The sequence below is a fragment of the Danio aesculapii genome, chromosome 20 (assembly GCF_903798145.1).
Source record: "Danio aesculapii chromosome 20, fDanAes4.1, whole genome shotgun sequence".
Classification (NCBI taxonomy): domain Eukaryota; kingdom Metazoa; phylum Chordata; class Actinopteri; order Cypriniformes; family Danionidae; genus Danio; species Danio aesculapii.
Genome location: NC_079454.1, coordinates 44179048 through 44251136, shown reverse-complemented (window position 1 = coordinate 44251136; position 72089 = coordinate 44179048). Strand labels below are relative to the sequence as shown.

Below are 72089 nucleotides of genomic sequence, written 5' to 3'. Positions count from 1 at the left end.
TTTTTATTGTCTTAAAAAAGCTCTTTCAGGAAAGACACATGCGGTTCAAGCTTTGGGAGCTTAATTTTTGCCATACAATGTATAAAGGGATACACAGGTATTTTTAACCACCCATTCCTATTTGAAATTGATTTGCTTCTGTGTTTATTCAGAATTATATTTTGAAATTGAACAAATTATTTGCATTGTAATATTTAACAGCAATGATCAGGCAACATTTAAGCGTGGTGGATCAACAACAGTAAGCTTGTTAAGTGGTAAGCTAAGCACAGCTAGTGATTTTACTTTTCATAAGGTTCCTTTTACAGCATTGATGATGTAATGCAATTAATAATTAAAATTAGTAATTAAAAGCCCCCATTAATAAACTGTGTTTATATATAATACTGTATATAAATACTAATATTTGTTTGCTTAAGTTTTCAGATTAATAAAGAAAATGTTCACAGTATTTTTCCACAAAAGAGCAGCGGTTTACTCAGGCAGATTTTGATAAAGATAATGGGTGCCATACAGCAGGTATTTTTCATAATTTTATTTGTGCATTATTATTATTATTATTATTAGGCAATATTACTAATTTCTACACTTTTGTTGCATCAGACCTCACATTAAATCAGGGATGAGACGAGAAGTCATCCTCTGTTGCTGGTCTATCTGTATGAATAAGAGGAAGAGCTCATCTAGGAGTGCAATGTAAGTGTCTTAAACTGTTTCAGATATTTATAGTTTTCAGAAAACGGCATTTTATAGTTTTGCATTTTTACATGTTGAATGCACTATTCCTTGTTTAAGTTTTTATAAACTTATTTCTTTGTACACTAGTATACATTTTTGAAAACACCCCGTATAAGTCAAAATACTTCTGTACTTGTGTCAGTCAGCAGCGTCTACTCAAACATTTTGGAGAAATACTGTTCACAGAGATGTAAAAAAATAGTTTATTTCCTTAATGTGTTTTAGTAAACCTTAAACATTTAAAATTTACATTTGCATACTTTCATAAAAAAAAAACTTAACGTTTATTTGACAGTGTACGCAAAGAGAATTGCTGTCTGCCACAGGGATAACCAACCATGAGGACTTCTGCATTATCTTGGAAGATAAGCGAGTCATGGCTGCTTGGAAAATCTAGAATTGATGAACTGAATTCATACAAGTATTGTCCAAATAAAAAATCATCCAAAAACAAACTTATATTAAGTTTCTGACACAAATTCACTGCTACATCCTTTTGGGGAAATTTTAATGCATTGATTGATTGATTGATTGATTGATTGATTGATTGATTGATTGATTGATTGATTGATTGTGTTGCTAATACATATTTTGAGATACAGCTTTTATACTGGTTTTATATGTTATGCAATTCACAAATTCTGTCAGATTTTGTCTAAAATAAATGTGACTATTCCTACAAAAGAGAGTTGACAGAATATTTTTTCCCATGACAAGGATAAAGAACTTTTTTCAAAGCTTAACATTGCTGTAAATTTAATTAGATTTGTTTAACAAATTGTATGAACCATTTTGTTATCAGTGAACATGTAGAATTGTATGTAATAATGTAATGATCATGTAATCATGTAATGATCTTTGGCAAAAATGCATTGTGTATGTATTTTATTATAAATGATATATTTTACATTTTATAAATGAGTCATTTTCATTAATAAATATGAGTAAATGGTGATTGATTTGCCTAAATTATAAAAGCATATTCTACTAATAATATTAAAATCATCATCTATCACTCTAAAAATTTTGTAATTTTCACATGATTCGTTCAAGTGATTCGTTTATTTTTTGCTAAAAAAATAAAGTCTTAAAAACTACTTAAAATATTAGGTGCAATAGTGTTACCAATATTTTTTAAAGTAAATAGCACATAAGATATTTTGGTGTTGACTCTCTTCAATGATTTTGCTTTGCAGCATTTATTTAAAAGTACTATGTCAAATAAAGTGTTTTCTTCTAAACAATAACAAGTGCTTAACGTTCTAAAGAACTGAACAGCTAAACTGAAGATTATAAGTAAAATCAAGGCCATTATCACTTATTTTTTCTTTTTTTTTTCTGGGTTGTAAGCAAAGTCCTGCAAACTCTTTCTTTCTAAGACATTTGGACCAGAAGTGGAGCTGGTACAGTGGAGGAGGCTGAGGGTCTGCTGTTTGTCAAATCATGTTTTTTCTTCCATCAAATAAAAAAATCAGGTTACCTCAAATCAACCGCTTCGAGGAAATATGCATTTAATTAATGCTCCGCTGTTATTATTATTTCACAAAACCTCTGTCAACATTTTTAATAAAAGTCATTAAATTAAAGATTATGTCTTATGATTCTGAATTATTTCCTCCGTCTCACTAGCGGTTCATATGTGCGCGCGCTGCGTGTGATGAAAGCAAATGACAATGAACTTCAAGGCTCATATGTTGACTTTTTGTAGAACAATATAGTTGTTTACATATGATATATTGCATTAATTTGCAGACATGTTTTATAAGCTCTAAATTGAAAGCTTCAGTTTGGGACAGAGTTATCATTATGCAAAAATCAAGAAAATCTTTGAATTTGTTTGATTGGTAGATTATGTAGGCTATTTTAAAAACTGATATTATATAAGAACTAATAATAACTGTAATTTTCCAAATAGAAAAAAAAGTTGGTTTGTTGATTTTCATTAATAGCCTATTTATTAAGTTTATGACGTTGCTCCATGCAGCACAGAGACGATCAGCATCAGCGCTGGTTTATGTCAACTCGTCTGTGTCAACGACTGAATCAGCTGACCAGTATTGTGCGCGAGTCATGTTGCTGTCGATGTTATAATTGTAAATTTTAATAATATCGTGATATTCAAGATCCGTAAACTCATTTAGCTCTGGATAACTTGAAACAGCAACCACAAGTCTCTCCTCCATCATTAAAAGTTCGCTTTGCCAACACAAACCCTGCTGTCACCTCAACAGAAACGGACACGACTGACGTAACACACGTTTTCCACTCGAGCACACAGCGTGCAATGGCAAAACATAAGGCGCGCAGGGCGAGTAAGCAGCGTGTGAAACACTCACGGCCGTTAGTAAACCATTCAACAGATGCTCCTCTCAACGCAAAAAGCTCTTTCGCTTTGATCGGCCCCTTATCCAGTCAAATTTTTTAAATATCTAAAATAATATTTTTTAATGGTTTAACTGATACCTTTAATCGGTTACAAACGCATCCTTTCGGTTAACGGTTAATTGATTATTTTGAGCATCCCTAATTAAACAGCATGTGCTCTAAAATATTTATATTTTTTCCCCTCACAGCTGCAAGACGGAGATCCGGCATGGTATCGGAATACTTTGAGCCCATATAAGCCCATATATGGCAAATGAAGCCATATTGTACTAGTACATCTACTAGTACATGAAGAAAATCACAATCATTATAGACTAGCATTCTCTGCAGGAGAAGCTCGAACAAGACCTCTGCCTTTATGACAGTTAATGTGGTCAAAAAACACACACATATATATGCTTCACAGACGTAAGAAATATATCCAAATAAAGCTTGACATCTGTACTTTTAAATGAACCCACTTCAATTGAAAAAAATTATTCTGGTTTTGTAATCTGTATACAACAAACGCTAGGTACAGTCAGTCCTGTCAAATGCACATCACATGTCAGCAACTACTCAAACCCCCACAAACTTGTAATCAAAGAGTCGCTGTCATTTCTGGATGAGATTTACCATCAAGACCAAGTTGTGAATTACTTCAAAAGACCAGCGAGATCTGACGAAGCATTATTCAGTGGATGATCATGTGTAACACGGCCATAAATGAGGTTGGTGGTGTGATCTTGTTTCTTTTGAGCGCACATTAGCATGGGCAACTTGGAAGAATGCAGATTTTGTTTGATTCAGACATTTAGAAACGAAACGTATAAGATGGATGTTATTTAATTTTATTGGTGATTCCAAATATGTAAGGTAATCGTGAGCTTGGAAAACAGTTTTTGATGTTTCACCATTTAGACAGATTGCCCGAGCATAAAGATGGCTGCCGAGTGAAATGACTTACCTTAAAGGGACTTTGGTTTTAACCAAAGGAGTGGTCCACAGTGATATCATATTTTAACTTTAGTTGACATGTAATGTAGCTGTGTGAACATAAACAACATCTCTGAATGTTTTTAAACAAATATAAAAGGGAATAAAAAAGGCCTAAAATTTTAAATAAAAAAGGGAGACTTTTACAGAGTTAGCTTTGCAAAGCCTACAGTGGACGAAGTTTGGAGACAACAAAAAATACGCGTAAAACACTCGTTAGTAAACCATTCAACAGATGCCCCTCTCAACGCAAAAAGCTTGTTCGCTGTGATCGGCCCCTTATGAAGCCAACCTTTAAAAATATCTAAAATAATATGTTTTAATCGTTTAACTGATACTATTAATCGGTTACAAACACATCCTGATGTTTCAAAGGCAGACTTTTATAGAGTTAGCTTTGCAAAGCCTACAGCGGACGAAGTTTGAAGACAACAAAAAAATACAGCGCGTAAGTAATCGTTAGTAAACCATTCAATCATGATCATGATCATAGTTGTCATAATCTTTAAACTAATGACTTCTATTAAAAATGTTGACAGAGGTTTTGTAATATAATACTAACAGCGGAGCATTAATTAAATGTATATTTTCTGTGGAGCGATCTATTTGAGGTAGCTTGATATTTTTATTTGAAACAGCATATGCCGGTTCTTAAAAAGGATTCAGTGATTGTTTTCGTTTGTAATCTAAATGTGTCATTTAAGTGAAAGATCTAGAGCAGGATTTATTTTATTCTTTTGTTTAGTTTATTCTGTTTTTCTATGCTGCTGAAAACACTGCAGGTGCGTGAAGATGCTCTGTTATGTTCTGTATGCCGTTCGCATGTTAAAATAAATCAGTATTTTAAAATGCAATATTTAATATGTCACACAAAATAGGCAGGTCAATTATTTTTAAAAATTAAATAATATTTTAATATTAATCTGTTAAAGGTTAACATTTGGTTAACGAGCGGCAGTTGGCAAAATTAACCGAAATGAGCATCCCTAAAGCTGCGGTCACACTTGACTTTTCTTCCCATAGACTTCCATTGATACGCACGCGAATGCGTCAGACCAGAAACGCGGGGTCTGCAGTGCAAAGTTAAGGTGCGGTCACACTTGACTTTTCCTTCCATAGACTTCCATTCATACGCACGCGAATGCGTCAGACCGGAAACGCAGGGTCATGCGTCGAGTTTCGCAGGTTTCAGCAGTGCAAAGTTCAAGCTTGGTGAACTCTGACCTGCGAAATCTCGCCACTTGACTGCGTGAGACCAATCGAGGATCAAAACAGCACCTCTCTGGACAGAAATTTAAAACCTGGACCGATGACTGGCTTTTTTAAATGTCTAATCATCATGTTTAATCCCGCCCCTTTTCGCAGCGCCGTACGACAGAATTTCGCACACACAAAGCCCAATGTGACCGCAGCTTTAAAGCTTGGTGAACTCTGACCTGCGAAATCGCATCACTTGACTGCGTGAGACCAATCGAGGATCAAAACAGGACCTCTCTGGACAGAAATTTAAAACATGGAGCAATCACTTGCTTTTTTAATGTCTAATCATCTTGTTTAATCCCGCCCCTTTTCGCAGCGCCGCACGACAGAATTTCGCACACACAAAGCCCAGTGTGACCGTAGCTTTATTCTGATCCAGCTGCGCAGCCTCCTTGCATAAAACCACTATACTTGTCACGGATTGGCCAGGCTCTTCCACCAATTTCACACAGCGAGCATCATCAGCTGAGTTTTAATCATGCACAGCTGCACCCTATCACCTTAGCACACTACATAAGCACACACCTCACACCACTCATTGTCCGGGCTCGTTTCTACGAAGCGGACTTATAAAGAATACCATTCTCATATTCACTATCATCTAACTCGCCATTTGATACTTACCCGATCTCTGTTCAAGTTTGTCCAGCGTTCCCAGTGTCCTGTCAGAGTTGTGTGTCGTCAGTCTGTCTTCCCCGCAAATCATCTGGTGTGTGCATTCGGTCTTCCTCAGTGCCTGTCATCCATCCTGTTCCAGAGAAGAACAATTAGATCATCCCGGACTTCATTCACATTCCCATTGTTATCCTTCTGTTGCTCCGCTGTTATAATAAACATCGATCACCTTTTACTCGCCCTGTTTGTCCGTCTGCTTCCATAACAATACTATTCAAGGTGTTTTAAACCATTTTTGTGAATATTTAACTTTATTTAGACTAATTGTTTTTTTATTTAACAAACCAGTTCGTGTTTTGGCGCTGAAGCATATAGTGGACTGGTATACTATAGTATATAATCGTTTAGCTTTTACATATAGTATTACATTAATTTGCATAGATGTTTTATAGTTTTTATAGGCCTAAAATTAATGCCTCGATTCAAAGTTAATATTTAAAACATAAACCTGCGTTTTAATGACGGATGTGGGTGTCACAAAATACTTTTTCAATCAATGTTTTTTTATTATTATTATTATTTAATGTGAAAAACACTTATTAAAAATTCTAATGTATTTATTTCTCCACCTTATTGGAAAAAAACTATCAATTACAGTGCTTACTGCAGGTTTGAAATATAGGACTTGCGGTGGTAGCCGGATTAAAACTCACCATTTACCCACATCACATAGTTAACTATATGCGATAAACAAAACCTAATTTCATTTTTAATGATAATTGTATTTGTTATGACACTTTTCTTTTTAGTAGGTTAAAGTAAAGACTGAAATGAGAAAGAAATGCTTTATGCTATTCCTGAGCAATGTGCACACACTGACAGGTCAAATCTGCTTCTCTCTCCTTTCGAGTTCAAAGCAAATTTAAATGCCAAAGGATTTTAGATATGTAAATAAAATCGCCTATGTAATATATTAACATCATGAAATTAATAAAATAATTATTGCAATCATTACAAATGAGAAATAAATGACAGAAAAGGTGATAAAAACAGACATTATCTCTAAAAATTATCATTATTGCAAGATTAAAACAAGTAGATTTTAACCATTTCTAATGGTGTATATATTTTGCAACCAGTTTAGATGCCATTTTGTCATCAGTTTTTCTGATTCTTTTAGATTTAAGAACATATTATTTAGCCTACCCTTTCTCTTAGTATTGCGGCTGTGCGTGCGCTGTCAGCTGAATACAGGCCTAAAATAAATCTAAAACGCAACTAGACTACACTTTTTTTCAGATAACGACCAATTTCAACTGTGAGGAGATACTGACAGCTTGATATGCAATATTTTCTAAAATATTATTTAGCTCGGATTAAATACAATTCATTAAAATGCATTCAGTTTGTTTTTCTTTCTTAAAATAAAAGATTGGATTAGCCTATTTCACAGTGTGTAAACATAAAAAAAAATAATTAGGCTGAGATACAGTAGATTCCCACTTCATTCAGAAATAAAAAATGAAAGCCTTCTTTTTTTCGACCATGACAGCAGAGTTGTGACAACCGTTTTCATTCAGACTTTGTAAGCTTGATAGAGAGAACATTAACTATGCCATATGGCCTACAGGCAACATATAACAAAACAGAGTCTAATAATGAACATAACTGCCGTTTTCATTTTATATATGTGTGGGTTTTGACAATATGGTTTAATAAGGCTATAAAGATTAGCCTTTCAAATGAAATGCATGGTGAAATATGAAATAAATGTCTCTTTTACTAAACATTTATTTTTTTTAATCTATATCTTTAATAATTTAATATTAAACCCACTTTGGCCCAGAGGAAGAGGCTTATGGCACTAGCGGACCAGGTGTGCGTTCCCAAACAACAACATAAGTCGCGCCTGAATACTATCATAGTACGATGCATCGTTTGGGAAAAGAACGATGTAGTGATGAGTGTTTTCCAAAACCCGTAGTTTCTCTATTGCAGATCTATTGTTTGAACCACGTTAGTTATAACGTAAAACGCCCATAATGATGCTCTAACCGGTGTGGAGTAACAACTTCTTTAGAGAAGAACCTCATAATTTATTTGTGCAAATTATATTGTTTTACACACACATGCATTTAAAATAAAATCCAATATTAGTTTTGATAAAAACATACACTCGTTTTCCATATTAACTGAAATATATGCAAATGGATCATATAGGACCAATGTTTCCTTTACAACTATAATATTGAGAACATTCCATATCTATTCTAAAACATAAAATCACTTACCAGGGTTTCTGCAGATATCATAATGTCAAATTTAAGATCTTTTTAAGACCATTAAGTATTAAATTTAAGACCTATATCACAATATCAAAAACACGCATACACATAAAGAGAAAATGAAAAAAATCACAAAATTAGTGGTAAAATAAATGTATTCAAATTGAACAGTACTAAAGACAGGTTAGATGCATCACTGAACTACAGGAAAAACAAACAAACATCTTAAGGCTGATTTATACTTTTAGCTGGTGCCGCATCGCGCACCTCAAACGGACAAGGCTCTTTAAAATGACAGGGGCGATCAAAAGAAAGCCACCGTAAAGTCAGACTGATAAACAGAGAAGTAGGACGTTTCCGGTACTTCGTCATAATATTAATATCGTTCAAGATTTTTAAACTAATTATTTTTATTATTTATAATAATGATTATAAAGACTTTTATAACCATTCAGACAGTTTTACTTATTATAGTTAAATATTAATGACTACAGAACATGGGTTGCTCTACAATTATATTTTTTTATGGAAAGAATAAAAGCAAAAAAAAAAAAAACACTAAAAAATTCTGACTTTTTTTTTTGCCCACTCAACAATTCACACATTACCAGCTGGTTAATTTTTGTCCTCTACGTATAAGCTAAAAAGGCAATAATGGTCCAACATTCCTGACCATTATCACCAATAAAGCCTAGAAAAACAGGCCATCAGTATATTGTAAACTGATCAACTTTTGCCATGACCTCTTTTGGCTTTAACAAACTCATCCCTCAGGTTTTTCCAAACTTTAAAAAAACAAAACTTTCCTCCTTTCCCACGGCTGTTGCAATTTCTAGCCATGAATTATTGTTCATCTGGTTATCTCTATGATGATGCATGGACGGATCATAAAGATGTCTGTACAGTCGTACCTGTTTCAGACAAATCTCTTCAAAGTGTTTCATATATAACTGCTCACTCGAGTCTCAAAAAATTTAGAGTGCTCTGCCAGCCGAAATCATGTCACGCGCACCCAAAGCCAACCTCCGCAAACTCTGCGAGGACGTCAGATTCACTGCACGCTGAGTTCAATTACCCAAAAGCTAATTGGCTATTGCATGTTGGTCTCATTTGTAGTTGTAATACAGCAAATTACATTTGGACTAGTGAAATAAAGAACTACAACACCACGAAAACCAAGCAACAACAACAACAAAGAATTTCAATGAGCATTAGATGTAGCGTTACATAGACATAGAAAAAATAAGACCTGTGCAAAAATATTTAAGACCTAGGACAGCGAATTGAAGACTTTTTAAGGCCTAAAATTTTTAATTTTAGACTTTTGAAGACCCCGCAGAAACCTTGCTTACAAAAGCTAACACATATTATACAGTACATGCAACATGTTTCCAAATGTATCAAAAATTATTTATATATGAATATGATGAAATATAGGCTATATTCACGAGGTCCAAGCAACATTTCCAGGTTTTGATAAATAGGTTACTTGTTAATACTTTACTTTTAAGTTTATATGATATAAGCACAGTACAGTGTTAATGTTTAAACTATTTATAATGATTAGAGTGGCTGACAATAATAAATATTCCTAATAATTATAGGAATTAATCTGCCTCGTCATTATGATGGTACTTGGAGAGTAATTTTTTTCTGAGGTGATAGCCTACTTGATGAAAAAAGTTTGAGAACCACTCACTGGCTTACGGGAATTAAACTAAAACTTTTCAGTGTAAATGGGACCTTAATACAGTTTAAAGCGACGTTGTCTGAAAGGATGATGGGTACAGCGCCTGTCTATTGTTTGGCTCGCGTTGTGCATATTTAAAAATAACTGTCGGGCGAAGGCTTTAGGTCCATGCAGAATTCTCTGCTGCAGTCGCTCCGGCTCAGCAAGCAGCACACAGTTATGTTCTGTGGTTTTGACGTAAAAAAAAAAAAATTAGTTTTGGCGAATGCTACGAGCCTAATATAGATATTTTAATTAACATGTAGTTCAGTCCAGACGTTGCTGTGCATAGAAACATACATTTCCATAAACTAAACAGGCCTATGTGTAGGTAAAAGATATGTAACCAGGGATTTTGTGTATCCATGTTTGTGAAAAATACTGGAGACATACCCCTTCCCCCATCTGAAACCTAATGCTTTTCTGTCTGAGGTGTTTATGGGGCATTGTGCTTTAACCGGAAAAAAACAAGGGTTGCTACAGAATATAGCCTAACAACAATAATATTAATAATAATAATAATATTTATATAATAATAATAATAATAATATAATATATTGAATATTTTATATTCAAGAAAACAATATAAGGATGGTGCATATTAATCGGTTACTTTAGTTTCAGGGCTAACAGATTAATAAAATATATGTTGCGCTCCCGCCACAGCAATTCGCATCAGCTTTAAGAAAAGAAAATCATCATTTGATAAAAGTAGCAGTGTTAAATATTTCAGAATGGCATATCTCCACTATTCTACCCAAAGCAAAAGTTACAATGTAAAATAATAAATATTCTTCTAATATTCTTCTCATTTTTACAAAAGAAATAACAGGATAATGACTGTGAGAAAAAAAGTGTATATCTAAATCTATTTTTTCATGATTTACTGCTTTAGTGCATTCTTAATCGACGCCCCACTGATGTTTCTGTGGACATCAGGTGCCATCATCAACCATTTATCCAGTTAAAATTTTAAACTGAACCCATAACTGTTTTTGATTAATTCAAAGTAAAGCCCAGACTATTTGTCCTTTTCAAAAGCAGTAGCAGTATAGCCTAAACAGAACATTGTAGTTTTACAAACGTACAGATTAGCATTTTTATACATGAATATCACAAAAGGCCTACGACGATATTTACTAAAACCCCATTTCTCGGTCAGGCTATATCAGGTGCTGCCGTTAATCTGCAGGTCTGGTAATCAAAAATAGCCTGCATATTTATGGGTGAGTCGCGGGTGGATAAGATTAACCATGGTTATGCAAACATTAACTACTTTTTCTAAAATATGTTATGTTTTAAACTGCGTAACAATTAGGGATGCAACGATTATAGATTTTGGTTGTACAATTATAGTCTGAAGAATAATCATGGTTTCACAGTTATCACCATTATTATGCATTTATTCAATTTAAAACACGACTAGTTTAGAAAATGACAATAAAACTGCTTATATGTTAGTGTTGTTTATTGCTGCTCAGTAACCAAATACAGCACAATTTTAATAAAAAACAAACAATAGTCCATTTCTGTGTTTGGATTTAAAAATAAATGGAAAAGTTTGAAAACAGCTTGCTGCTATAGTTATTCCAATGTACGTGCATATTGGCATAACTTTGTTTATTTGCAGCAGCTTTTTTTCGTGCAACAGAAATGCGGCGATGAGAAGCATTTAATGAATAAAAGCTGGGGTTAATAGTGAAATCGGCTAATCATTGCATTCCTATTAATGATATCAGTGCATTGTACAAAAGGCCTTTTCTACAAACATATCCAAATGTTTTCGTCTGCTCGCGCAACTTGCTTATGGTGACTCACTCTCTGTGCAGCCTTTTACTGCAGCTTGTGCTGTATTGAACAGACGCACGTCACTTCATAGGTATAGATGTCGTTTTTTGACTGAAGTAAATCTTTTTTTTAATTTTGGTCACATTATTTGGAGGGCCGGAACAAATTGCCGGAACGAACCCGGCCCCCGGGCTGCCAATTGAATAACCCTGGTCGTCACGTAACCGAGAACGAGTAAGATAACTCCAGACCACGGTTACTTGCATTCAGAGTATACATTATATTTTTCTACACTGTACTCATGTGTGCAACAGGTAACAACTTCGCTTTTAAACATATAGTAATCTAAAAACTATTGCCAGTCAAACACAGCACAGCCATCACAGCAAAATGGATAATAATAATAATAATAAGTAATTATTAGTAGGCTATTGATAAAGTGAGTTATTCCCTTCATGGCTATGGAAACATCCTGTAAGCATAAAGAGAATTGCTGGGGAGCATCGCGTCTGTTTTAACAAATATATAAATATATAAGCTAATTTATAATGAGCTTGAACTATATATTTTTTATTAGCCGCACTGTGTGGTATTTGTGATTCAGATGTGTAGCCAATAAACAATGCCTAAACATTAAAACTATGCTTTTATAGACTTAAAATTTTAAAATTTTATGTTGGCTATGTTAAGGATATGGAATAGAATAGCATACAGTATAAAATAACATTCAGTCCCACCGGCTATAACAGGATGCGCTCTTTTAAACAAGCACATTTTTTCTTTATGCATGTTCGCTCTGCATGCGTGTGAAAGAGAAATGAACAGATAAATATGAACAGCCGATAAATAATATGTGACTCTCTTTGCTTGCGGATATGCCCATTTATTGAATTCATAACTGCTACTAATAGCTATGTAAAAGGAAACCTATTTTGAGTGCATGAGAGTGTTTTTGCATGTGGTGGCAGATTGTCAAATATCTGTAACCTGGCCTATAATAAATAATAATTATTGATAATTATTGATCAATAAGGTGCTGTGGTCCATTGGCACATAACCTTAAAACTATTTTGTATTGTGTGCTGTGCCGCAGTTTTCATATCTTGCAAATTGCTGTCTAATATAACACTCAGATCTTTTATAGTAGAGCTAATGCTAACTTTGTATCCCTCTAATTGCAGGTCGAGTTGTGAGGTCTGCTGTGTACGGGATTTAGGCCCAATAAGTAATTGTTCGGTTTTGTCTAATTTTAAGAGAAGAAAATTGTTGGTTATCCAGTCTTTAATATCTTTAGTACACTCAGTTAGCTTAGACAGTTCAGACTTCTCATCAGGATTAGTTGAAATATATAATTGAGCATCATCTGCATAGCAGTGAAAGCTGATCTCATGTCTTCTAATAATGTCTCCCAGGGGTAGCATGTATATTGTAAACAGCAAAGGGCCTAAAACTGATCCTTGAGGCACCCCATACTTTACTGGGCTGATTTGTGACGGCTGTCGATTAATATTCACAAACTGGTAACGGTCAGATAAGTATGACTTAAACCATTGTAGGGCCTGTCCCTGGACACCTGTAGAATTTAAGCAATCTATAAGGATAGTGAGGTCGATGGTGTCAAATGCAGCACTGAGATCAAGTAAAACTAGTCACGAGATGCACTCTTGGTCAGCAGCTAGGAGTAAATTGTTGGTTATTTACACTAATGCGGTTTCTGTACTGTGATGAGGCCTGAAACCTGACTGAAACACTTCAAAAACATTGTTCATCTGCAGAAAGGAGCATAATTAGGTAGAAACAACTTTTTCTAGTATTTTAGACATAAATGGAATATTTAAAATACAATTTAGCCTATAATTAGCTAAGTTGCTGGGGTCCAGTTGTGGTTTCTTAATAATAGGTTTAATAACAGCTAACTTGTAAGGATTTGGAACATGGCCTAAAGATGAAGAATAGTTGATAACGTTAAGAAGAGGTTCTCCTATAACAGGTAGCAATTCTTTCAGTAACTTTGTTGGAATTGGGTCCAACATACACGTAGCTGGTTTAGAGCTATTTATAATTTTGTCTAGCTCTTCCTGTTCTATGATTTTAAAGCACTGTAGGTTATTTTGATTCAGTGGAATGTTTAATGGATTTGAAGTATAAGGCGGTGCAGAAAGTTTAATATCTCCTATTTTCTGTCTGAAGCCTTCTATTTTATTACTGAAATAATTCATGAAGTCATCACTACTAATTTGCGGTGGGACATTTTGTTCCAAAGATGACAAAAATCTAGGATTGTTATGTTTATTTTCTATCAGTTTGCGGAGGTGCTCAGCCCTGGCAGATTTTATAGCTCTCCTATAGCTGGACATATTATCTTTGTACGCAAATCTAAAAACCTCTGATTTATTTTTTTCCACTTATGTTCCAGGGCACGGGCTGCTATTTAGAGAGCTAGAGATGACTGTTATATCATGGTGTAGTTTTATTCTCTCTAGCCTTTTTTAATTTGATGGCTGCCACAGTATTTAGTGTGTTAGTAAAGATAGCATCCATACTGCTGGTTACCACATCAAGGTCGTTTGTGCTTGCATTTCAAAATAGAGAAATATCAGGTAAGTTATTTGTAAACTCATCTTTAGTGGACAGGACTACAGTTCTACTAGGGCGATATATCGAAGCGGATCTGCTAATTTCAGGTAAACGCAGCTTATACAGTAAGAGGTAGTGGTCTGTAATATCATCACTTTGTGGTATAATGTCTACATCAATGACCTCAATTCCATGAGACAAAATTAGATCTAATGTATGCTTTAAGAGATGGGTTGGATCAACAACGTTTTGCTTTATCCCAAGTGATTGTAGAAAATCTGTAAACGCGAGACCTAATGTATCATAAGAGTCATGGGTGTCTCCTTCAATTAGTATTTTATCAGTTTTAACTAGTAAGTCAGAAATAAAATCAGAAATCTCTTTTTTAGTGTTTTTCATAATATCTGGAAGCATAACATGAAGCACCAGTACTTTAAAAGAGTTAAACACAAGTCCGTTTTTCTGATTAACATTAAGAATATCACTAAAGATTGACGCAACTCTACCACCACGACCAGTCTGATGAGCCTCATGCTTATATAAGAATCCTGAAGAAGTTGCTTCATTTAAGCTAATATAGTCCTTTAGTTTCAGCCAGGTTTCAGAGAGACAGAGTCCATTAAGATTGTTGTCTGTTATAACTTAATTTATGATAAGTGCTTTAGGTGCTAGTGACCTGGGGCCTCATGTATCAATGCTGCGTACGCACAAAAACTTTGCATACGCCAGGTTTCACACTCACGTTTGGATTTACTTACGATGAAATTAACGTGAGACTTCATGTCTGGTGTATGTGTATTTCTTGTGTGTGTCTGTTTTATTTCCACTGGCGACTCCTAGAGGAAATCATGTTAAATTGCACACTACAAAGTATCGCACCAACACATGTGAAAAACATTGCTATTAATTTATAATTGATAAAATGGGTTAACTGAACCAATTTTTTTACTAATTATGTGATTTAGAACATATAAAAGCATTTGCAAATGTATATAACACTTAATCAATGGCAATGGCCGTGTTGGCCATTCGAGGCTCCAAGGCACGATGGGTGGCTTCTTGGTGAGTGATGTATTTAAAGATATTATTAGACTTTCCTCTCCAATTCTGTGTTTAAGTCTGTTTTAAAGATCTATTTTCTCTGGCTTTTAATACTCCTTGATGACTGTTTTATTGTTTTTATTTGTTAAATGTTTTTTTTAATATTCTGCTTCTCTGTCTTTAGCACTCCTATGTACAGCACTTTGGTCAACCTTGGTTGTTTTTAAATGTGCTTTATAAATAAATATTGTTGTTGTTGTTGATTATTCCAGCTAAGTTTTTTATTTTTTATTTTATTGAGCGTAATTATTTAACTGCATATTAGGAGACCGCGTTTATCCACTAAAGACTTGGCTGTTAACCCCCCTCAACAACCCACAATCTGACCAAGAGCGCAGATACAATGATGCCTACTCTCAATAAAACCATTCTCGGTCAGCGGACGATTGGGCAGCTGAAATGCCGGTGGCGCTGCCTTGATAAAAGCGGAGGGGTGCTGCTATACCGCCCTAACAAAGTGTTCCTCTAATACATCTGTCTCCCACCGACACGGATACTACTCCAGACAATAAACTGTTGCCCACAATTGAGGCAACTCTCTTCTCAAAGTGTTAGTTAAGCATCCCCTGTTCCCCCGCCTGTTCGGTCCACACTTTGATGGTGCCCTGCTGTTCTCCTCTTAACCTGCACCTTTACATGGGACAATTTCTTTTTTAATTCACTCACAGTGCGATGTTCAGCCCCCACTGCGTTAACCGCGTCAGCTTAACTCTCCCACTCTATTTTTTTTAATAGTTTGTTATTAATTCCAGTGGACAAACTTACATATAACACCGTTTTTCTCCGGTCTACCTCCGACAGGGGCACCCAGGGGCGTTGCTAGACATAAAGCTCTACTGAGGCACGTATCCTATTATATAAATATAAATAAGTATTATATTTTATATTTATTATAAATAAAAGTATTCTTATTATTATAAAATTATTCTTCTAAATAATCTTAAATTAAACTGGAAAACAATGTTAAGACAACTGGAGTGATGCTAAGATAATTTATGAAATTACTTTTGCATAAATATTAATTTTATTTTAATGAAATTCTATAGACAATTCAATAAAATACAAAAAAAAATGTGTTATAGAATTATCTGTTGTAGACTTGACACATGGCAGATAATTAGGTTTATTAAGTCTTTACCTCCCTGACTCCTCATCCCTCCTTTCTGCTTCATACAAAAAAATCTATCAGGAGGCACGCTTAGTAAGATCACAATCATATTATTTAAATTTTAGTTTTGTCGATTTGCAAAACAAAAAAGGCTGTTACGCTGGTTTTACAACGCATGAGCGGCGCATAACAAGCAGGTAGCCTGCTTTTTTGGCGCGCATGTTAACTACCGGGACTCGCACCAGCAGAAGAGCAGCGCGTGTGAGAGCAGCGCATGCGAGAGGCGCGCGTGTTGTCTGCGCAAACGCGGAGATGCGTCAGTTTGCTTTTTGATTACACTGCTTTCAACAGCGTTGGTTCGGTTGCACATAGAGAATAACGTCTTTATTTCGGAATTACCACTCTTAATAAATACACTTGCATATGAAGTAAATCATATCTCAATGCATTTACTGGGGCACTGGAGATTTTTACTGGGGCATGTGCCCCAGTGAATTGGGTCTAGCGACGCCCCTGGGGGCACCTCCAATTCACATTCTGTGAAGTTTCTCTTCTTGCTTGCTTTTGCCATTGCTTTGTTGTTTGGTTTAGCCAAAGTAGAGTCATTACCATATTTATAAGGGGAAGGAAGCAGGGAGGGGTTTTGCGCTCGTGCATGTGCACTCAGTTTCACATTAATTCGGATGTACAAAGAGAATATACGTGGGATTCCGCAGTGTTTCATACATCTGAGTTTTTACTGCGTACGCACATTGTCCGTACGCAATGTTTTAGTATTAATTCAACGCAAGTCTTTGGACATGAGGCCCCTGATGTTTAGGAGACCAAGGTTTAAAAAAATTTCTATTTTCACTTTTTTGCAGTTTTTCTGGTTTGATTCTTAATACAATTTTTCTAGCGCACATAGTAAGTTTATTTTATTTTTTTAGCTAATAATACGAGGAACAGACACCGTCTCTATGGGGTTAGCCAGATATGCATCACTGTGATTTAAGTAGGATGAACAAGAGTCTATATGGCTAAAATGTGAATTTTCACTTACTAGTCAGAGAGAACAAAGCATCCTGGAGATGTTGTCCGACAGGAGTTCAGCTCCAGCTCTGCTGCGGTGCAGCCCATCAGCACAGAAAGGCCTAGAAAAAATTCCAGTTTATGTAGTTGACCAATCAAAGCCTCTTGAGGGCAGGCCTTTCAGAGGAACTAGGAAATCTGACAGTCTTTTCATGTTAGCTGAGTAGCAGATATGTATTAAAAGTAAGTTATATTTAAAAAATGATGTGATTTTCTACAAGAGAAGCATGAGCACACATTTCTTTGCATCTTATAAACACAACCAAGCCTTAAAATTACACTCTGGACCAGCCCTTTAACCAATCAGGTTAAAACACCTATATGGATGACAGTTAACGACGTTATTGTTGTTGTTGTTAAGAGACTGTAAGCAGAGCAGCCTTTGAATCTGCAAACTATCTTTAGTAAACTTTCTTTTTTTAATTGAATCTCTAACCCCGGCTCTTCTTCATCTGACAGACTGGGTCATTTTGGGGTTAAAATTGTATATTTCCTCAACACACTTTTTATCTGATCAGACATAAATGTTTATAAACTATGATGGAAACACATTTACCACATGAATGTCAGTTTTTCAGGAAGTGACTATTTGGTTCTGTTTGACACATTGGATGGAAACGGTGCTTTATTTGCAAATGTGTTTTATGTAATATTCCAGTTCAGCACATAAATCTAATTCACTTCTTTAAATGGAACTAAAGCTACTGCTTGGCATCACTTAAAGAGATCATGACATGAGAAATCAAATTCACCCTAACATATATTTAGCTTTTCATAAGTGATGTGCAATATAAATATAGTAAATGTGCATATGGATATCCCAAAGAGTCGCAACAATGAGTAATTTAATACGAAATGATCTTTGTGTGTCTGCCACTAGTACAACCTCTGAAAGACATTTCAGCACATCAGACTTGCACTTCAATAATGTGAAACCAAGACGATAAACATACGAAACTCTGTAATGATTTTAGTTTGGATGTTGAAATATGAGCCAGCAAATAAGCCATTTTACAGGAATAGTTTATTACAAAATGAAAATCCTGTCATCATTTACTCACCCTTTACTTGTTTCAAACTTAACCACTGACTTCATATCATTTGTTTTTCCTACTATGGATATTTGAATATTCACAAAATCTTCTTTGTGTTCAACAGAAGAAAGAAACTTATAAAAGTTTACAACCACTTAAGGGTGAATAAACAGTGAGTCAATTTTCATTCAAGATGAGACACAAAATCACTATTTATATAGGGATAGATCCGCTAACTGATGTTTAGATCTAGTTACTTTTCCCTGACCTTGTAAATAACATACTGTATCTAATTAATCTATGTAGGGTGATTTATACATGCTTATAAGGCCCCAGTCATACATGATTATTGCGTATATGTGGTATAAGTTCTTGTTCATTTAGAATAAATATTAGTATGAAAGTTTTTCATTAATCATGATTTATTTGTCTATTTTAAATGTCTATTTCATGCATAAAATTGTGTATATGTTTAGTGAATGAGACCCAGTGATTGTAAACCATTAGCTATCCACTATTTGCACCCCTTTACCTGAACACACTATTTTAGGCTTATGGCTTAAAAGTGCACAAAATCAGATGCGAGAACTTTTACCTTTAATGTGCCGTCCTGCTGGAATGACTTGCCTAACTCTAGCTGAGTCTCTGGTAGGGCTGCACGATGCTGGAAATAAACAGACATTGCAATATTGAGTTTTTCTGCTATTTCTATATTGTGATATGAATATAATTTCACAAGATAACTTTAGTGACACTGTTTGGAAAGAATTCATCATTTTACTTTGATTGGGATTTTTGTAGTTGAGTGCATCTGCATAAAATATACAAAAATACCCCAAAATATATTAAAGCACTGATGAAAACATTGATAAAACTGAAATTAACAGCACTTTATGGTTTCCTGTGAAGTATTGAGGTACAGGAATTCAATAATCAACTGTAAAATAACAGTTCATGGAGGCTTTATTGTCCAAATAAACACAATCATTCTTTGTTAAAGTGGCTAACTTTATAATTTCTTGAGCCCAAATAGTTTAAATTCACTTGAAATCTTAGTCACAGGCTTTGAAAACACATCAAAAGTCTTTCACACTAATATATTAGGTTTAAACTTTGTGATCAAATCATGTGCTTTGTATTTACTGGTTAAATATAATCCCTACTTAAAATTGAGGTTCCTGCAATGTGACTATTGCTGATTTGCACATTGCGATATTAATGCTAAAACAATATACTATTTACTGTAGTCTCTGGTCATTTTAGAGACAATCTGATCTGTTTCAGCAGCACTTAATCCTCCAACAATAGCACTCCCTATTGTATTCTTTAACTATCTGTTTGTCCTGCTTCTTTGTTTATTTAATAATAATATAAATAAACACACTGCTAAAATAACTAAGACTTGTCACTGCATCTACATCTTGTTGTTTTCTGGTGATCTGAAGTGCTTCTGTTATCTTCATGCTTTGGATAAAAGTCTGAAATCTGATTTTTGATTTGACATGTGTACTCATTTTATAAGGCCCAGTTGAAGATATAAGGAGTGTTAATAAAGTGAAATGCTTTAATGTTTATCAAGAACACTCTAAGATGAATAATAGTTGTTTTTTTTACCTGCATTTCCTCTGAAAATAAATACAAGCGATGAAAATCTCTGAAGATGTCTACTGTGGATGTGGTATATGTGTCCAGTTTCTAATGTTCTCCATACGCTTGAGTCTGCTAAAAAACAGAACAAAGAGAGAAACTTTAAACAGCTCATTTGTGTCAAACATCAGGAGAATAACAGCATCAGAAATAAACAGACGGTTAAAACATCTCAGACTGCTGAATAACTGTGAATGACTGTTTTATATTGATTATATAAATATAGATACTTCTGCAAATCTGTTTTATTGGCAAAGGCACAATTGTTTTAATAAAATAAAATAAAATAAATAAATTTTAATAAATAAATCTATTTTAATAAAATAAGATAATAAATGAGTGCACCCCATTGAATGTGTGAAGAGAAAACATTAAATTGAATTTTAATTAACAGGAAAATTCATGGATTTTCTGTTATTGAACATGTCCATCCTCCTTATGACCACAGTGTACCCATCTTCTGGTAACTACTTTCAGCAGGATAACGCACCACTGTCCTCAAAGTTACCAGTTACCAGATCTCAATCCAATAGAGCACCTTTGGGATGTGGTGGAACGGGAGATTCCACAGAAAATAGGAGATATTAAACTTTCTGCACCGCCTTATACTTCAGATCCAGTAAACACGCCACTGAATCTAAATAACCTACAGTGCTTTAAAATCATAGAACAGGAAGAGCTAGACAAAATTATAAATAGCTCTAAATCAGCAACGTGTATATTGGACCCAATTCCAACAAAGTTACTGAAAGAATTGCTACCTGTTATAGGAGAACCTCTTCTTAACATTATCAACTCTTCTTTATCTTTAGGCCATGTTCCAAATCCTTACAAGTTAGCTGTTATTAAACCTATTATTAAGAAACCACAACTGGACCCCAGCAACTTAGCTAATTATAGGCCTATTTCAAATCTTCCATTTATATCTAAAATACTAGAAAAAGTTGTTTCTGCTCAATTATGCTCCTTTCTGCAGACGAACAATGTTTTTGAAGTGTTTCAGTCAGGTTTCAGAGCTCATCACAGTACAGAAACTGCATTAGTGAAAATAACCAACGATTTACTCTTAGCTGCTGACCAAGGGTGCATCTCGCTATTAGTTCTACTCGATCTTAGTGCGGCATTTGACACCATTGACCATGGTATCCTTATTAATCACTTAAAGTCTACAGGTGTCCAGGGACAGGCCCTACAATGGTTTAAGTCATACTTATCTGACCGTTACCAGTTTGTGAATATTAATGGACAGCCTTCACAAATCAGCCCAGTAAAATACGGGGTGCCTCAAGGATTAGTTTTAGGCCCTTTGCTGTTTACAATATACATGCTACCCCTGGGAGACATTATTAGAAGACATGGGATCAGCTTTCACTGCTATGCAGATGATACTCAATTATATATTTCAACTAAACCTGACGAGACGTCTAATCTGTCCAAGCTAACTGAGTGTATTAAAGATGTTAAAGACTGGATGACCAACAATTATCTTCTCTTAAACTCAGACAAAACAGAATTATTACTTATTGGGCCTAAATCCTGTACACAGCAGATCTCACAACTCGACCTACAGGGATACAAAGTTAGCGTTAGCTCTACTATAAAAGATCTGGGTGTCATATTAGACAGCAATTTAACTTTTAAAAATCATATATCCCATGTCACAAAAACTGCTTTCTTTCATCTGAGAAATATCGCTAAGTTACGAAGTATGCTATCCATCTCAGATGCAGAAAAGCTAGTCCATGCTTTTATGACTTCTAGGCTGGACTACTGTAATGCTCTGTTTGCTGGCTGCCCAGCATCCTCTATTAACAAACTTCAATTAGTACAAAATGCAGCTGCCAGAGTTCTTACCAGGTCTAGAAAATTTGATCACATCACCCCAATTTTATCCTCCTTACACTGGCTGCCTGTTAAGTTTCGTATTGAATTTAAAATATTGCTTCTTACATATAAAGCTTTAAATAATCTAGCTCCTGTTTATCTAACCAATCTTCTGTCTCGCTACAATCCAACTCGCTCTTTAAGGTCTCAAAACTTAAGGCTTCTGGTAGTACCTAGAACAGCAAAGTCGAGTAAAGGAGGTCGAGCCTTCTCATTTATAGCTCCTAAACTCTGGAATAGCCTTCCTGATAACGTCCGAGGCTCAGACACACTCTCCCAATTCAAAACTAGATTAAAGACCTATCTGTTCAGTAAAGCATACACTTAGTGCACCACTTAAGGGGCTTCCACACAGGTTATGCATCTTGTTGATATACACTGTGAACATCAGCTACGCTATTTTTTTTTTTTTATTCTCCATTTCCACCTGGGGATACTCTTCCCGAGGCCCTCAGACTATGCAGAGTCACTGATTTGATCCAAGACCAACGACGAGATGATCCCAAGGTTTCCATATCCTAGACCAGGCCGAATCCTGAGCAGCTACTGTGGTGGTCATGGAGGAGTGGAGAACATGAGACTGATTCCTGTGACGCTCCAGAGACAGACGAGTCTTCGCTGAGGCCAGCTTCCAGCCTCCGCCTCTGAGACTGCAGCTCTGCACAAGACGTTTGGCCAGCGGAGAAATTAAAATGGTCGTGCCCAACTGAGCCTGGTTTTTCTCAAGGTTTTTTTTCTTCACTTCCGCCTTAGTGAAGTTTTTTTTCCCTCTCCGCTGTCGCCACTGGCTTGCATGGTTCGGGATCTGTAGAGCTGCGCATCGTTGGATTTACTCTTCAATATTTGGACTCTCAGTAGTGATTATTAAACCACACTGAACTGAGCTAAACTGAACTGAACTTAAACACTACAAACTGAACTACACTGTTCCTATTTACTGTGACCTTTTATGTGAAGCTGCTTTGACACAATCTACATTGTATAAGCGCTATACAAATAAAGGTGAATTGAATTGAATTGAATTGAATTGAATTGATTCGCATCATGGATGTGCAGCAGACAAATCTGCAACAACTGCGTGATGCTCTCCTGTCAATATAGACTAAAACCTTAGAGGAATTTTTCCAGTACCTTGTTGAATCGATGCCATGAAGGATTATGGCAGTTCTGCAGGCAAAAGGGGGTCCAACCCGGTACTGGTAAGGTGTACCTAAAAAGTAGCTGGTGAGTGTATATTCTCTGTGTGCGTTTTAAATTCCAGAAGTCAGAGATTAAACCATTAAATTTTTTTAGATACATTTTTAATAAGTCACCTGTTGTTATAAAGCCTGGAGAGAGTAACTCCCAAGCATTCCGTTCCTTGCATATATGAATGAATGATATAAATAAGATAATGGTTTACATGTTAGATCCGTGTACATTGCGTCCATTCTATTTTTGATTTTAAACAAAATTTTAAAAACGAGTTTTTCGTTTTTTCATTTGCCCACAAAAAAAAATAAATAACTGATTTTGGCTCGATTTTCGTTTTTTTGATTCAGGGTAGGAAAACGGATTAATGACTTTAAAATTCATTGTCCACATGTAGGCGGTTCTCAAACGCCCATTTCCTCTGATTGGTCAACCAAATCTGAGCTTGTGACGTCGCCCTCAAAATAATAATCCTGTAGTCCTCTGACGCCTAGCACCCAGGCATTTAATTATTATTATATATATAAAATATTATATATATATATATATATATGTGTGTGTGTGTGTGTGTGGCATAAACAAGGGGTTTAATAATGTTGGACAGCTAACGAATATTACGAGGGAAAGGTAGGCTTGTAGTAAATGGCAAGAGATGTGGGAAGGAAAATACATACAACTTTATTAAACTTTAGAAATGCATCTAAAAGTGGACAAAATGTATACTTTTATAAACCAATAAAACCAGCAACTAGAAATACACCTTATACACCCACACACAAACAACATAACCACTAAAAAACCTGGATTTGGGGTGCAGGAGCTGAGGCGTGACAGCAGGGAGTAAGGGCACAACAAGACCTCCACAGCAAAGACCACCAAGACCTGTGACACATGCACACTCACACAGCACACGTGCAAGCAAGACCTCCACCAGAAATCCACCCTGCCTTAGGTGCTCGGCTCCTGCAACACAAAATCCAGTTAGTACGGGTTTTAATTAAAAAAGGTCACTTACACCACAAACAGACAAATCACTTGAGGCACACAATACAATGATTGTTGAAATGCTGACAAATAATAAAACACATTTCAATCAGCTCTCCGCTAAAGAGAGCAAACACATGAACAATACAGAAATATCACAAATTAACAAGGTTAGACCGTCTCAAGAAATATATAAACAAGAAATGAGTTACAAAATAAGAGAAACTACAATTTCAATACAGCATACAAAACCAAATATCATAGGAAAGAAAATTCAAACAAAATAGCAGGAAATACAATTTCAATGAGAGCGCAAGCAGACGCTCAATCTCACCTATTCAATAGAGCAAAAGGAACACTAAACACACAGGGGGAAACAGGCAGGGGGAACAGGGGGAAACACACAGGTAAGCTCGCTCAAATGTAAATAAACCGTAGACAAATTTGTTGAGTTAAACAGCGTTTTGTAATGCCGAATAAATTGCGTACACACTGCTGGCTGCAAACCAGACGCAAACCAGCACCAGAGTTCCTTTGAAACGTAAAACTGCCGGCAAGTGACTATGACATAGCGGGAAGTGACCAGTCGGAAGGGGCGGGACTCATGACTAATACCATCCTTGGTATCATTTTATATCATCCCACACTGATTACTAATAGGGTAGATATATACATATATATATATATATATATATATATATATATATATATATATATGTATATGTGTGTGTGTGTATATATATATATATATATATATATATATATATATATATATATATATATATATATATATATATATATATATATATATATATATATACACACATATACACACACACATAAAACATTTGCAAGCAGCACCTGGTTTGCACGACTGTTTCCAAGCTAGGCCCATATAATAATAATTATTATTAATATTATAGTCTTTTTATTGTTTAGTTTTTATTTTTATAGTTGTTAGCAGGGCCAGAATAAGAGCACATTGGAACACACACACACACATTTTCTCTCACACAACAAGCCTTCCTTTCGCTGGATTAATGTCAAGTACACTGTAAAAAAAGATGTGTAAATTAACAGTTTTCCGTATTTTGTGATTCATGTTTTTATTTTTTTTATTACTTATGTATTTATTTATATTGTCAGGGCTGGTGTTGTATATTATGCTGCAAAAACTTTGCAATAAACTGTCAGTACATTTTCTGTTATTTTACAGATTCATTTATTCATAGCCTATATTATTTCTTAAACATTATATAATTTCAAAAGTCGACAGAGCAGAGATTAAGGTCCCATAATGCAATCCACAATCATAAATAAAAGACAAACACAAAATACGGAAACTTTTAACAGATATTTTTACAGTGTAGCCTTGCCAGGAAGTTATAAGTGTGCAATACACAGGCTTGGCCCTATAGTCGGTTTTACATGGCCTTTTATATAAATAAAATCAATTTAATTCAGCTGGAGTTCTTACTACAGTTAGGAGGGAGGCAGAGGCGCCGCGCCTCATCTCCATGCAGCAGCTGCAGGAGTGACGAGAATTATGCGATGACTGGTGTCGGATCCAACAGCCCAAGAGAACAATGATCTTTAATTTCTTTGTTTAAAATAACTGTTTAATATATACATAATAAACTATTTACTTATTATATCATTTGAACCACATACTAGAACGTATGCATAAATTAGCAGTATAATTAGACATTTGCCATTTAAAATAACGACACTGCCAACTTCTTGCTGCTCCTGATGCTGAGCAAATTATAGCCATTTCTGAGCAGCACCTAGTTTGCATTATTGTTTCCGAGCTAGGCCTAGATTTATAATAATAATCGGGCTTACGTGATTAATTTCACGTATTATCGTGATGTCATTAAAACTAGACCTATTTAACAACATATAGGTCTATATCAAAGTCCCTTTATTCTGTAGTCTTTGCCTCTCTCTTTGTCTCTCTTTATATGTGCGTGTATAGAGAGAGAGAGAGAGAGAGCGAGATAGATAGATAGATAGATGGATGGATGGATGGATGGATGGATGGATGGATGGATGGATGGATGGGTACATGTTGTAAGGACGAAAACTTAAATTCAGCCGAATTTTAATGAAATACTTCAGTTGGCCATATGGCTGATTTCCGAACACTGCCTATGTGTTTTATTTGGACATTACAAAATCAAAGTCAAAAAAATTTTTTACTATTCTCTCTGGCTTTTTTCAATTACAAAAATTATTTAAAAATATATATTACTTACGCTATATTAATAATAGATTTACTGTAGAGATCAGCAGTTTACAGCAGTTTATGGGAGTATTTTTTACATTTTTTTTTAATCGGGTGGGTCGGGTGGATAGGATCAGTCATTGGTTATGCAAACTTCATTTACGTTCACTAAAATATTAAGGTGTTTTAGAAACGTTTATCTTGACAGACTGGCACAAATTTTCATATAAAAATTTTGCATCATGGCCAGACACACGTCTGCCATGGCCATATACTGCACAAGTTTGGAGGACGTTGTTAATAAAAAAAAGCAAAGACGGCTTATAGTATCCTTCAGGAATGTAAGATATTTAATTGTTTTGTATGTACATACACTCTGGCATATGTTTTTGCATATCACTATATAATTCTGTATTTTTTTGTTTAATTAAAATAAATACAACTAGTTTATGATTTCTCTCATCCTTCAAACCGAGTTCGTATTCCGAGGTAACCTGGGAATACCTTCGGTGTTGCGAAGAGTTTGTAAGGCTGTCCTGGTTCATTCAAATCAAGGAATTAAATCGAAATTAAATTAGGGATGATTTTGACATTAATAGCCAATACAGTTTAATATAGGCTACTCCGAAACTGTGAATATTTCATTTTAATTTGATTTATTGTTTTATTTAACAAAGCATTTTGTGTTTTGGCACTAAAGCCAGGCCTATATAGCGGACCTCAAATGTTACTGTTGTTTTGTAGTTAACTGACCAACAAAAAATAAATTAAAGTTAAGATATCTTAATTATACAAATTATACCATATGAAATTCGTTCCAAAAAGATAATCTTTCCAACAAGAAAAGCCTATATGAAGTGTATATTTTTGTTTGTGCCGGTCTGCTATACAACTGCTGGTGGATGAATTGTTTCGCTAATAAGGATTTACTTATAGGCCTATGCTCTCTGTAATTTCCGTCTTATAAACATTTGTCATATATTTACATTATAAAGTCATTATTTTACAGATCATGTCTGGAGCATCTGCCTTTTCCTCGATGTCGGTGCTCTCTAAAATCTTGCTCAGCATCAGGTGCAAAGCAGCAAATTTGGCTGCAAACTATAACGTTATTTTAATGATAAACTGTGATAATAAATGTCTAATAGAACTGCTAATATATATATATATATATATATATATATATATATATATATATATATATATATATATATATATATATATATATATAAATAAATAATCAAATAATAATTAAACTCCAGGGTGCTGATCGGCTGCGAGCAAATGGGCATTTCAGAACCGCCTACATGTGGACAATGAATTTTAAAGTCATTTATCCGTTTTCCTACCCTGAATCAAAAAAACGAAAATCGAGCCAAAATTGGTTATTTTATTTTTTGTGGGCAAATGAAAAAATGAAAAACGGCCATTTACTCATTTTTAAAATTTCTTTTAAAATCAAAAATCGAATGAACGCAACATACACGGATCATGTTCCACTACTGGTCAAAAGTTTGAAAAAATTTATATTTTGTTTAATGTTTCTGAGGAAAAAGTATTTTCTGCTCACCATAAGGCTGCGTTTATTAGGTCTAAAATACATTAAAAACAGGTGAATTGTCAAACATATTTTTCAATTTACAATGACTGTTTTCTGTGTAAATTAATCTTTAAAGTGAATTTGCTGTTGCATAACTATTCCAGTCTTTGGGTGTTTTCTGTGTCTTACTGTTAATCTCTCCCTAACTCAGGCCCAACAGAGTCTGGATGCAGTCTCAGACAATCTCGGCCGTGCATGTGCATTTTGAATATGAAGAAAGAACTACTTGTATGTATATATCTCACTGAAATTAAATATATGATTTTATTATCCTAAAAATGTTGTGAGCATACTCGTTAACTGCTTTAAATGTTAATTTAAATGTTTATTAATGTTTAATAAAAGTGTAATTGAATTTTTTGCAATACAGAAGGGGACACATTATACTCATTTTTGCTGGACACTATAAGTTTGTGAACCCATTATTTCATTTAATGTGAACATCTAAGAACACATAAAATAAAAAAAATCCATGTCTTTAATCCACGTCATGATCCCCGTTATGAATATTCAGAAACAATTCTCAACAAACATACAATAATCTGCTCTCTACATGCCTGTGGTACTGGTAGGTTTGTTCTTTTCTCAGTCGCATCATCATCTCCATGTATATTTCCCCTGCATCCTATTAAACCAAGAACAGCCATGTTTAATATTATTAAAATAACTTACAGACACTCAGACATGTGCAGAGTCCTACTCATGTCCATGGTCCTACTCTTACTAGATAAGTGCCTTTTACGACCAGTTTCAATTCTCATTATATACATTTTTCAATACTTTAAGCGTATTTTCAGAGCATTTTTAAGTGCCATTTCTTAAAATCTAACAAGAGAAAGTGATAGTCCAGGCCAGCCAGACAGAATACAGGACAACGACCGAAACCACACAGATATGTTTACATAATTCAGACACTTCAGTAATAACGTTAGTTATTTTTATAATACTGTTAATCACTACAATTTTAGTTATTCTTTAACAAATAGATGTGAAAAATGAGAGTGTCTATACTAAATTTTGAACATTAAACATATTTTTTTCTTTGTTGTCAAATAACAGAACAAATACTGATGAACAAGTAATTTATAAAGCCAAACAGGAATCAGTAAGACACGCCGCCATTTTATTAGTTCATCTCAGCATCACATTACTTCTGTATTTGCAGTGTAAATGCAGTTTGATTAGGCAGATCTGCTGATTTTAATGGATATACACTATAATATCTCGTGTTTAATGTGTACACAAGCGCTTATCGCCAATAACTTACATTTGAAGTACAAAATAAATGCTAAGACAAATCTTACCTGTAAATATATTTAAATCGACTGATTAAAAAAAACAATCTCTGGTTCACCAAACGACCAATAATGCTTCATCAAACAGGAAATATTTACGAGTCAAACAAAGATTTCCTGAAAAATCCGTTTTATTTTGCTCAAAAACACCCGTGAAGGAAATAAAGAACCGCTAACTAGTGTATTTTTCAACGGCAGATAAGCTCCGCCCACAGCGCAAAACTGCCCAATCAGTATCAGCTGACTGTGGAATTTTGGAACGCGTTCGAATTCTGACGACACACATAACCTCTTACAATCCATATTTCGCCATTGCTCTTTTTTGACAAGTATCTAGTGAGTTGTACAAAGTTTGCTTTGAATAATTTGCTTTTCTCATATTGTCAATTGATAGCGTACGGTTTATTAAGTCTTACTCTGATAAACGAGCTTTACTTACAGTAAATTTCAGTATTTATTGTAGGTTTTTTGTTACATTTCTCATATTTAAGTGTACGAAAATTAAACCAACATGTTATTTACCGTACTCGGAGTTATTGCTCTCTTCCTGAGAGAAAGAAACATCAATTCCACCGTCTCAGGTCAAGATGAAAGATTCGACCGTCAAGGAGAATTGGTCATGGTACCCCCCGTGACCAACAGTGATGGTAAATAATGTTGTGTGTTATAAGAACATGGAGCTCATTTTGTATACTGGAGTCTGTGTAGGGCTCTACTTATTTTACCTTACTGTAAAAATTATTTACAAAAACCAAAGTGAATAATAATACAGGCCTAATGAATGCTCTACACAGGGGAGTCAAACATACGTCACACAAACATGTCTCATATGGTACCAACAATAATATAAAATAATAGTTTTTGTCTTGTTTCTAGTCCAGATATCTCAAAATTCTTAAATCAAAAATATTTTTTTCTAGACAAGCAAAACTATTGTCTGGTTTTCTGAAATAATGAGTCAAGATTAAGTTATTTTTTCCCTCGAACAAGAAAAATGATCTGCCAATGGAGTAAGCAAAATAATGCTTTTTGAAAAATTTCATATTTCTGAAATGTTAATGTTATGTCTTAATGTTTTGATATTTGGACTAGAAACAAGACAAAAACTAAGTAAAGTATTTTTGCTTTGCATTAAGTTTTTCAATAATGCATTCGTAATGCGTAAAGACAAAATCATTTTCTCTGCTTCAAAATGAAAGGGTTAGTTCACCCAAAAATACAAATTCTGTAATTAATTACTCACCCTCACGTCACTCCAAACCCCTGAGAAATGAAGATGTTTCTGAGAGCTCTCTCATCCTGCATATACAGCAAGGTTCCTGACTTGCTCAAAGTACATAAAAATACCACAAAAACTTCCTCAAACAGACCAAATGCCTACAGTGGTTCAGTCGGTATATTATCAAGCTACCAGAATACTTTTGTGTAAACAAATTCATCCAACAGTTTATTCTCTTCAGTGTTGGTATATTATATGCATTCACAAGCACTATTCACTGATAAAACCCCTGGATGCCTGTGCATGGCTTCCTCTGTTTTTTTTTGGATGTTTTTGGTACCTCTCTGGCCTCTGAATGAGTCTGGAACCTTGCTATCTATGGAGGATGAAGGAGCTCTAAGATTTCACCTAAAACATCTTAATTTGTGTAATGAAAATGAACAGAAATATTGTCTACTGCCATACAAAATTAATAAATAAAATATTAAAACCCTCAAGGTGATTTGAGTTCGACACCCCTGTTAGGTCTCTTGTCTCTCTACTTGTAATTTTTAGTCCTAAACCACTAAATCCTTTAGAAATATGTCCTAAAACACAATGCAGTGGTTTTAATGGATAACAAATGGTGATATTTAATGTTTTAATGGTATTTGTAGTGGAAAACATAAAACCTTTTCTCATAGTTTTAGTTGTTTTTACCAAGCTTAGGGTTATTTTATTTATTGTTATATGAAACAAAATATAACAGCTGTAAGTTCATATTGACATGTATTTATACAAAACAAATCATTAATTGCAAAGTGAATTTGATTATGAACAGTAATTTGATCATGTGACATTTTTTATTTAATGACCATCAATTAAATGTAGAAAGAAATGACTTTAAAAGTCACTTCATAATTAACAGCATTTGTTCATATCAATAATAAACACTGGATAATTATAATTTAAGTAAAGTCTTTTGTTTCATATTATTCCTTCCTTTAGGTCGAGAAATCGGTGACTGGTGTGAAGATTCATCTTTGCATCTGGAGGAACAGATCAATGTTCAGACTGAGGAACCATCACTGGAGGAACCTGTTGATGGTCAGAGTGAAGAACCCTCACTGGTAGAGCCTGACAGTGTTCACGGTGAAGAACCATCACTGGTAGAGCCTGACAGTGTTCACGGTGAAGAACCATCACTGGTAGAGCCTGACAGTGTTCACGGTGAAGAACAATCACTGGTAGAGCCTGACAGTGTTCACGGTGAAGAACAATCACTGGTAGAGCCTGACAGTGTTCACGGTGAAGAACAATCACTGGTAGAGCCTGACAGTGTTCACGGTGAAGAACAATCACTGGTAGAGCCTGACAGTGTTCACAGTGAGGACTCGGCCATCTCCTCCAGCAGTAATTATGTTCCTCCAAACATTTTCTACGCTGAGTCCAGCAGTAGTGATGACTTCCCTCAAGAGATTTACTCAGCCGGATTTAACTGTAGTAGTGAGCTCACAGCCAGCTCCTACAGCAGCTTCTTCTCTGCTGAGTCCGGCTGTGGTAATGACGCCTCTACAGATTTTCTGTCCGCTGAGTCCGGCTGTGGTGAAGACGCCTCTACAGATTTTCTGTCTGCTGAGTCCGGCTGTGGTGAAGACGCCTCTACAGATTTTCTGTCTGCTGAGTCCGGCTGCGGTGATGACCCCTCTACAGATTTTCTGTCTGCTGAGTCCGGCTGCGGTGATGACCCCTCTCCAAATGTGGTCTCTGCTGAGCCCGGCTCTAGTCATGAAGACCCCCCAAATGTGGTCTCTGCTGAGCCCCGCTCTAGTCATGAAGGCCCCCCAAATGTGGTCTCTCCTAAGCCCGGCTGTAGTCATGAGCCCCCTCCAAATGTGGTCTCCCCTAAGCCTGGCTGTAGTCATGATGACCCTCCAAATGTGGTCTCTGCTAAGCCCGGCTGTGGTCATGATGACCCTCCAAATGTGGTCTCTGCTAAGCCCGGCTGTGGTCATGATGACCCTCCAAATGTGGTCTCTGCTAAGCCCGGCTGTAGTCATGACCTCCCTCCAAATGTGGTCTCTCCTAAGCCCGGCTGTAGTCATGACCTCCCTCCAAATGTGTTCTCTCCTAAGCCCGGCTGTAGTCATGACCTCCCTCCAAATGTGGTCTCTCCTAAGCCCGGCTGTAGTCATGACCTCCCTCCAAATGTGGTCTCTCCTAAGCCTGGCTGTAGTCATGACCCCCCTCCAAATGTGGTCTCTGCTAAGCCTGGCTGTAGTCATGACCTCCCTCCAAATGTGGTCTCTCCTAAGCCCGGCTGTAAAGATGACGTCACTCAAGGTGCAACCCGTCAGACAAAGGGCACTGTTCCACCTCAGCCAAAAGAGCAGAAGAATAAAGACACACACATCATTGGTAAGTTTACTATCATGACACCCCAGTCACCCAACACACATGCATATTTTAATAGTGTTTGTATGACTTTTATGCTTTAAACTGGCATTAATACACATTTTGTTCAGGGATAGCCGATGACTGAGATTGAAAATATATATAAATCATAAAAATCATAATCATATATATAGGCAAGACAGGAAAAAAAGGTTTCAGATGATGGGGTTAATTCTGCTGTGGTGACCCCTGATGGAGCAGGTAGTTAAACATTTGATTAACTTCTCTTTTGTCTTTTCACAGAGATCAACTCACAGCGCTATGAAATTGGCGCTGAGCTGGGCAAAGGAGGTTTTGGAACTGTTTTCGCAGGGACCCGTTTAGAAGATGGCCTTCAGGTGGCAGTAAAAATTGCAGATTTCAAGGCTAAGCGATACATCCGTGTTGTAAGTAGTCTGTGCTCTTTGCTCTGATTCTGTTTCTATTTTAAACATGTCATATTAAAGATGCTGTATGTAAGTTTTTGACTCTTCTCAAGCACAAAAATGCCATAATATGTTTGCAGATATTTTAGAAACATGCTAAGTAAACAAAAGTCAGTTATTCTCCTTTGAAAATGTGTCTGTCTATGTTTTGCTCTCTATAATCTGCCCACTGGTTTTTATGATAGACTTCTCTAAGTTTTAACAGGAAATAACTTTTCCATCAAATGATCTTAACAACTGTCTTTCTTCTAGGATGATTTTGACCAGCCACTTCCATCGGAGATCGCTCTGCACTTTCTTGCCACTAAAGGCCCCGAGGTTAAAGAACTTGTTCAGCTTTTGGACTGGAAGGAGGAGTCTGATCGTTACTTTATGGTCCTAGAGCGGCCCATACCTTGTGTGAGCGTACGGGAATTTTTAAGAGGCCACCAAGGCAGAATCCCTGAGGACGTGTTACGGAAAATCATGTTCCAGGCAACAATTGCAGCTGACACCTGCTGCAAACGTGGAGTGCTTCACCGTGATATCAAGCCTGGCAACTTGCTAATTAACCCAGAGACCTATGAAGTCAAACTGATTGACTTTGGTTGTGGTGAACTCCTTATTGACGGCTTTTACAGAAACTATTGGGGTATGTAAGTTCCTCACAGCTCTAAGGAGCTCTTGTGATGAGTCAAGGGTCATTCACATGAGACTCTTGAAACATTCACTGTTGTTTATCTATACCAGGGGTGCCAAAGCTCAGTCCTAGAGGGCCGGTGGCCTACAGAGTTTAGCTCCAACTTGCTTCAACACACCTGACAGAAAATGTCTAGTATACTTAGTAAGAGCTTGATTAGCTTGTTCAGGTGTGTATAACTGGGGCTGGAGCTAAACTCTGCAGGACACAGATCCTCCAGGACTGGGTTTTAGCACCCCTGATCTATACTGTTGTTTACATTTTTGCATGTAAATTTAGATGTTGTGCTAATGGAAACTAAATCTCCTTCTTTCAGGCACAATGAAGTTCAGCCCTCCCGAGTTTAAAAAGACTGGCTATTACTGCGGAGAGCCAGCGACAGTGTGGTCACTCGGGATTCTTCAGTTTTTGCTAATGTTCAAAAAATTTCCTAACAAGCATGACCTACGCAGGATGAAAAACGAAACTTTTTACCAATATGGAAGGTCAGAAGGTGAGATCTTCACTTCAGCTAAAGATGGTTGTGTAGAACAATTTGAATGTCAATGAAAAAAGCATGTATAAACTTCAAGGTAATAATTAGCTGCATCTCTTCCTTTTTTCTACACAGAATGCTGTGATTTCATCAGCAATTGTCTGCAGATTCTGCCCTGGTCTCGGCAAAAGCTGAATGCACTCCGTGTCCATGCCTGGTTTAAGGTAATGAATAGATTATGAAGATTTTGTCATCAGTCAAATTAATCTGTCATGAGCTGAGTTTCCATCCTAATGTGAAGCACATCTTTTCAAAGTTCATTAAATATATATTTAGTAATTATAAATGTGAATTATGAGCAAATGATTTCCATCAAGTTGGTCGAGCAGCTGAACTGTAGTATTGGTAACCTCGTAACCAACAGTAAACAAGGGAAGTATAATTGAGAAATGATTACTACATCAAAGTTCATTTGACAAATGCATTTCCATCATTAACCCTTTTTCACATGAGTCCAAAATGACCTCAAGTGAGCATAAAAACATTTTGTGAATTAAAGGATTCTTATTTATTTAAACTTGTTTCTCGTGTGATACTTAAAAAGGTGCATCAACACAAGCTGATGGAAACCCAGCTAGTGTCAGACGACAATCTTGTGTTCTTAAATTTCCTTTTTTTAAATTGACATTTTTTGCTTTTCTTTCAATTATATGTTGTTTGTTTAATGCAGTAAAGCTGTAAACCTGATCACTGTTTTTGTTTCAGGAGGAGAACAAGGAAGAGGAGGAGGAATGAGGAGAAATTTCCTCATTTAATGGGTGGATCTAGTCAGTCCAACCATACCAGCATAGTCCTTTAGCTAAACATAACTTGATCCAGAGCTAAACATAATTTGGTTCTGCAGTGTCAGCTCTTATTTTAACATTTACACTGGCTCTAATTAATCTTCATGTAAAAAAAAAAAAAAAAAAAAAAAAAAAATGATAAAGCACTTAACAGTTAAGATCTTCATATAGTGTAAATACCCCTTCTCACACTTTAATATCAGCTTTTGCTTTAACTCTTGCACTTCCACATGCTAAAATAAAATGTCTAATAAAATAATAAATAAATTAAATATCTCAGTCGTTCCCAGTCCAGGTCCATATATTTTGGGTGTCTCTTTCTAAAAAATTTAATTTGAGCCAGAAGAGAGAAACTCCTGACCAATGATTACTGGGATCAACTGATATATATACAGGGTTTGCAATGAACATTATCACTCACCGGCCAATTTGGCCACAAAACTAGAAAAATAAAAAAAATTATAAAAAATATAAAAAAAGGAAAAAAAATTCTAAAAATAAAAAACTGGAATTATTTTAATAAAAATTAAATAAAACAATAAAAAAGTTTAAAAAAAAGATTAAATAAAAAACATCATTAATAAATAAAACGATAAAAAACTGCCTATATTGAAATATAAAGCTATAACTGGCCATGTTATTGACCAATCAGAAATTCTTCTAGAAACAAAAAAATATTTCATAAAACATAAAAAAAAGTAAGTTATGTTATTCATTACTCATCCTCATGTTCATCTTCAGAACTATTTTTACTATTTTTACTATTTTTATCTTAGAGCTCCCTCTAGTCCACAAAAACACCAAAAACTTCCTCAAAACAGATCATATGTCTTCACATAAAACAAACATTTTTATTCACAGTTTCTTCTCCTCAGTGTGATTATAGGGCACGCGTTCACGAGCACTGTGCAGTGACATATACCCCCTGGATGCCCGCGCGCGACTTCCTCTCAAAAAAATTCACAGGTGCATCCAAGGTTATATGTCAGAGGCGCGACACGTGAACGCGTGCCCTATACTGACACTGAGGGAAGAAATTGTTGAATAAAGTTATTTTTGTTTTATGTGCACATAAAAGTATTCTCATAGTCAGGAATCTTGCTGTCTATGAAGGATTAAGGAGCTCTCAGATTTGACTAAAATATCTTCATTACTTTTATTCAAATATCTTCATTTGTGTTCTGAAGACCAATAAAGTTCCTACCTTTAGTATTTACTTTGATATTGTCCTCATCTACAACCTTCTTTAGTCTAATGTTTTGCTAATGTGGTATATGATTTATGGTTGGAGGACATCATTTATTGACTAGTGATTTTGTGTGTAGTTGTAGTTTGTGGTGAGTGATAATCCAAACCCTGTATATATAGGTGGCGAGGTCCGTTCCTCCACGTGGTGCCACTGGAAACTGCCCATCTTGAAGGTGGTGCTGAGCTGAACACGGACAAAAACTGACATTAGTCTGGGGCGACAAGCCTCACAACTGATGACAATTATGAATTTTGTACTAAAGTTTGAAATAAAGTCACATTTGTCAAAAATAAGTATTTCTTCTATTTTTTAAAGGCTGATTACTGCTGATTACTGTGTGTTTCAAATGAGATCATCCAGGAACAAAAAAGGACAACGTTTGTAGATTTAACAAAGATTAGCTGGATTAACCTTACTGAGCTGAATGTGTTTGATGTACAAGCATACATGTGATGGAATGTTTAGCATTTGAGAACTAATGCACTGTAAAAATGCTTCCTCTCCAGCCGCAACCCAGCACCATGCTGGGAAACACCCATAAACTCTCTCATTCAATACGGCCAATTTAGTTCATTCAGTTCACTTATACTGCATGTGTCTGGACTGTGGGGGAAACGGGAGCACCTGGAGGAAACCATGCTAATACAGGGAGTACATGCAAACTCCACACAGAAATGCCAACTGGTCCAGCCAGGACTTGAACCAGCAACCTTCTTGCTGTGAGGTGACAGTGCTAACCACTGAGTTATGATCTGTTTCACCAGCACTTAATCCTCCAACAATAGCACTCCCTATTGTATTCTTTAACCATCTGTTTGTCCTGCTTCTTTGTTTATTTTATAATAATAATAATAATACAAATACACACACTGCTAAACTAACTAAGACTTGTCACTGCATCTACATCTTGTTGTTTTCTGGTGATCTGAAGTGCTTCTGTTATCTTCATGCTTTGGATAAAAGCGTCTGCTAAATGTAAATCTATTTAAAGTTCAGTCATAGCAATGGAAATACAAAGAAATCTGATTTTTGATTTGATGTGTGTACTCATTTTATTAGCCACAGTCAGTGTTATCAGGAGTGTTAATAAAGTGAAACGCTTTAATGTTTATCAAGAACACTCTAAGATGAATAATAGTTGTTTTTTTTACCTGCATTTCCTCTGAAAATAAATACAAGTGATGAAAATCACTGAAGATGTCTACTGTGGATGTGGTATATGTGTCCAGTTTCTAATGTTCTCCATACGCTTGAGTCTGCTAAAAAACAGAACAAAGAGAGAAACTTTAAACAGCTCATTTGTGTCAAACATCAGGAGAATCCCAGCATCAGAAATAAACAGACGGTTAAAACATCTCAGACTGCTGATTAACTGTGAATGACTATTTTATATTGATTATATTAATATAGATACTTCTGCAAATCTGTTTTATTGGCAAACCTGGAACTATTTTAATGAAATAAGATGATAAATGAGTGCACCCCATTCAATGTGTGATAATAAAACATTAAAATAAAATTTTAACTAAGAGGAAAATTCATGGAGGCCATGCATACAAAATACCAGATTTAGATTAGATTACTAGAGGGTGTAATTGTATTTGCAATACCCTGCTGAATTTGAGTGTACTGTTTTATTGTCCTGTATATGTTGTGAGAATACTCTTATGTTAGCAGTTTAATAAAAGTTTTAAAGGTGATACTCATTTAAGCTGGGCACTGTATGTTTTTTAGAGTCAATTTATTTATTTATTTTTGCAATCACCTAGGAAAATATTAAAATAAAATCAATTCATGTCATGAACCCTTTAATCCATATCATGATCTCTCCAGTGAATATTCAGAAACATCTGTCAACAAGCATGCAAGAATCCTCTCGTTACTTACTTGTACTTGTAGGTTTGCTCTTCTCTCTGTCGCATCACATTCTCCATGTATATTTCCTCTGCATCCTATTAAACCAAGAACAGCCATGTTTAGTGTTATTAAAATAACTCACAGACATTCAGACATGTGTAGAGATAGACCATAAGTGGTTCTTCTCTTACTAGATAAGTGCTTTTGTTGTCCAGTATGAATTGTCATTCTCATTTAAAACAGTAAAAAGTGTATTTCTGAGAGCATTTATAGGCTTTTCTCAAATCCAACAGTGACAGTGACGTAATAAAAGATGTCTATTTATTCACATTTTACACCATACATTAGAAGTCAGTAGTGTTTTTATCAGTTTATTATTATATATAATTTAGAAAGTAAATACACACGACAAGCTGATGTCTTTGTTGTCAAAAAACAGAACAAACTCTAATGAACAAGCGATTAATAAAGACAAACAGGAAGTGAAGTCTAAACTGAATTAATGTATAATGGAACAGTACAAATATATACAGATGCATCAAAAGAACCAACTGGTAAAACTGGGGCAGCAGTATACATTCCCAAAAATAGAGTTAAAATACAAAAACGAACCTCAAATCACCTCTCCATTTACTCTGCTGAAATGATGGCGATTCTAATACCACTACAATGGGTAGAGTAAGTCAAGTCATACAAACCAGTGATATGCTCAGACTCAATGCCATCTCTGTTACGTATTCAGAGTGGGAAATCCACTTGCAGACAGGATCTTTTAAATGAAGTACATCAGCTGATATTTCAAATAAATCAACAAAGGACTCTTACACCGTTTGTTTGGGTCTCAGCATATTCTGGTATTGAGGGTATTGAGATGGTAGACAAGCTGGCAAAAGAAGCTATTAAATCAGATCAAATAGAAATATCTTAGCATAGCAGAAATTTAAAACATGAATTAAAGATGCTGTTAATAAACTATGGCAAGAGAAAAGCTGGCCAGCACTGAACTGAGCTCCCATGCATGCCTGCTTAGTGCTTACCAATGACTGTATAAAATATGGACGACTTGATAGCGTCATTTCCCATTGAACGTTTTGAAGGCAAAACGCCTCGTGATGTGCACAAACTGTCGCAAAAGACTGCTGAAATTGGAGCCTGGGCATGCGCAGAAGGACTGCCTGATGGAGCCAGAGGAGGAGCTGCACAATCGAGCTTCCAACCACATGCTTGTTCATCAAATCAACCACGCCCCTCGAACTTCTCACTGACCGCCCTTATCTGCACTATAACACAGGCTCGCTAATGTAAATATAAGCACTTACATTTAAAAACACATAATAATATGATTTAAAAACGGTGTGATGTAAGCTGTTATAATTTAATAAAAGCAATACATGTTGGACTACAGAAATAAACGATCTTTCATACACTCTAGCCTGAGTTAGACTAATATGAGCACTAAAAAAATTCTCTTATAACAAGGTTGTTGGACATATATAACAAACAACACTTGTAAAATATGAACAATATACAACGCATACATTTTTAGAAAATATACACACCAGCTAACAATTTACCATGTGGGAAAAATTGTGCGTTTAAAAGATAAATACAGCAAGATTTCTAAACAGGACATTTACACATCCCTGCACTATATAGGCCTAAAATAATCCTCGTCAATTTGTACAATAAACTTTGCTGTATTAATATATCAACTGATGCCTATCAGCTGCTGCAACATCGCTTGCATATTGTTTTTCATTTTTGCCTCCGTTTTCATTTGGTTTATTTGATGCCTTCATTATATCTGGCAAAGAGGAATTTACCTTCATTTTAATGTTTATTAGGCGTTTTCAAATAAAAAGCCAACGATATGCTACATGATGTATATAAATAATATATAACAGTTACAGCTCTATTTGTTATTTAAGATTCTGCTTCTAGAACATTCATATTTTATAACAGCAAATTCAGTAGATTACCTTAATAACATGCTCAAACTCAAAATGTCAAAGACGTCCTTTAAATCAAGTTCAAAAAACCTTACAGGAGATCAATGTAGGTTTCGTTTAACATTAGTTTTGTCTTCCTAATTATTATCAACACAAATGGTTGTAATAACGCTAACAACGGTGAGGTTTTACATAATAAAGATTTAATCACGCCAGCTCCTGCCCCCAGTGCAAATTACTGGCGGGCCGAATCCGGCTCAGATGCGCGTCGTCAGCTCGCATCTGGCCTGATTGACTCGGGCCAGGAATCGGGCAGTGAGTCCATAGACATCCGGCCCGAGTAGGTACAGCAGACGGAGTCGGGCCGATGGGTAAATCTCCGGCAGGCGAGAATCTAGCCGGAATTGCCAGAGTGTATCTTGCTATCTGGGTGGTTAGACGTGTATCAGCAAACTAATAAAGCCCGATAAAACCCTGACCGTACCGAATAAACAGTGTTCCACCAGATCCTGTCTGTCAGAAACTAGTTTACTGCTGAACTCATTTTATCATGGTAAAATAACACAGAAATCGAATAATAACACTTTAATCTCCTGCCGAAGCTCCGATGGTCAGCTTTGAGAAACTGTCAATCACAACTGTCAATCACGATGGCAAGCCCAGCAATAAATTACTGCTGAAAACAAACCGTTTACAAAAATGAAAGTCTCCACCTATTTCAGCATGATAACCAGTGCCTTAATTGACCAAAACCATCTTTCGGGACTTTTTATTTCAAGTGTGATTAATTTTTTTATTTGGGCTCAAGTCTCCTTCATCAACACGGAGGAGGCGAGTTTATGACTTGTACTGCAGCCAGCCCCCAAGAGGCGATATAACGCCTGAGACCTTCACTCAAAAGCAGGCAAATGGCACAATGGGGCTGCGTCCGAAACCGCCAACTACTCAGTAGGTACTGCATTTGAATTTAAACATACTGCTCGGCTGTTGAAAAAGTACGTTCTATACAGTATGAATGTGAGCAGTATGAATGGAATTCGGACGTACTACATCCGCCATTTTGTCATGGTCACGTGACATACCTGCATCAGTTGCGTCACTTCACTCCCATTCATGAATTCTCTCGCGGGGCATCATGGGATAGCGCAGTATGCATGGAATGCGCACTTCAGAATCTCGCCGGAAGTAGTAAGTCATCCGGGTACTTCTTGCATACTGATTTTCGAATTCTATGAATTCGGACATACTATTCGGCTTGTACAGTATAGTATGGAAGTATGCGGTTTCGGACGCAGCCTTGGTGCTTACATCTCAAAGGTAAAACAACCACAGAAGAAGTCTTCTTAAAGGCGACATGACATTTATCTACAATGCTTATCAAACATTAAGCGATTGTTACAATATCACAATAATTTAACCCTGAAAAAAGCAGCACAATAACTACCAGACTGCTGTTGTGTTTGCGAGAAAGAAAAACGCTAAACAGATGCAGGCATTTCTTCTTTCTTTCTGCCAACACAACACACATTCCTGATCTGTGAGTCCCATATCTCACATTCAATGCACTACAATTACTATGGTAACGTTATAAATACAGCACTACAACATACAAAAGGGAGATATCGACTTGGAATATCACCAGTTTAATAATGATTTGATCAGCTGTAGTTACACTGTTTTAATTTTCTTATCATGCGGTCCTGTCGCCCGTCTTGTGGATGAAAACATCAACCGTCTTTGGTCTACTCAGTATGGGAGGTTAATGGCCGCCAACGAGCTGTCTCTCAGAAATTGTAAATATTTTAAAATAGGCACTATTCTTATAAATAAACTGCATAGTTACAATCTAAACAACTACATTCTCGAATAAAAAGCCTCACAAATACATTATGTTGTCCAACAGCAGTAATATTTGTCAAATTGTAGACCGTCCTCTGCTGGCAAAATATCGCACGGCTATCAGCCATTCAGATTCAAGACAGAACAGTTGTATATATAAACACACATATATATATATATATATATATATATATATATATATATATATATATATATATATATATATATACATTAATATCCCTAAAGATCACATCTCAGTCCAGAAGGTGGCAGTAATGCACTCAGTTTGCAAGCTGAGAAGAAGAAGTAGTCTAAATTAGATTTGCAGACATTTGACGTTTCCCTTTGCTGGTTCAGGGATTAGTATGACTGAATGAGTGAGCATTTTTGGACACTGCTTGTGTTTATTTTAACTCCCTCAATCAGTCTTTTGAATGATTATTCGCTCATTAAGACATGCCCTTTCATTATTCTCAGCATTACGTAGTTCAACTGTATTTGAGGTAAATAGCGTTTGATAAGACAGGTCAAGAGATTTAATTTGATCTACACTATAATATTTCGTGAGATGAGAACACAAGCAAATGCTCATCGTCAATAACTTACATTTAAAAGTACAAAATTCTAAACAAATCTTACCGGAGAACAATTTAAAGGGCACCTACGGTAAAAAAATCTCCTTTTCAAGCTGTTTGGACAGACATATGTGTAGGTATAGTGTATAGACCGTCATATTGAGGTGATATAAACACACTGCGTCCTTTTTTTCAATTTAACAACATAAAAACGGTGGACCAATTGGAGCGGTTTTCAGATCGACCGCAATTTGACGTAGGAGTGCGGTCCCCCCGCCCACCAATATTGATTGACAGGCGCGCATCACCATATCCTCAGTTTGTTGTTTCATGTCTGCCATTTTCAGCGTGTGAGTCAAAGCGATGTCAATAAAGGAACACCCTTGCTCTATTTTTAGATGGAAGGATCATTGGGCTCAACACAAGATTAACATTCACCACATGATCGCTCTAATCATAATTATTGTTTGTAACTTAGTTTGTTTGCAGGTAGGTTTGCAAACGTGTGCTTTTCATTGCGTCTATCTTAAACTTCAGCTGTTTGCATTTCTCGCGGTCACAGAAGCTCTCTGTGATCTTAACTAGGTGCAGATGGAAAGTGTGAGCACGTTGCCTCATGTGTGCGCCATGCATTTCAAAATTCTAAACATAGGTTTCTATCAGGGTACACACAACGGCGCTTCATATTTCTGCCGCGCCACAGAGCACCATCTGAATAGTTTCATTTTTAATAACATCCGAATGTGCGTGTCTATGTGTGCCGTGTTGAGGCTCTGGTGCCTCAGTCAAAGTTAATTCAGTGTGCGTGGTTATTAGTCTCTGTGTACAAGCTCGGCACTTGAAACTAGCACACAGTTGGCTCTAAAACTATACAAAGACACAAATGATTTTGTACTCTCTGCTCGGTCTGTGTCAAAGTCGTACATGTATGGTTGAATGCTGGTCTTCTCACTTATGTTGCTTCTCTCTGTCTGCCTGTCTGTTGCTAAACACAGAGCGGGGGAGCTATTGGCTCCGCCCCCTTGTTATGTTGGGCGGGAAGTCGAAACTAATTTTCATGTGAAGCAACACACCCCTAAAATGGCTGCCTGTGTACACGCCCCCCAATAACACTTTTGAACACATTATAATAAAGAAATCTGAATTGTGTTTTGAACTGAACCTAAACTGGCACACTCAGAAGAACCATACTATTAATATTAAATCTTAAAAAAGGGGTAAACTATGTGCCCTTTACATTGATTGAGGTAAAGTTGGTGATAAAAACCCTGAAAAAAACACTAAATCCCCAGACGGACAGCAAAAACTCCTCAAACTCAAATGAACAAGTCATCATTATTTGAAAATCTGTTTTATTTCGGTCCAAATCAAACTGTAATTCTCAGCGGTTACACAGAAGCTCAACCCACATTGCCATACTGACCAATCGCATATTCGTGACAGAGGCACAGTTATCGAGTGGGTGTACAAAGCTAGCTTTGATTAATCTGCCTTGCTAATAATGTCAATAGTTTTTTTACGCTCACTTTGATAAACTTGCGTTACAATATATTTCAGTTTTTATTGTAAGTGTATTTTGTTTTTCTCATCTTTAAGTTTTCATACATTTATCCATCAATAATGCCACATAAGGTACTCAGAGTTATTGCTCTAATCCTGAGTGTACGTGATATGTCCATGTGTTTTTGAACACATACTTCCTTTTAAGTTATGTGAGTTAAGGATTTAAAGGCAGGATGGTAAAGCCTAGATAGGATACACTGCTGGCCGGAAATGTGAGTCGGTAAAGTCTAGATAGGATACAGCTGCGGATACGCACAACAATATTTTTACAGTACTGTGACGGTTGGTTTAGGGTAGGTTTATAATAATAATAATAATAATAATAATAATAATAATAATAATAATAATAATAATAGTAATAAGTATAGTGTTATAACAAACAATATTCGTCCGTCTATTGGATCTCAATGCTGTCGGAATGGCAAGCAGCTGCTTTTTTATTTATTTATTTAAAAAGTGCATTAAAGCTGAGGTACAACCTGAAAGATTGATTCTACATTATTTGCTGTTACTACAACAACTGTGCCGTGATCGCATCTCCTCCATGTGCGCATGCGCAATATCTCAAGCCACATTAAAAAAAAAAAAAAAAAAAAAAAAATATATATATATATATATAAAATAATTGTAACGTTTGGAAACCAAGTTTTAAAGACAGTTCTTATATTTCATTGGTGCTTCCAAGAATGAAATTTAATTGTAAGCTTTGCCAACAGTTTTAGAATATTTAATTTTCCCATTCAGAGAGATAGACTCCGAGTGAAATGACTTATCATAGAGGGGCTTTGATATTGGTTAAAATATAGGAAAATGGGAATCGTATTGCTTTACAGTATTTTTTTTAATTGGTTTGGTGCAATTTTCACAACCAATCGGTAAACTTTTTAAAATCTTAGTACGCATATCACAACAAATCCTCAAAACATCAAAAGTGCACTTGTTTCAAACATTTCAGCAAATTTTCAGATGAGTTAGTGCAATACAGTCATAAAATATCCTGTTCACTACACAAAATAAGTGTTTCATCTAAATAAATGTTTCATCACAGTAACTGCCTTTCATAAAGCTTACACAAGCAAACTTTTGATTTGCAACTCTTATCATTAAATTTAATATCATTTTAATTAATTTTGTCTATCATTTAACATTTAACTTATCATTCAACTGATCTTGTTTTTTAATCAATTACTCATTTATTATGTCTGTAGACTTTCAAACTGTCTGATTGTTGTCTAATCATTTATACGTTACAAATTGCTGCAGGAGCTTTCAGAAAGATCTAATTACTAATTGTTTTCACCTGATGATCACAATTAGAAAGGTATAAGTAACTTGCAAAGTAAAATTGAAATTATATTATGATACATACATACATTTTTTTCTTGCTTGATGCAAAAATGACTCGATGTTTTCCTATATAGAAATCTGATGAATAGAAATATGTGCAAATTACATTTATAACATACAAGTTCATATTTGGATTTCACATGTAGGTCACAAGAAGGTCAGTTGGAATTTCTGTATGCATGTTCTCCCTGTATTGGCGTGGGTTTCCTCCAGGTGCTTCGGGTTTCCCCAGTCTAAACACATGTGCTATAATGGAATTGGATGAACTAAATCGCCCATAGTCTATGAGTATGTATGTGAATGAGTGTGCATGGGTGGTTCCCAGTACTGGGTTGCGGCTAGATACAGTAAAACATATGCTGGATTAGTTAATGGTTTATTCCGCTGTGGTGACCCTTGATAAATAAAGCACTAAGCCAAAGGAAAATGTATGAACTTGTATGTCATTTTTGTAATTTGCATGTAATTTGCATATATAATTTCTATGTGTTCTTTAATCACATTCTCATATTGTATTAACTTTTTAAACAAAAAATATTTAGCTTTTGTCAGGTTGCTGTGATGGCTATGTATACAGTTTTACAGCACAGTAACATTAATTTAGCACAAATAGTAATTTGAAATCTGCATCTTGTATTGTTTGCTAGTGAATGAACTGATTGTTAAAAGTACTAAGTTAAAAAAAGATCTTACTGTTTTGTTCTGGTGATTAAAGCAAAGGTTCATAATATATATCACAATGAATCATTAAAATCACAATAATAACAACTTATTCTATGTTATTATTCAGCCATGCCTAGGTATATTCAGATTTTACTTACATGGCAACTTTAAGAGTCATACATCCCATGTGCTGATGCTTTTCTTTTTTCACTTGCTGACTTGTCTACAATGAAACAAATCAGAAAGTAATTTTAAATAAACATTAAATTCATAAGAGTTATTTAAAAGTAGTATGAAATATGCTTAAATTCTCATTCCAGAAATAGATGTTTCCTCTAACGCAGTTGCAGTAAATGAGAATCGAGCTGCAGAGGATAAGGTATCTCAGTATGTTTTGCTAATAATAGAGAAACTAAGATAGATTAGCTGACTTTTACTCAGTACATATCATTACTTTAAAAAGTACACATAAAAAAAAAAAGAAAAAAAAAATGCGTAAAACATATGCTGGATAAATTGGCGGTTCATTGCACTGTGGCGACCGCAGATTAATAAAGGAACTAAGCCAAAAAGAAATTGATTGAAAAAATAATATATTAGGACAATTAATTTGTTTTTATTCTGAAATTATGTTAATTTGTTTAAATTACAACAACACAGATATAGACGGACACATTTCGGTAAAAGAAAGTCCAGGATCCAGTTTTAGAGGGAGGTGTTGAGGCGCAGCTAGTTGAATTTGTTAATGAAATGTTGTGGGATTGTGTTAAATCAATGGTTCTCAAACTTTTTCAGCAGAGAGCCCCTATGTCTAGGGCGAATCCTTACACAATGATGCAAAAAATCCTCAAATTAATAACTTTACTTTAAACATTTTAAATTGTGCTATTCACAATCTAGATTAATTTTTGCGAGACGTCAATTGATTTGACATGGTTTCAGTGCTTCAATCAATTGATCAAATCTTCAAGCGTGTTCACTGCGGTCTGCTCTTACTGTATTCCATCAAGCCATATTTTGTGTGCGAGTCATCACGTTTACATTTTTTTTCATGCTAGGCTCTTCTGTTTTAATCCTTTCAGCTGAGAGGCTAAATATAGGTTTTCAGTTTTAAAAAGTTTTATCTTTCATCAGCCTGTTCATGACCAACAGTTAACTGTATGAACTAGCAACACTACAATGGAGGCTGTAGTGATTCAGTGTATTAAAGTTTTTTTTTCGGATCTTTTTATTGACATTTTACTCAAAATAACAATTTCAAAAATATTTGAAAAATAGAGACAGATTATCTTTGCACCAACAGAGCCCCCCACCCCACTGCACCATTTTTATACAATATACAGTGCAGTATTCATAGCGCCTCACTTTTTCCACATTTTTTTATGTTACGGCCTTATTCCAAAATCGATTCATTCATTTATTTCCTCTAAATTCTACACACAATACGGCATAATGACAATGTTTTTTGAAATTGTTGCAAATTTATAAAAAATAAAAAAGCTGAAAAATCACATGTACATAAGTATTCACAGCCTTTGCTCAATACTTTATTGATGCACCTTTGGCAGCATTTACAGCCTCAAGTCTTTTTGAATATGATGCCACATGCTTGGCACACCTTTCATTCATTTATTTTCTTGTCGGCTTAGTCCCTTTATTAATCTGGGGTCGCCACAGCGGAATGAACTGCCAACTTATCCAGCATTTGTTTTACGCAGCGGATGCTCTTCCAGTTGCAACCCATCTTTGGGAAACATCCACACACACATTAACACTCATACACTACGGACAATTTAGCCTACCCAATTCACCTGTACCTGCGTTGCCGCCATGGCACACCTGTCTTTGGGATTTTTTGCCCATTCCTCTTTGCAGTACCTCTTAAACTCTATAAGGTTGGATGGAAAGTGACAATGTACAGCCATTTTCAGATCTCTCCAGAGATGTTCAATAGAATTTAAATCTGGGCTCTGGCTGGTCCACTCAAGGACATTCACTGAGTTGTTGTGACGCCACTCCATTGATATTTTGGTGTGCTTTGGGTCATTGTCCTGCTGGAAGACGAACAGTCGCTCCAGTCTGAGGTCAAGAGCACTCCGAAGCAGGTTTCATTCAGGATGTCTCTGTACATTGCTGCATTCATCTTTTCCTCTATCCTGACTTCCAGTTCCTGCTGCTGAAAAACATCCCCACTGGGTGCAGCCACCACCATGTTTCACTGTAGGGACGGTATTAGCCTGGTGATGAGCGGTGCCTGGTTTTCTCCAAACGTAACGCCTGGCATTCACTCCAAAGAGTTCAAATTTAGTCTCATCAGACCAGGGAATTTTGTTTCTTATGGTCTAAGAGTCCTTCAGATGCCTTTTGGCAAATTCCAGGTGGGGAGTGGCTTCTGTCTGGCCAATCTACCATACAGGCCTGATTGGTGGATTGCTGCACAGATGGTTGTCCTTCTGTCAGGTTCTCCTCTCTCCACAGAAGAACGCTGGAGCTCAGACAGAGTGACCATTGGGTTATTGATCACCTCCCTGACTAAGGCTCTTCTCCCCCAATTACTCAGCTTAGATGGCCGACCAGCTCTAGGAAGAGTCCTGGTGGTTCCAAACATCTTCCACTTACAGATGATGGAGGCCACTGTGCTAATTGGAACTTTCAGAGCTGCAGCAATTTTTCTGTAACCTTTTCCAGTCTTGTTCCTCGAGACAATCCTGTCTCAGAGGTCTACAGACAATTATTTTATCTTTATGCTTGGCTTGTGCTTTGACACGCACTGTCAACCCTGGGACCTTATATGGACAGGTGTAAGCCTTTTCAAATCATGTCCAATCAACTAAATTTACAACAGGTGAACTCCATTGACGCTGTGTTGGAACATCTCAAGAATGATCAGTGGAAACAGAATGTACCTGAGCTCAATTTAGAGCTTCACGGCAAAGGCTGTGAATACTTACATACATGTGATTTTTCAGTTTTTTTATTTTTAATAAATTTGCCACCATTTAAAAAAATATTTTTTCACATTGTCATTATGAGGTATTGTGTGTAGAATTTTAAGGAAATAAATGAATTTAATCCATTATGGAATAAGGCTGTAACATAAAAATGTGGAAAAAGTGAAGTGCTATCATTACTTTCCGGATGCACCGTATTATGCAAATTTTTAATGTTTTTACTTCATATCATGATATATACATGCATACGTACATACATACATACAAGTAGATAAAAGAAGAAATAAATTTATATAGATAAAAATTTAAATAAAATAAAATGGAAGGAAGAAAAAAATTGTGAGAAACAAATTAACAACACTCAAACTGCAAATATTAAGTTTGGATCCATTTGCTCTATATACAGAAGGTGATAGTTTAATGTGGCCATGTACCGTCGCCGCTCTAAGGAGAAAGAACGTGTTTTTTAGGTATGGCCGCAGTTTGCGACTATGCCGCCAGGTGGCCCAAAGGGACGGGATGCGAACAAAGAGAGATAGCCTAGACGTTAGCTGTAAATACTCTGCTACTAGTAAATAAAGATAAACAATAAAACGAAACAATGAAAGCATTATAATTCCTTCACTAATCATTAAAAAGACAACTAGGCTGCATTATTTAAAGGCATGACATTGATAGGATCAAACTTATGATTCCTTTTTTAAAATTAAGATATTTTCACACGTGAACAATACGGCTCAGCTGATTCAGTTGTTTCCTAGTGACATAAAAAAGTTTTTTCTTGTCAAAATAAAAGGCAGTGAGGTGCGCCTCACGTCTTTGGAATGGAAAAGCGCGTTCGCTGTGATCGTCCCCTAAATGTGCAACACATATTTATTAACTCGCGGGACAGTAGCACGTGCAACCACATGTGCCTACAGATGTATTTTGCCAAAGAAACACAATGAAAGCAGTATATTTCTGGTCACAGTTTGACACAGATGAGTTGACAAACCAGCGCTCATGCTGATCGCCTCTGTGCTGCCTGGATCCACGTCATAAACTCAACAGATAGGCTATTGATGATTTAGTGTAGGCTACAATCAACAAACCAACCTTCTATTTGGAAAATTAGTTATTAATAGTTCTATTAAAATTTACATTTTTAAATACATAGTCTAGGGGTGTGACGATAACCGCATCACCGCCTTACCGCCATAATGAGATGTCAACAGCGGTGATGTGGTTATTACCGTCATCACCGCCCATTTTAGTTTATTATTTATTTTTGCTTGTGTATCTTTCAGGATCGTATAAAAAAACAGAATTAACTAAATAAAAGGCATGCCCTAAGTATTTTCCACTTAAATTACAAATTTAGATTACAAAACGAAAACACTGACTGAATCATTTTTAATAACCAGCATAGGCTGTTTTTATTTTAAGCTTATTTTAATAAAGCAGGCCTATTTACTCAAATCAATCGCTCAACAGAAAATAAGCATTTTTAACGCACCGCTGTAATTTCTATATCCCAGTCCTTAAATCAACATGTTTAATACAAGTCATTATTTTAAAGATTATGACTTGAAAATATGATTTTACCTCAGCGCTGCACTTTTCTCCTTCGCCCTCGCGCTGAGTTCAGGTGACGGAGTGTTGTGAAGTAATTAAACTATCAAACTGGCACAGGAATATCAGTATATTAATATAGGCTTTGCTAAAAAGCTGGTTAAATGTAGGTCTTTTTTTAAAGAACAGAAGCGCGAGCTGCGACCACGGTGATGAGTCAACAATCGCATATATTTTGACTTAAAGTAGGCTATAGGCTATAGCATATAATAATTTTGTGTAAAGACATTTATAAAAATATGTAGCTAATATATCATAGGGGTTTGTGTAGGAGCAATTACAGTGGAGCATTAATTAAATCCTTTTTTCCCGTCTAGCAAAACAAACACTGCAGTTGTGTAGCGGATGGAGACGCACAAAAATACACAATTCGTATATTTTCGTCAGAAGAAAAATATTGTTTAAACGAATTTTGTTTTGTACAATTTGTATCTTAGTTTTTGTCGGTCAGTTATTTATAAAATAAACAATAATAACTAATAAACTTTGATGTGAAGCGATGTGCCTCATGGTCCGCTATATGCCGCGGCCAAAACACAAACCGGTTAAATACAATTAAATATTAATATTATAAAATAAAATAAAATATTAAATATATTGAATTTTTGTTAACTGTATGATCAAAATTAAAAGAGCAGCCTATATTATCACTCTTTACGGTCAGTTTCGCTTTAGTTTAATCAAAGCGTTTGAACTTTTTTGATATTTTAGGCAAAGTGGTCTGCATATAACCAATGATTGAACTTATCCACCTGCGACCCACCCATAATTAAACATCATGTAGGCAAGCTGGCTTTTTCATTACCTGAACCGTGTATTAATGGCTGCACCAGCATAATCCGAGATCTGCGTATTAATATCAGCACCAGCAGATATAAGAGAGTTTATTAAAAATCCTATATTAATATACTGATATTCCTGTGCCAGTTTGATAGTTTATTTACTTCACAACACTCCGTCACCTGAACTCAGCGCGAGGGCGAAGGAGAAAAGTGCAGCGCTGAGGTAAAATTATATTCTCAAGTCATAATCTTTAAAATAATGACTTGTATTAAAATGTTGATAAAGGGACTGGGATATAGAAATTACAGCAGTGCGTTAAAAATGCTTATTTTCTGTTGAGCGATTTTATATTTATATTTATATATCATGGTTTCCGCTAAATTCATTCTTCCATGGCGGGGCGCCACGCCAGGATTCATCCCGCAATGGCTACATTACAGCTTCTCATTCAAAACATTTTATTATTTAATAGCGGGTGATAATCACACCAAAGTGTATAAAAAAGGTAAGTGAATTATAACAGCGCGAACTTTTCTGTAACCGTAGTAGTGCTGTGCGTCGTTTGTTTAACCCTTTAAGGTTACGTGCTGACTGACTGACTGACTGGCTGACTGTGACAGGTGCGTGATGCGTGAGGCCAGCAAACACGACGTATAGCCGTTTTACTTTATTTCAGGACGCATTAAAACCGGAGGCATTCATAAATGTTCCTAGAAAATCTATTAAATGCTGGAGACATACTCGTTACATAAACGCACTAAATCGCACTTCAACAGCGTTTATTTGAGAGCGCACAAGAAGATCTGCACGCTCTTAAAGCAGCTTATATTTGAGGGGCGTGCAAGAAGTTTTGTGCACAAGCAGAAAAAAATCGGCGCGCAAGCAGAGATCCGCATGCTGTAGGCTATTATATAAATGCGATCTCGACTTCTAATACTGCACGACATTTGTCATTGAAATAAAGCCACAGGTAGTTAGTAGATCTGTGTAAAAAAGGCCTGCCGCCACAGCTGGAAAAAATCCTAGAGGAAACACTGTGTATATGTGTATATGCGGTATGCGCGGTTAACCGACATACCGCATGATTTCTTGCTTCATCACCGCGGTAACAAAAATCCGTTACCGTCACAGCCCTAACATAGTCTAATCTACCAATCAAACAAATTCAAAGATTTTCTTGATTTTTGCATAATGATAACTCTGCACCAAACTGAGGCTTTCATTTTACAGCTTATAAAACATGTATGCAAATTAATGCAATATCATATGTAAACTACAAAACTGTTATATGCTATGTAGTAGCCTATACTTTACAAAAAGTCAACATATGAGCCGTAAGGTTCATTGTCATTGGCGAGTGAGACAGAGGAAATAAGTCATAATCATAATTAAGTCTTTAAACTAATAAGTTCTATTAAACATGTTGACAGAGGTTTTGTAATATAATACTAACAGCGGAGCATTAATTAAATGTATATTTTCAGTGGAGCGATCTATTTGAGGTAGCCTGATATTTTTATTTGACAGAAGAAAAAAACATGATTGGAAAAACAGCATATGCCAGTTCTTAAAAAGGTTTCAGTGAGTGTTTTCGTTTGTAATCTAAATGTGTCATTTAAGTGAAAGATCTAGAGCAGGATTTATTTTAATCTTTTGTTTAGTTTATTTTGTTTTTCTATGCTACTGAAAACACTGCAGGTGAGTGAAGATGCTGTTATGTTCTGTATGCTGTTCGCATGTTAAAATAAATCAGTATTTTAAAATGTAATATTTAATGTGTCTGTCACGATCACCAGCGATCGTAACTTAATAGATCGCTGGATCTCACTCACAAACCTTATGGACTACAAATGTGCTTGTAAATGGACTACATATTCAGCCATGCCACACACACCTGCTCCAAGTCTCTAATGATTACACTCGCACCAGCTGAGGATGGTCAGACTGATTACACACACTACTTAAGCAGCACACACTTATTCCAATTGCCGAGTCTTGTTTATCTGTAAAGAGACAATTCAACACGTTTTCTTGTTCTTGTTTCTCCGTGTTTTTGACCTTAGCCTCGTTTGCCTTTTTGTCCCTGTCTGCCGCCTGCCTTCCGACCTCTCGCCTGTTATAGTGACTACGATTCTGGATTTTATTCATCTGTTTGCACCTGTGTTGACCTTTGCTTGCCTGACTCCGAATAAACCTGCATGTGGATCCAAACTTCAGTTGTCTGTGTCACTCCCCGCGTTACAGTGTCACACAAAATAGGCACGTCAATTATTTTTAAAAATGTTTTAATATTAATCTGTTAACAGTTAATATTCGGTTAACGAGCGGCGGTTTGCAAAATTAACAGAAATGAGCAATTCTGTAAGTAATTCTGTTCCAGCTGCGCAGCCTCCTCGCATGAAACCGCTACAATATTCAAGGAGTTTTAAACAATTTTTGTGAATATTTCACTTTAATTTTATTTAGACTCATTTTTTTATTTAACAAACCAGTTCGTGTTTTGGCGCTGAAGCATATAGTGGACTGGTACTACAGTATATATTAATTTAGTTTTTACATACAGTATTGCATTAATTTGCATAAACGTTTTATAGTTTATATAGGCTTAAACTAAACACCTAGATTCAGAGTTAATATTTAAAACATAAACCTGCATTTTAATGACAGATGTGGGTGTCACAAAATACATTTTAAACCAATGTTTTTTTATTATTATTATTTAATGTCAACAACAGTTAATAAAAATTTTTATGTATTTATTTCACCACCTTATTGAAAAAAAACTATCAATAACAGTGCTTCCCACAGGTTCAAAATATACTTGCGAGGTAGCCAGATTGAAACACCATTTACCCACATCACATAAACAGTTAACTTATATGCGATAAACAAAACATAACTTCATTTTTAATAATTATTGTATTTATTATGACACTTTTCTTTAAAATAGGTTAAAGTAAAGACTTTTTATTAATAAAAAGAAATGCTTTATGCTATTCATGAGCAATGTGCACACACTGATGCAGAGTTCAGACTGCATGATTTTCAAAGTAGTCGTGTCATGGATGTTTTCACACTGCATTTACATTTACATTTAGTCATTTAGCAGACGCTTTTATCCAAAGCGACTTACAAATGAGGACAAGGAAGCAATTTACACAACTATAAGAGCAGCAGTGAACAAGCGCTATAGACAAGTTTCAGGCGTGCAAAAGTCTAAGAAGCAAAACATTAGTAGAAATTTTTTTTTTTTTTTTTAGAGAGAGAGAAAGAGGGCACAGTTAGTGGTATAGCCAGAGAGGCAATTGCAGATTAGGAGGAAAAGTGGAGACTAAACAGTTGCGTTTTTAGTCGTTTCTTGAAGACAGCAAGTGACTCGGCTGTTCTGATGTAGTTAGGGAGTTCATTCCACCAACTGGGCAGATTGAATGTGAGAGTTCGGGAAAGTGATTTCTTCCCTCTTTGGGATGGAACAACGAGGCGACGTTCATTCACAGAACGCAAGTTTCTGGAGGGCACATATATCTGCAGAAGTGAGAGCAGATACGAAGGAGCACAGCTAGAGGTCGCTTTGTAAGCAAACATCAGAGCTTTGAATTTGATGCGGGCAGCAACTGGAAGCCAGTGCAAACGGGTGAGTAGCGGAGTGACATGTGCTCTTTTGGGTTCATCAAAGACCACTCGTGCTGCTGCGTTCTGAAGCAGCTGAAGAGGTTTGATAGAACTAGCTGGTAGCCCGGCTAGCAGAGAGTTGCAATAGTCCAGTTTGGAGAGGACAGGAGCTTGAACAATGAGTTGAGCTGTATGTTCAGATAGGAAGGGTTGGACCTTTCTGATGTTGTAGAGTGCGAATCTGCAAGATCGGGCAGTTCTAGAAATGTGGTCAGAGAAGTTCAGTAGGTCATCAATCGTAACTCCAAGGCTTTTTACCATTTTGGATGCAGTGATGGTTGCTCCGTCCATCTGGATTGAAAAGTTATGGTGAAGAGTCGGGTTGGCAGAAACTTCAAGCATTTCCGTTTTCATGAGGTTAAGCTGGAGATGATGATCTTTCATCCAGAGTGAAATGTCTGACAGGCAGGCTGAAATGCGAGCTGGAACCGAGGGATCATCAGGGTGGAAAGAGAGGTATAGCTGGGTGTCATCAGCATAGCAGTGGTAGGAAAAACCATGTTTCTGGATGACTGTTCCTAAAGATGCCGTGTAGATAGAGAAGAGAAGTGGTCCAAGCACAGAGCCCTGAGGTACCCCAGTGTATAGATGCTGTAGGTTGGACACCTCTCCCCTCCACGACACCCTGAATGACCTGTCACTGCATGACTAAATGGGGTAGCGGTCTATCTGTGCTGTGTTTACACTGCAAGATGGATCGGTGACAGGAGAGTTCACACTGCATGACTTTAAAATCTGAAAAATCACAGACAACTTTGTTCAAACTTCGTCTTACAACCAAACAAACGCGAGAATTGACATGGAAACAACGCAAGGGCACGTAATGCTGTTTATTTTTCCGTTATGAACTACATAATGGAAAAAGAAGGCTTTAGCTTTAGAAACTTGTATTGCTCACCTGGCGTTTGAAGACAATTAACAATCTCTCCTCAACTTTCTTTTAGTTTTCGACCTGATTGTGATATATATCAGATGACAAGTCAAACAGACACAGTGCTCTTGCCAAATTTACACTAGTTTTTCCTCCATTTCTTGTGTTCAAATAAACTCAAAAGGAGCGCTTTTAACTTCTCCCCCAACCTCCAGCTGGCCTGCAGACACCCATACTAGTGAATGCTGCTCTCTCATTGGCTGTAGGTGATCGCGGATGTTATTTACAATCAGAACACATTTCACACAGCATGATTTGAATTGCCAACAGCTCCAGATATTTAGCAGGCCAAATATCTCACGAGCGTCAGCGACTCAACGACGATTCTCTCATATCGCGTCCTTGACAGTTCATACTGTATGATTTTCACTCACGTGAACAAGCACCGATTTGCCTGTGATTTCAGGCATTTGTTGGCAGTTTCACAAAAACTATCGGCGAGTCAAAATCAGGGCTAAAATCATGCAGTCTGAACTCGGCATGACAGGTCAAATCTACTTCTCTCTGTCTTTCAAGTTCAAAGCAAATTTGAATGCCAAAGGATTTTAGATATGTATATAAAACAGCCTATGTAATATATTAACATCAAATTAATAAAATAATTAGCAAATGAAAAATAAATGACAGAAATTTGATAAAAACAGAAATTATTGCAAGATTAAAACAAGTAGATTTTTTAAATAAGGCAAGTACGTTGATTAACCATTACTAATGGTGTATATATTTTGCAACTAGTTTAGATGTCATTTCGTCCTCTCCGAGTATATAGCCAAAGTTTTTCTGAGCAGTTTAGATTAAAGAACATTATTTAGCCTACCTTTTCTCTCGGTGTCACGGCTGTGTGTGCACTGTCAACTGAATACAGGCCTAATATAAATCTAAAACACAACTAGACTGCACGCTTATATTCGTTCTTTTTTCGGATAACACCCAATTTCAACTGCAAGGAGATACCGACAGCTTGATATGCAATATTTTCTAAAATGTTATTTAGCTCGGATTAAATACAATTCACTAAAATGCATTTAGTTTGTTTTTCTTTCTTAAAATCAAAGAATGGATTGGATTAGCCTATTTCACAGAGTGTAAACATTAGAAATAGGCCTAACAATTAGGCCGAGATAGATGGAAACAGAGTTTTGAAAACCGTTTTCATTCAGACTTCGTAAGCTTGATAGAGAGAACAATAACTATCACGTATAGCCTACAGGCAACATATAACAAAACGGAGTCTAATAATGAACATAACTGCCGTTTTCATTTTCATATGTGTGGGTTTTGACAATATGGTTTAATAAGGCTAATAAGATTAGCCTATCAGATGAAATGCATGGTGAAATATGAAATAAATGTCTTCTTTGCTGAATATTTATTTTATTAATCTATATCTTTAATATTTTAAAAATCAACCCGCTTTGGCCCGGAGGAAGAGGTGCGCGGCACTAGCAGACCAAATAGGCTACACTTTAGAGAAGCGATTTCGCAGTGGTGTTGTGTTCGCATTTCACTTCAGTTACTGCAAATAAAGGAATCTCCCCATGCTGCATCATTGGTAAAATAATTATCACAAATGTGTTAAATGTGTGTTCATAGTTGTGTAAAATGTGTGTTTTCAATATAAAGTTATTTGTTTTCTAAAGCAGTGTGGCTTTCGATTAATTTGTTACCTCAAATTTAGGCTAATTTATCTGGATGTGATTCAAATGTTGCGGGACACAGAACATACAGTAGACTCAACTCTGCCATGCTTAAAGCTTGGACCAAGAATCTAGCATAACGAAAGTTAGTCTCTGTGCGCGGTTAAGCCAAACTCCACTGTCCACTTAAGATGAGATCCTAAATCACTGAAATTCTGCACGTACGAATGGATAAATCACGAATGAACTGGTCAAGCAGTGTACCTCTGCATATAATCCCTCACTTTTCTGACACATGTACTGTAAAGGACGAGCAGTAAGCAGATCTAATTTCCACTTTAAATATGTAATTCCAAATCATTTATTTTAAATACAGGTTATACAGATATACAAATATACAAATGTGTACATGCAACATGTTTCCAAATGTATCAAAAATGGTTTATATATGAATATGATAACATATAGCCTATATTTATGAGGTCTAAGCAACATTTACAGGTTTTGATGAATAGGTTACTATTTGTTAATACTTTACATTTAAGTACAGCAGTTTTCTTTTGACTTTAAGAACAGCCTACTATTTTTAATTAACTTTTAAAAGCACATTTTAAATGGTGACTTTTTATTTTTTTACCTATAAGCACAGTACAGTGTTAATGTTCAAACTATTTATAATGATTAAAGTGGCTGACAATAATAAATATTTCTAATAATAATAATAGAATTTAATCTGCCTCATTATTATGGTGGTACTTGAAGAGTAAATTTTTTCTGAGGTGGTAGCCTTCTTGATGAAAAAAGTTTGAGAACCACTATGGGAATTAAACTAAAACTTATCAGTGTAAATGGGACCTTAATACAGTTTAAAGCGAGTTTAAAGTGAAGTTTTCTGAAAGGATGACGGGAACGGCGCCTGTCTATTGTTTGGCTCGCGTTATGCATATTTGAAAATAACTGTCGGGTGAAGGCTTTAGGGCCACGCAGAATTCTCTGCTGCAGTCACTCCGGCTCAGCAAACAGCACGCAGTTATGTTCTGTGTTTTTGCTCTGTGTAGTTCAGTCCAGAAGTTGTTGTGCATAGATACATTTCCAAAAACTAAGCAGGCCTATGTGTAGGTAAAAGATATGTAACCAGGGATTTTGTGTATCCATATTTGTGAAAAATACTGGAGACGTACCCCTTCCCCCATCTCAAACCAAATGCTTTTCTGTCTGAGGTGTTAATGGGGCATTTTACTTTAACTGGAAAACAACAACTATCAATAGTCCATTTACACTCAGGACAGTGCAAGTTTAGACAAGCAATATATTTGAATGGTCCTGCATGTATTTAGGCCTTTTTACATACATAACAAATGAAAGTTCAAGACAATATTGCAAGTTCACTAAAAGTTGGCTGGAATTATTAGATAAATAAAACTTTATTTTTTAACATAAATATTTAATAATACAAATTCTTGTAATACACTCATTGCTATAAACAGTAGTTTATAGACCTATTTCCTTTGAGTAAAGAAGTATTAGATTTATAAGTGTGCATTTGAAATCTTATGCATCAAACATACACATTGTGACTTTTCATGACAATGTTTATATCTGTGTTGTATTATTTTCTGCGGTGGTTCATTCCGCAGTGGCGACCCCTGATAAATAAGGGATTAAGCCAGAGTAAAATGAATGGATGAATTATTTTCTGTAAAGCTGCTTCTGGCCATGACATGTTCACACCTAAATGGTTATAAGAGACGTGTTTAAGAAATTATAAGCAGCATCCTTGATTTATTCTCTTAGGTAAGGCAAGATCTTCTCTTAAGGTTCATACTTAGAGGGAAAATGTGCTCAATGCATTATAAAGCTTGAAGCATTAGAATTGGTACTCAGTATCGGCCGATCACCATGACGAGGAATCAGTACTTAATATCAGCTGCAAAAATCCTGATTGGAGCATCTCTAGCTTTGACCCAACTTGGCTGTCAGAGCAGCAATACTCCCCCTGTCTGTACTAGACTGATCTTGGTAAGTCAGTAAATACACCCCAATGAAAAAGAAGTATTCTTAAGTAAAGGTCAAGTATAAAAGTATACTTTGCAGTGACAAAAGCTGCACACTTTGTGGATACTAAAATAAAGGTTCATTTTTAGCTTGTACTGTTGTACAGTTCAAATAATTGTTTCGTTTTTTACCGCTGTCATTAAAAAAACAAATTAACACCAGGCCTTTGTTTAGACATTGTTTAGTTTTGTCAGTGTCAGTCTGAACAGCCACGCCACCCCGTGCCAGGCATCCCCCCCAAAACTGTAAACCTAGGGGAAACACTGTTATTAACATGGAGACAACCGAAGCAAACAAATTACACATTACTGTACAGGATTCGCTACATCAAATGTCTATACGTATAGGCCAATGTATTTTCATTCATTATATTTGTTTACTCGACTGACACCAACAGAATTTCTCTGCTAATAACTCTGTAAAATGTGGCCTATTTTATAACATCCTAGTTTCGGTAGACGCCGTCAAACCTTCAGCCCAAATGCATCAGAGAGACCTAAAACATTTTTTTTCCCTTAGGCTATATGAAACTAGATAAGTCCCCTTTTTTAAGAAGATAATTTAAGGATGGTGCTTATTATAAGGTTATCTTAAGTAAAAGGAAACCTTTAAGTGTTTCAGAGCAAATAGATTAATAAAATATATGTTGCTCTATTATTTTTTCAAGATTTATTTCTTAAGCTTAAAGGGCAGAGCATTCTTAAACAACACCCCACTGATGTTTCTGTAGACATCAGGTGCCATAATTAACCGTTTATCAAGTTTAATTTCAAACTGAACGATAACTGTTTTTGATTAATTCAAAGTAAAGCCAAGACTATTTTTCCTGTTCAAAAGCAGTAGCAGTATAACCTAAACAGAACATTGTAGTTTTACAAACGTACAGATAAGCATTTTTATAAATGAACATCACAAAAGGCCTACAACAAAATTCACTTAAGTGAAGTTTATTAATAAACTAATTTCGAGAGGATCACGTGCTTATGATTGCTTGCACCCGGCCCTGCATTTTTCAATTTATGATTCACCAATCAGACGATTCCAAAGCCACTATAAATACCCTAAGTTCCATATGACAGCCATCTTTATTTTGAAGAATCCCCCCTTCCACCCCTATTCCCCCTCCTTTCCTAGATGGGTGGCCCAGTGGTTAGCACTGTTGCCTCACAGCAAGAACGTCACTGGTTCTAGTCCTTACCAAGCCAGCCGACGTTTCTGTGCGGAGTTTACACGTTCTCCCCGTGTTCACTTGGGTTTCCCCCGGGTTCCCCGGTTTCCTTCCACCATCCAAAAACATGCAACTTAAGTTAATTGACTAATCCAAATCGGCACCATAGACATGCTCCTAGTAAGTAGTTATTTCTTAAGAGCAATCACTATCTGTTCATTAGCTACTACAGCAGGGGAGTTCTCGGGATTTCCTATAGAGTCCCGTAACCGAGAATGAGTAGGCTATAAGATAACTGCAGACCGCGGTTACTTGCATTCAGTGCATTCAATGATATTTTTCTACAGCATACTCATGTGTGGTGCAGGTAACAACTTCACTTTTAAACATATAGTAATCTAAAAGTATTGCCAGTCAAACACAGCACAGCCATCACAGCAAAATGGAAAGATTTAAATGGACATATTGCGCATATGGAGCTATCCACTGCCTGCATGCCAAAGCCTACCCTGATAAACATGCAAAATGTCTATAATTATTATTATTATATATTGTACGCACTTATGAAATGAAAGTTATTAAGTAATTACTCGTAGGCTATAGATAAAGCGAGTTATTAACGCCCTGCAAGCATAAAGAGAATTGCTGGGGAAAATCGCATCGGTTTTAACAAATGTATAAATATATATTTGTAAACTAGCCCATAATAAATAATAATTATTGATAAAGCAAATTATATTGCAATCAGGTGATGTGTGCTATCAGCTCGATAACCTTAATATTATTTTGTATTGCTCATGCAAAATTAAACACCAGAAAATATATCGACAGCTAAATATCAATTTGTTTTGACTTGTAGCTAAAAAAAAACTCACGTATGATAGACTAACATAAATCTTTATTTTTACCTTTAAATTTTGAAAAAAAAGTTACATAGCCTGTTGAGTTGCATGTTATCCAAGCCAAAATTTATCCAATTTTCACGGTAATAACTGTGAATTTAGATGTCTTTTTTAGGTATTTTCTGGCAACACTAATGCCTTACTAAGTAACACATTTAGCTACTATTTTTTAAATGACATTAGATTGTAACATTAAACTTAGTTGTGTAATAGGCTACGAGAAGAATAATAATGAATAAGATGAATAAGAATAATGACTCGGTTATGCTGATTTCACAATATTTATTTACCGTTTATAGAATTGTCTAACCGTTGGTTAGCTTGCATGTGTGGGCATAGTTTCACGTCTTTACCTTTAACGTTGAACATTTATATTTGAAATAAAACGGAAAGAAATAAGGAGAATAAAATATGATTTAAAGCACTCATTTGGTGCTGAAGCCATGATCTCTCTGCGTTTATATAAACGCTATCTTTGCATTACCTTCATTAATAAAATCAGTAATAGCAAAACTGTGCATATTATCATTACAATAAAAAGTATATTGCTGCCTCAAGTCAGGAACTTAAAATAAATATTCTGTTATAAATAGCCTGAATGAAAGTAACAAGAGGGACCAAAATCAGTCACCAGTAGTGGGATTGAAATGCCCCCTCAGTTATTACATTCTTGCGCTGGGCCTGCATAAACCCCATTTCTCTAGGCTATTCCATGTGCTGCCATTAATCCCAGGCAATCAAAAATAGGCTGCATATTTATGGGTGGGTCATGGTGGATAATGTTAACCATTGGTAACCGCCAACATTTAACTGCAGACCACAGTTACTTGCATTTAGTGCATTCAATTATATTTTCATACTCATATGTGCAACAGGTAACAATTTCGCTTTTAAACATATATGGAGAGATTTAAATGGACATATTGCGCATATAAAGTTATCACTCCCTACATGTCATAGCCTACCATTATAAATGTCTGTTATTATTATTATTATTATATTGTACACACTTATGAATCGAAAGTCTGAAAGTAATTATTAGTAAGCTATTGATGAAGCGAGTTATTCCCATCATGGCTGTGAAAATTCTCTCTAGCGTAAAGAGAATTGCTGGAGAGAATTGCGTCGGTTTTACAAATATATAAATATTTTTAACAAATATATAAAATATTATATATATTTTTTTAAATGCGATATTTAGTGTGTGCTGTATTTATGACCCAGATAAAAGAAAGAAAGGGAACCTATTTTGAGTGCATGAGAGTGTTTTGCATGTAGTGGCAGATGGTTAAATATGTGTAACCTAGCCTATAATAATGAATAATTATTGATAAAGAGAGTTATTCTGCAATCAGGTGCTTAATCAGCTCGATAGCCTTTATATAATTTGTAGCGTGTGCTGTGCCCCGGTTTTCATAATTTATCAGAGTGCGCACGTTTAAGATTTGAGGTAATAACATCGCCATGATTGTCAAAGAAATCTAAACATTCTTTTCAATAGAACCGTGGGTTAGCTTGCATGTGTGGGCATAGTTTGACATCTTTAAAACTTTAAACATTTATATTATTTGAAATAAAACAGAAATAAAAAAGGAGAATAAAATATGATTTAAAGCACTCGTTTGGCGCTGAAGCTGATCCGTCCGCGTTTATGTAAACTGTTGTTGCATAACCTTCATTGAAAAAAAATCACTAATAGCGAAACTGTGCACATTATTACTACTATAAAAAAGTATATTACTGCCCAAAGTCAGTAACTTTGGCAGTAATGCAAAGTAATAATAGTGTAGTCTCGTGCCCCCCTATGGGATTAAAATGCCCCCCTTAGTTATTACATCCTGGCACCGGGCCTGCATAAAGTACCGTCCTATTGTAAAAAGGCAAAGCTGAAAATCTATGCTTAAAGCGCCACCCAGCGGCCAAAAGCTGCTGGGGCTTGGCGACGTTAAAGGAAACGCTTTGAAGTAGTGACATCTGTATGTTAGCACTGCCTGACAAATAAGATAACATTTTTTACTGCATGCTTTGGTAGAGTAGTGAATCTTCTCCATTGTAAGATGGTACATAAGATCTCTAATCCAATGATTAAAAGTTGGGAGGAAATTTGTCCTTCCATATGAGCAGTATAAGACGTCTAGCAATTAATGTTGAAAAAGAAATCATACTTTTGGTATTATTGTCTAAACTAAGATCTGTAATTAAAACAAATATTTCTACAATAGGTCAAAATATTTTAAAGGAAATTAAATAATAATTGGTAAAAATTAAGTTTTGAACATGACCAAAACGTGTGTGTGTGTGATATGCTATCTCTGCTTCACATCTATTACATAAGGAATATATGGTGAAAATTTTGCTAATTTTGCTGTTGTCCAATGTAGGCAATGGACCACTTTAAACTGAATAATTGTGTGTCGCAGACAAATGAAAGTTGAGTGAATCTTATTTATGATGTCTTGCCAACTGTCCTCTGAGAAAATCGATTCAATTTTGCTTTCCCATTGTTGTTTTGACTTTGTTACTGAAGTTAGATTTTGTAAGGAGATTAATATGGAGCTAAAGATATGCCAAAACAATCTGAATTTGAATTGTGTTCAAACTGAATTTTTCAAGGCTAAATTTATTATAGGCGTAATTTCAAACTTTAGATTTTGTGTGTTCTGAATTCATAGACTGCAGATATCCAGTTTGTAAAAATACAGTTTCAAGTTTTCATGGTGAAGAAATTCAGAACATCAAATTCAATATCTTAAAATTCTAAACCAGAAATTCAGATTCAGCAGAAAGTAGGTCAGGGGTGATCAACAGGGAAGAGTAGACGATCACCGAAAAATCAAACTAAGAATGGTTCGCTTCTGCTTGATTTGTAGTTATGGACAAATTACAGGATGCGAATTACGAGGGTGGGGGTTTAGGGGGGTCTGAAAGCAGGTAAAAATAAATGTTTTTATCTACATATAGCCTAATGTAAAATTAAACTCATATAGTGAAATCAAGGCCATTATCACTTATTTTTTCTGGGTTGTAAGCAAAGTCCTGCAAACTCTTTCTTTTTAAGACGTTTGGACCAGAAGATGGAGCTAGTACAGTGGAGGAGGCTGAGGGTCTGCTGTTTTTCCAATCATGTTTTTTTCTTCCGTCAAGATAAATATCAGGCTACCTCAAATGGATCGCTCCGAGGAAATATGCATTTAATTAATGCTCCGCTGTTACTATTTTTTCACAAAACCAACATTTTTGTCAACATTTTTAATAAAAGTCATTAGAGTAAAGATTATGTCTTATGATCAATGGCGGATTTAAGCGTGGGCAATATGGACGATCGTCTGGGGTGGCATCTTGCTGGGGGCCGCACGGGGAGACGGTGCAAAAGAAAAAAAATAACTTGCCCTGGTAAAAACAATCATATGTGCCCCAGTAAGCTTTGAGATACGATTTACTTTATGCAAGTGTATTACTCCCAAGAGTGGCAATCCAGGGATAAAGACGTTTGAGGCCATTCGCATTTGACGTCTTTTGTAAATGCAAGTTCACATGCCGGTTACATGGACGCTGATAAAATATGCGCCGCTCATGCGTAGTGAAACCGGAGTAACAGCTTTTATGTTCATTTATGACACACGAGGTGTCGGCACGCAGTGACTTTTGCTACTTGACAAAACTGAAGTTTACATAATATGATGATGATCTTATTTTGACTAAGCAGCTAAGCAGAAAGTAGGGATAAAGAGATAAGAATACAATGATTCTAAGTCTTAATTCGAGTCTAAGATAAACATATATTTCTATAAGACATTTCTTTTCCATTTTATAGAATTGTCAAAATTAATATTTATGCAAAACATTTCTCAAGTGATCTTAGCATATCTTTTATTTAGGATTGATTTCTGTTGTTTATTAAGAATTATAATTGTACAATAATAATAATAAAATTAATAATAATAATAATAATTTTATTTATAATAAATATAATTATTTTTAATAATTCCAATTCTGGTTTTGTCCATATTTTACCCAAAGTTAGGGTAAAACAACAAACATTTTTTAGAATGTACATGTTTAATGGTCCTTTTTTATATTAACTAGATGTAATCTTGCAACTATTTATAAGCTTAAAGGGGGGGGGGGATATATAAGGTGGTTCGCACAGGTAGAACCACCACTGCTTATGATAATGACTTATTTCCTCCGTCTCACTCGCGGTTCATGTGTACGCGCGCTGCGTGTGATAAAAGAAAATGACAATAAACCTTAAGGCTCATAAGGCTGGTTTATGCCAACTCATCTGTGTCAAACTGTGACCAGAAATATCCTTCTTTCCTTTTCCTTCTTTGGCAAAATACATCTGCAGACATGTGTGGTTGCACGTGTTACTGTCCCGCAAGTTAACAAATATTTGTTGCACATTTAGGGGCCGATCACAAAGAGCATGCCTTTCCGTTCCAAAAACGTGATGCGCACCGCACTACCTTTTATATTGACAAGAAAAAAAGCGCCGTGCTCTTTATGTCACTAGGAAACAGCTGAATCAGCTGACCCATATTGTGGGCTGTCGATGTTATAATTGTAATTTTTAATAATATTGTGATATTCAAGATCTGTAAAGTCATAAAGCTCTGGATAACTTGAAACAGCAACCACAAGTTTCTCCTCCATCATTTAAAGTTCGCCGTAGTCGCTTTGACAACACAGACACTGCTGTCACCTCAAAGGAAACCCCACCTCTGCTTTCATTTGACTGAAGAATTTCAATCAAATAAAAATTTGATTCAATTTAAGCCCTGTATTACAAGAGACAGCATTTCAACATATCTTAAAAATGTTCCTTGAAAAACTATATGCTATGATGCACTATAGAATATTGTAATAAATAGCATCTTATTTAATTTGATGAAATGTGTGCATGCATATATGTCATTTACCACAGTTGTAAAATGCTGGGACAGTTTGATAATGCACTTTGTAAAGAGCTTGAAAAGGCCTTAAATGTGACTTAAAGGTGTAAGAGCCCTCTGTTTGTTGAAATAACTCATGAGAGGTTACAGTATAGGTCAGAATCAGCTTTTCTGACCAATAAACGTAAATAAAATTGATTAACCAATGAGATGTAATTGAATTAATTATATGAATTTGGTTCACTGAAGCGTGTATATATTTATTACACAAACTACTGAAAATAACTGACTCCCGATAGCTAGTTTGGAGAAGAATTGTGTCCTTCTGAGCCTCACATACACCAGTAAGCTCACACAGCTCTGTGATTGGCCAAAATGCTTAGTTTGACTTTGATCGTCTACTCTTCCCTGTTGATCACCCCTGACTTACTTTCTGCTGAATCTAAATTTCATGATCTGAATTTCTGGTTTTGAATTTTAGGATATTGAATTTGATTTTCTGAGTTTCTTCATCTTAAAAACTTGAAACTGTATTTTTACAAACTGGATATCTGCAGTCTATGAATTCAAACAAAATGCTGAAGTTTGAAAATATGTCTATAATAAATTTAGCCTTGAAAAATTCAGTTGTCTTAAATTTCAGATGTTCAATATTCAATTTATCTAATTCAAATTCAAAATAAGAATTTTGAATTCAAATTAGGAAATTCAAATAAAAAAATTAACAGCATCAATATTCAGATTTATTAAATTACAATTGTCAATAATTCAAATTAACACAATTCAAATTAAGATAGTTTTGGCATATTGTTATATTGTTATCACACCTATATTACATTTGAGAACTGAGTTGATTTTTAAAATGGTGTCAAGTAATGTTTCTGTAGGTAAAGTCAGAAAAGTCTACTGTGTTAGAAATCATAAAACTGTGAATCTGTAAATATGAAAAAAAAAAAGAAGTGTTTTAGGGATATTGCATTTTGCTCTTACTTGGTTGAAGCACATGAAATTGGAATCACTATATGAATCCTTCGGTGTGATAAGTCCTTTCTCTATCCAGCAATTAAATGTAGCATCTGCAGTCGAAGGAGTAAAGACATGATTCCTCATAATAGGGGCCTGCATTGAGAGATCTGTAAATGATAAAGCTCGACTAAATTGGTGTCATTTTTTGAAAGATGCTTTAACAATTGGATTCAGAGAATATTTAGATATTGGGTCAGGAAGAGGAATCTTAGAGCAAAGTAAAGCAGATAATGCAGACTTGCAAGAAGCATTTTCTAATTGTAACCATATGGAATTATCAGAAGGGTTAATCCATTACAACATAAATTTAATTTTAGAAGCCTAATAATAATGTTGGAAATTTGGGAGAGATAGCCCACCAAAAGAACGGTGTCTGTGCAGTAAATTTTTTATTCAGGTAAGGTATTTTCCTATTCCAGATATAAGGGAGTCTATGTTAGTAAAGAAAGACTTTGCTAAACAAGTTGAAATACATTGAAATAAAAATAACAGTCTAGGCAGTATATTCATCTTAACAGTGTTAATTCTACCTCCTAAAGATAAAGAGAGCAGGTTCCAATGATCAAGATCTTTTTTTGAGTTGTGTATAAGTGGTAGGGGTGTCAAAATGAATTGTTTCTTATGTGCACTGCGATGCGGACGTGGACAATTCGCTATCGATTCAGTAATAGATCATAACCGGTTATTATGTACTGACGTCATTTATCTCATATGCGCTACGTCGCTGTAGCTTACTATAGCGAGGGAGGCGAGAACGAGTATTTACAATGCTCCAACTGCTTAAAAACACAGAAACTGTGCACAATTTCACTGCGTGTGTGTTTGCTGGACAGTCTTTCACTGACACTTACAGCAGAAGCCCCTATTTCACTACGATTGAGAGAATAAAAGTAAACTCCAGTTCTCTCTCTCACTGTGAACCTTTGACCTGCTGGCGTGACTTTTCCTCTCCTCTCGGCTGTCACAGCGATACTTCTGGATGCAGACATGAGCGCATGCCTGCAGAGTTTTCTCCATTGTGTCTATCATGGATCAGCTGTGATCGCTACTGTCATTTATCAGTGTCACTCATCTGTAAAGAGCGCTAACTTGTAGGAGCCAATCGCAGCCCTTTCTGTTGAGCGCGAGACCAATCATAGGGGTGTAAGAAAGAGCTTGCTAGACGGTTCCGAAAGCGAGCGGGATATTTATATTTGTTTATTTGCTATAAATGCTCATGTTGTTTAAAGGTACAATGTGGACTGTTAAAAGACTGTTTGTATTAAAGGACAAAATTGTATTACAAATAGTATATAAATATATTTATACATTTTAATACAAGAATTGCTGTGCTGTGAAAAATATATAAAACTGTGTATGGAAAGCATCGTCAATGCACCGAGATATCGAATTGAACCGAATCGATGGCATGATAATCAAAACCGAACCGAACCGTGATACTTGTGTAGGTTCACACCTCTAATAAGTGGGCTAAAGTTAGCATTATAAAGTTTATGATATTTATGAGTAACCCAGACACCCAAGTATTTAATAAGTTTTGTTTTTTTTAACCCTATTTTTTTGTACACATCATAATTTAGTTAAGTCGACAATCCTGACTTACACTGATAAAAAAATTTACACTGATAAAAAAATAATAATTTCCTAAATGCATTCTAGAACGGGCTTGTCACCACACCAGACAGAGAGGATCCAATTGCAAGTAATATTTAATGTGAACAGAAAAATATGTATCAAAGGATACAAAATGCCTGTAAACCGGAGACAACACAACAGCAACGTTCAAAAACAAAGAGAGCCCACTGGCCGAACAAAGTCGTCAACTGACAAACAGACTGCAGAGAATCCTGAGAGACATACAAACAGGGACAAGAAAAAACAACGAACTGATAACCAGCAGTAACCACCGACTGAATATATAGCCATATATAATATGTAGTGAAACAGGGATTAGCTGGAGGACGCTGATTAAGTCAGCTGATTCGAGAGCACGCTGTCAGCACAAAAAGGTAAACAAACACACACCCTCACACACATGGCATGACACAGAACATATAGGAAGAACACACAGACCCACAAACCGTGACAGGGCTATTCAAGTTCAAGTTAAAGAGCCACAAGTTATACTTTGCATAATTTTAGCAGTTTTGCTGAATTTATGTCCAACTTGTTCTATGTAAGAACAATACTGAACATTACATTTAAATTATTCATTCATTTCTTTTCAGCTTAGTTCCTTTATTAATCTGGGGTCGCAGTGGAATAACTTGCCAACTTATCCAGCATATGTTTTACGCAGCGGATGCCCTTCCAGCTGCAAGCCATTTCTGGGAAACACCCATACACACTCAACCACACTCATACACTATGGACAATTTAGCTTACCCAATTCACCTATACTGCATGTCTTTGGACTGTAGGGGAAACTGGAGCACCTGGAGAAAACCCACACCAACAAAGGAAGAACATGCAAACTCCACACAGAAATGCCAACTGACCCAGCCGAGGTTCGAACCAGTGACCTTTTTCTGCACCACCGTGATGCCCACATTTAAATTAGTTACATTTAGAAATGTGGGGAAAAAGTGGATTAACTTGAAAAAAATGCATTTATACTCAAGAGTATTGAACTTTGAGCAGGTTTGTTGAGCACCGTTAAATATAGAGCACTATTAAATTGTAATATTTAATAAATCATTAGCCCCAATATAACACAAACGGATACATTCTATTTTTTAAAGGCTATAGTGGTTTTACTCAGTCAGGGGTGCATACAAAAGTTGTTGTTTTTTTATCATCCATTTATTAAACAATAGCCGCGTTTCCACTATCGTGCCTAAAGTGAGCGTGCCAGGACGAGCCAGGGCCAGTCACGTTTCCACTGTCATTTCAGGGGTCTGATCGGGCCAAAGCGGGGCTTCCTCGGGGCCAGATTGCTGTTTTATTTTATTGGTGATTCCAAATATGTAATGTAATCGTAGGCTATGCAAACAGTTTTGGCCATATATCTGTGTAGATCTGCTGATTTCAGGTAAACGCAGCTTATATAGTAAAAGGTAGTGGTCTGTTATATCATCACTTTGTGGTATAATGTCTACATCAATGACCTCAATTCCATGAGACAAAATTAGATCTAATGCATGCTTTAAGAGATGGGTTGGATCAACAACGTTTTGCTTTATCCCAAGTGATTGTAGTAAATCGGTAAATGCGAGTCCTAATGTATCGTTAGTTTCATCTATGTGGATGTTTAAGTCTCCTACAATTAGTATTTTATCAGTTTTAACTAGTAAGTCTGAAATAAAATCAGAAAACTCTTTTAGAAAATTAACATAGGGTCCTGGGGGTCTTTATATGTTTATTATAACAGATAGCAGGTTTTTTCATAATATCCGGAAGCATACATGAAGCACCAATACTTTAAAAGAGTTAAACATAAGTCCGTTTTTCTGATTAACATTAAGAATATCACTAAAGATTGACGCAACTCCACCACCACGACCAGTCTGATGAGCCTCATGCCTATATAAGAATCCTGAAGAAGTTGCTTCATTTAAGCTAATATAGTCCTTTAGTTTCAGCCAGGTTTCAGAGAGAGAGTCCATTAAGATTGTTGTCTGTTATTAATTAATTTATGAAAAGTGCTTTAGGTGCTAGTGACCTGGGGCCTCATGTATCAACGCTGCGTACGCACAAAAACTTTGCATACGCCAGGTTTCACACTCACGTTTGGGTTTACTAACGATGAAATTGACATGAGAATGTGCGTTGGTCCGCGCCAACTTCATGTCTGGTGTATGTGTATTTCTTGTGTGTGTCTGTTTTATTTCCATTGGCGACTCCTAG

At 35.8% G+C, this 72089-nt stretch overlaps 1 protein-coding gene across 1 annotated transcript; it reads left to right on the top strand.

Moving 5' to 3' along the window:
- Window positions 1–30005: 30005 nt before the first annotated feature.
- On the top strand, window positions 30006–34870 carry LOC130213677 (serine/threonine-protein kinase spk-1-like). The gene is made up of 7 exons (XM_056445429.1): window positions 30006–30141; window positions 31701–32465; window positions 32736–33110; window positions 33390–33532; window positions 33824–34202; window positions 34567–34666; window positions 34861–34870. Exons 1-7 carry the CDS (start codon window positions 30006–30008, stop codon window positions 34868–34870), a joined length of 1908 nt encoding a protein of 635 aa, XP_056301404.1.
- Window positions 34871–72089: the final 37219 nt, after the last annotated feature.

Bases quoted from the DNA above. Each gene is read 5' to 3' on its own strand.
- LOC130213677 (XM_056445429.1), top strand. From the start codon at position 30,006: ATGTTATTTACCGTACTCGGAGTTATTGCTCTCTTCCTGAGAGAAAGA. The intron at 32,466-32,735 runs AGCCCGGCTCTA...TGGTCTCTGCTA, and splicing joins TCCAAATGTGGTCTCTGCTG to AGCCCGGCTGTAGTCATGAC. The intron at 33,533-33,823 runs GTAAGTAGTCTG...TCTTTCTTCTAG, and splicing joins CTAAGCGATACATCCGTGTT to GATGATTTTGACCAGCCACT.